At 44.2% G+C, this 52152-nt stretch overlaps 2 protein-coding genes across 2 annotated transcripts; both read right to left on the bottom strand.

Annotated features, from left to right (window-relative positions):
- Positions 1 to 10029: 10029 nt before the first annotated feature.
- LOC140214445 (A disintegrin and metalloproteinase with thrombospondin motifs like) lies at positions 10030 to 30028 on the bottom strand. Its single transcript, XM_072285802.1, has 6 exons — positions 29986 to 30028; positions 29763 to 29871; positions 20218 to 20385; positions 18401 to 18539; positions 12536 to 12655; positions 10030 to 10185 (listed from the first exon to the last, which is right to left on the bottom strand). The coding sequence occupies exons 1-6, from the start codon at positions 30026 to 30028 to the stop codon at positions 10144 to 10146; spliced, it is 621 nt and encodes a 206-aa protein (XP_072141903.1). The 3' UTR covers positions 10030 to 10143.
- An 8906-nt stretch (positions 30029 to 38934) lies between these two features.
- On the bottom strand, positions 38935 to 43037 carry LOC129380340 (uncharacterized). The gene is made up of 5 exons (XM_055061144.2): positions 42949 to 43037; positions 40893 to 41062; positions 39337 to 39429; positions 39121 to 39244; positions 38935 to 39036 (listed from the first exon to the last, which is right to left on the bottom strand). The coding sequence occupies exons 1-5, from the start codon at positions 43019 to 43021 to the stop codon at positions 38954 to 38956; spliced, it is 543 nt and encodes a 180-aa protein (XP_054917119.2). The 5' UTR covers positions 43022 to 43037; the 3' UTR covers positions 38935 to 38953.
- Between the last annotated feature and the right edge of the window lie 9115 nt (positions 43038 to 52152).

Here is a 52152-nt window from a genome sequence, read left to right as displayed (position 1 = left end):
GTGCTTGCCGTTCTGATGTACCGAGAGCCTTGCTGATCATGCCAAAGATTAGCTCTTCAGAATGGCGATTATCGCAAGGAAAGCAAGCTGTAGAGACGTCCCTAGTTAGTGCCGCTATTGAACTACATGCGGCTTCATCGAAAAGAGCGATTTTCATACCGCGAGGAAGGACAACCGGCGTGGCGGAACAGTTCAGCGCCCACAATGTGGCGACTCCTTTCGTCATTCACACGACAGAGCAGGGCACAAGTATATTTCTTTAGCACAGTTTATGTGGAGAGGCCTAACTGCAAGGTCAACACAATCAGCATCAACAGTAGTTGTAGAAACACGAACGGTTGTCAGGCACCACGATGGTACAATCCCTTCATCAAGAACACTGAGTGTGTCTGTGTCCCCGTCTTCACCACCCAAGCTTTGTTCGGAATGTGCTGATATAAATAACTTGTTCAATGAGATTTCGCCACAACCACAGTCCACGGAAGCACCGCACTGTTCAAGAAAATCGATACCAAGAATAACGTCGTGCGAACAGCGAGAAAGAACAAGGAATTCCGACACAAACACTTTCCCAGCCAACAAAACACTCACAGCACAAACACCAAGGGGATGAAGCCACTCGCCGCCTACTCCACGAAAGGTAATACCGTCGTTCCAAGAAAACATAACTTTGTGGCCTAGCCGGTTTTTGAAAGCGAGGCTCATCACAGACACAGTCGCCCCAGTATCAACTAACGCCATGGTCGGTATTCCGTTAATCGAGACATTCACTGTGTTTTTGAACATCACAACAGGCAGAGGTATTTCTTGCAAAGACTGTCCGGCGACCACACATCCACTGGCCGCGGATGCTAGTTTCCCGGGGGCGGTGAGGAAGAACGGCGCTGAGGGGACGGAGAGCGACGGGGACGGCTATTTGGTGGCGTCAAACTCCGCTCAGATGCTGGCGAATCACTGCGTCTGGTCTCGTGTGTGAAGTGATCCCTTGGAAGCAAATCGGTCGTCCGCAGGTCATATGAAGTACGGGTTCTGAGTGGCGAGAACATCGATGGTGTCCTACGTGAGTGACGGGCTTGGCGACGATACCGAGCTATATGGCCTGTGGAACCGCAGTTGCAGCACACGGGAGGGTCGCGGTTCACAGCGTCTTCCTCGAAAGGAATGGTAGACGGCTGCGGGCGGCGAGAAAGTTCGTGGTCATGTGGATAACGTGTCTCTGCTGCTTGCTGAAATCCGTTATATCTTTCATAAGTCGCGTCGTGGTAGTAGGGTCGGTGCTGTTCTTGTTGTGGCCTGACAGAAGTCGCAGGGCCTCGGGGGTAAAAACGCAGCTGCTCTAGTTGTGGCCTAGCGTCATAAGTAGGGCCTCTGTCGTAGAGACGTGACTGCTGTCGGGGCGTGAGTTCATAATCCTCAGTGGCCCTTGCCGCAGGATACGGGGAGAAGGATGCCACGTTTGGCTCAATATCTAGGGGTAGGCGGAAGCTATGAGTGCCTAGATGTGTCACTTGCGCGTGCAGGCTGAGTTCTTCCCGAACTATTTGTCGGATGTTTGATTCAAGATCAAGGGGCTGGTTGCTGTCCACGCTTGCAACTGTCGTTACATTGGCTAGCCTGTCAAACTTCGGCGTTATGCGCCTCGTCTTTAGTTGCTCGAAAGTGCGACAGTGCCGAATGATGTCAGCGACGGAAGCCAGGCTGTCTTTTGCAATGAGGAAATTGCAAACATCCTTGGCAATTCCTTTTAGGATGTGCCCAACTTTGTCTTCCTCGGACATTCCAGAGTCCACCATCCTACACAGTTTTATTACTGCCTCAATGTAGGTCGTGCAGGTTTCGCCTGGTACTTGCGCACGTTGCAGTACCGTCTGTTCTGCCCTTTTCTTTTTCGTCGCGGAGTCGCCGAATCGCTCTTTGATTTCCGAAACAAATCTTCCCCATGTTGTGAATGTTTCCTCGTGGTTGTCGAACCACACCAACGCAGTATCCGTTAGAAAGAACACGACGTTCGAAAGCTGAGAAGCGCTGTTCCACCTGTTGGCGGCACTCACCCGGTGATAATGGATGAGCCATTCCTCGACGTCTTCGTCCGACCTTCAGGCGAAGAGACGCGCATCTCTCAGTTGCAGAACAGAACTTGTCGGGGCAGCAGTTGGAATGGGCCGTTGTTCTTCTGCGTCGTGGGACATGTTCAGCTCCGGTGAATTCCGTGGGAGTCCAACAAGGCCACGGCTCCGTCGAAGAACTTGTGGTTCAGCCTCCGTCTTCGGGTGTCGATTACGCAGCACCTTCCACCACAACTGTTACGAGGAGCTGCGAAGAAATGGTTCTATTTACAGGATAATTGGACGATGATGGTAGCGTGATCGTAGCGCAGCCCGGTCTCTCTAACTCCTCATTTTCTTCGTCCTCTCTTTCTTCTCTTCTTGTCCGTGCCTTTCGTATCTGTTACAATATGTTGCGAGAACTGAAAAACAGTCGCTTCCTGTTTTCTTCATTGAGTAACCTGCCGCGTGCATCGGCACTGTGAAGCCCTTTCGTCGATACGTGGTGCCGGCCCGTATTGACACAATGACATGACCTCGAAATGTAGTATCCTTATGCCACTTCTTAAAAAGATCACTATTTGTATAAATCAGCGTTTTTTGTTGAAACCAAGAAAACAAGAAAAAAATATTCAACGGTAGGTATCATTTTTTCCGGCATTTGAGTTCTAGCTGAAAAGAGCCGGTGAAAGCAAATTTAAAATAAAGCTAAGGCGACCCACAATCTGCACACAGCCGCAAGCCTACATGCGCTCCAATGAGAATAACCTGCCAAAGTTAAGGTCATGTGTCAGCTGGCCGCTCAAGCAATCTACTTTTTTTTCGTTTCTGCATCCATTCTGCCTGCGTCTGCGGCAAAAACGTGAAGTGGGATGGTGGTGGTGGTGGTGAATTGTAGCAGCAGGCGGGTTTAGCCTGGCGAACAAGTCCGGCAATTGCTCCAGGCAGATAGATAAACAGAAATTGGTGGAGACAGGTGGTAGCGTAATGGTTAGCATGCCCATTTCCCATATGCAAGATGGAGCATTTGGGAGATGGGCTCGAATCTCGGTGGTTTGTTTGTGAAGACAGCTTTCTGTGCTCTCTGGTGACTGTGAAGCTCAGAATGAGGGGGCATCCTGGCGACAACGGTCACCGTCAACGTAACAGAATAAGCGGGCGTGCAAGGTCACGCCTAAAGCCGAAAGCACATTCAGAGGAAATACACTATACTCTTCCCGACAAAAAGAAAAAAAAAACGTGATGAGTAACGAGCGGTGTTGTTGAGAGAGGCTGTAGACGGATAACGTCACCATAGACAGGACAACGCTCCAATCCCGGTGCTCAGCGGAAGTATACGTCGACAGTGTGTCAACTAGCGTGTAATTGATACTTCATTAAGGTCGTTGCGTGTTTGTGTTGTCTAGCAGGAGCGAGTAGCGTAAGAGATGACACTGGAGAGAAGGCAGTGAGCGAAGTCCGCGAAAAGTAATTGAGGATAGCCATATTGAACGTCGACGCCATGTTGAATAAAGCCTGCGACTTCAGTTGCTCAGCCGCCAGAAAGGCTTGTGTCGTAGCATACCGCTGGGCGTATTTGGTAACCACAGTGATAAACACACATTTTGCGGAAGTAAACAGAGGTAAGGGACGTAGTGAGTTGGCCGCCCTTTTCGAGCTCTGGCATAGTTTGAAAAATGAATGTGGCGAAGTATGACGCACAAAATAGTATATGTCAACCCAAACGAATCAGCGTGGTTTTACTTGCGCGACACGCCATGGTGGCCTGCCACCAATACATCATGAACTTGCAGCGATGAGAGTTTTCATTGCGTACTTGAGAATAAAAACGAGCACATCAGAGACGTCCTAGGGACATTTCTAGGGTACAAGAGCATAACGCCCCCCCGCCCCCTCCAAAAAAAAAAAATCCCGAATATAAGCTTACGAATATGGGCGTCGTAAGATCGAGCACTACGGCGCTTGTTGATCTTGTTTAGGATCACGTCAGCATTTCATTCAGCGTTTATTTCTGAGAAAAAGAGTTGAAGGCGCCCGTTTATTTGCATCACAATGGCAGGCGTAATCAGGCAAACATTGACAGCATTTCATTAGAGAGTGCCTGTCTACTCTGTGGAGATTACGCATGACAATGACAACAAACGCAGAAAGCTTTGCTTACATCGATTCGCACATACATTGGATTCGCTTAATTTTTTTACTCATTGAATACAGTGCATTCTACGGTGTCATTCTTCGACAGATGGTACCGATTTTCGCGCAATGAGGATTGGAACAAATTGCCTCACCTTCCGGCTGTCACCTTCCTCCTACTGCCAACATTCCTTCCCCTCCATAGTTGCTTAGCTTTTATTGGGTTCGGCTGCTAATCACGAGGTCTCGAGTCGAATCCCAACCATGGCAGCGGTATTTCAATGGGTGTGAAATGCGAAAACTCGCGTACTTAGGGTTAGGCACACGTTAAAAAATCCCAAGTGGTCTAAATTATTCTCGAATCCTCCACTACGGCGTGCCTCATAATGAAATCGTGGTTTTGGCAAGTAAAACCTCATAATGTGTTATGTAACATTCGTTAAGGATATCCTGGGCAGTCGCACAACTCTTGAATACAATTAAGCGACAGGAGTTGTGCGCGAGGTCTTTGAGTATGTGGATAGACTTGATGGCGTTTGATAGCTGCTAGTCTACATGCGGCTATATAATAAAGGCGGAACGGCAACATGGTAGAGAATGTGGAGGACACACGGATCCCGCATATATTACTGCACAATAATTTTAAATATCGTTTTTGCTTCACGCACGTGCACAACCGCCATAGGAGACTACTTTGGAAACTAACTGCAAGTACTGTATGTGTCGTACCCAATGGTGTACCTGGCCTGGTGGCCAGTAAATGGAGACGTAATATTGCGAACTGTTTCGGCTATAGCATGCTAATGGACGACGACACAAAATGAAGTGACTAGTGCAAGAGTGGACAGGGAACACTAAAGACGCTACAAGGACAAGCGCCCAGTTGGATGTTTGCGCTTATCCTTGTCGCCTCTAGTGTCCCGTGTCCACTCTTGCGCTAGTCACTTTAGCATGGTATACCAACTAGCCCGGTCTCACACCCTGCGACGACACAGGAACAGTTTGCTCAACTCTTGTATCGTGACTTTTGTGTTAAGGTGAAAAACCAACTTATCCATGTATATGTCTTAATGCTTAAGCACATCTAGATTTGCAGCTGCGGCGGTAGCCCATGAGGGAGCATTGCAATGTCGCTAGTGAAATAATTGTGTGCACCTTAACGAATTCGATAGTGGAAAATCAAAATCCGTCCACGACGGCGTCTCTAGTGGACGCTGTGCGATGTTCGGACGTTAACAATGTGTGCCGACTGAAGAAAGGCTGCCCCGAAGTACTTCTGACGATTAGGCTAGCTTCTTTACTCCGTAGAATGAAAAAAAAGAAAAAGGAAAAGAGAATAAAAAAAAAAAAGACGCGCATCAAAAGCCCAGAATGAACTATTGCTCGTCGCGACTAAACGCTCTTAGGATGAGTAATTTCTAGGCGACGAGCGAATACGCTTGATCGAGACCACTGATAACACCGGCGGGACAAGCATTGTGGTGAAGTTCAATGCGCAGGGATAGCTTTTATTTTTCTTTATTTTGTTTGGTTGACGTCATCACGCGGCACCGCGGGAAGTTTGAAAAGTTTAAGGTTAGTACGCCACGTGGTGGCACTCACGCGAACTAAACCCTCATGTCCAGAAAAGCTGGATACGATACAGGTTCTGTGCTTGCATGGGCGGTGGTAGATAAGTTGGTAGTGCCATCTTGCCATCCTGAGTTTAAGCGGAGAGGTCACATAGCTGGCTATTATTGCATTGACTTACGCTGTTCAGTTACTTTTTCGCAAAATTCGATAAGCTACTTAGCCATACTTAACATTATTTAGATCGCGGCTTATGCGCTGCGGTAGGGTGCCTGCAGCAACTTGACCTCTGATAGTTGAGCCATTCATTAAAATGATCATTAAACGATAACATTCACGTAACACAAAAACGTGTCGAATATGTTGTGATTGGAAAACTTATGAGAATATGTCGTTACTAGCGTTGTTACTACCGTACGTCTCCGGTAACCCGATGTTACTTGAAAGGTAATAGATTATACGGAAAAGCTAAACTCCCTGAAATAACGCGCACGAACACGCTAAGAACCTCTATAGAGTTGAGTGAATTCTGCCGAGTAGCTGCAAGGAATAAAAGCTTGTAAACGCAAATATCAACAGTTATAACTGGTTATTTGAACAAATTTGAACAAATAATATAATTAGGGGAAAGCAACATGTTAAAACCACAAAATCAGAGAAGTTTATGGTCTCAAAAGTCACGGAATGAACAGAAAATATGAGAGAACAGCCTTGAATTCATCGATAAAGGTTGTCATGGGACCAGTGACTATACGCAAAGGTCTCATTGATATGGTGCAGTACGACATTGCAGATGAACTTAAATATTGCTTGCCTCAACATCATAATGGGCTGTTGGTTATAAACTAGGTACACGGCAATGTTCAAACTCAAGTAGCAAGAGTGTGAGAGGGTGAGACAAATTTCTTTTTCATTTAGATGTTTAATATGAATTCTCGCTACGCTGAGGTTTCTCACACATTATGCGGCTTTTCCATAGTCGCGTCCTCACTTTTATATAGTCGCGCCTTTCAAGAATAAATAAATAACTGCCGTAATATCTAGCATTAGGTGCGCATGCATAATAAAACAATTTGTTTCAACATTGACATGTCAAACTTGCTTTATTTTACTTACTTACCTAGGCATCTGGGTATTTAGGTATTTCGGGGGAAATTACATGGCTAAAAATTTAGGCGTTATTTAATAGAATTTTATATGATTAATTATTGTTTGAGTGTTTTGCAGCTCAAAAATGACCTGTCGTACCATGTGTAAAATCCTATGATGCCTTTGCAGATATTCAGCAAGATTTTTTTTTTTCAGAATGTACTCAGGCTCTAACATAGCAAAGTATGCTCAGGTTATAGATGAAAGCCTAAGTGTCTTTTTCTTATTCTTTTCATGCTTGCATCTAAGAAATGTGTTTGAATAAGTGTTCCCACATTGTGGTGACAGAGGACGAGCCCAATACTGATCAGCCGGCTACAGTTACCGAAGTCAATGACGGCCGTGAAATAGAGACGACCGAACGTACACCAACAATAAAAACAACAAGGAAATATACATGGCCGCACACAGCGAGATCATACCTTGAGCGTTCATAACGCTGCTCGTGCATTCAGTGAAAAAAACAGGAGGCATTTCAATTAAAGATACTGGGAAATAAACAGAGCTAAGGTGCCTCAGTCTTTCTGAGGCACCTTATTTCTGTTTATAACCTTCATACCACAGTGTGCTACTCCATCTATCAGCCCCATTCTTGATTGCGAAGTAAAAAGTTACTTGAAGCATTTAATTTCATTTTTCATAGTGGTCGCAACCTCACCTTGCTTTTGTATGCATTCCGTGATTCGAAGTAAGCCCTGTCTTCTTTCTTTAATAAAAAAATGTCCACCGAAATTTTATTTGGGCGCTACGTGATGCGCAGCATTGTTGTTTGTTAGTAGAAGGGCAATCATGAATCGTGGGGTTACATTTTGAAGTGAAACTTAAACCACAGGCTACGAAGATGATATGTTTATGTGACATTGCAAGGATAGAGATGATGATTATGCCCAATTTTGCATCGTGGTAATATATGTACTAGGGCGAATCGGAAAGTATGTGCCCCTAATTTTTATTACCCAATATAAGGTACATACAGGCAATCGCAAATGTACGCACTATTCTACGTACCTTACACTTTTTTTCACATAGTCCCCACACCGGTTTAGACATTTGTCCCATCGCAGAAGTAAACTTGAGATGCTCCTGTGGTAGAATTCGTCCACATAGTCGTCAGTCAGCGACGCACGCGGCCTCCCGAACACTCATTGTCATGTCAGTCTTCACGGCCTTTTGCAAACTCGCAACACAATCACCTCGCACTTCTCAAAGGCGATACACCTTTCCCCATACGTGGGCTCCATTTCCCTGAGGATTTCATGGGGCGTTCGTCCCTTGCTCCACAGAAAACGAATCATACTTCGTTGCTCATCGCCATGGACGTGTCAAGCACAACCGCAATCTTCAACAACTGACAGCAGCGCCGTGCCGCGGAGCTACCGGCAGAAAGAAAGGTCCCGGTCCAAGAAAGGTCCACCGCTGGGAATGGATATGTTGACCTCGCATTTACAGCCGTAATTTGGCTAAAAAAATAGGGGCAAAGACTTTGTGATTCGCCCTCGTACAGTTACACATAGTGTGATGGGAATAAGAGTAGCCAAAGAAAAACTTATTTGCAAAATGTATACAGAGAGAAGCTACAGTCAAGATGGCAGAAGAACAACGAACACTTCGTTGATCGTTTTCTTTATCTCCAAGCTTGCTGGCGCCTTCTTCAACATGCGGAAACGGCTCATGAGAATAAGTATCCACGTTAGTGAACAAAAAGATATGATTGTTAGAGCTTGTGCTGCACGAGAGTGACAACATTATTATAGTGACTATGCATCAATAAAGCGACGTATAGCGTCGTAACATGCTCAAATGCACGGTTTGACATATAACCTACAGAGAGTAAAGAAAGTGCCCCGAATTCAGACAATCTTTAGATCTTATATTGTTCGCATGGTGGATGTTCCGCGGCGTCAGAGTTATCATATGACTCTGGTTAAAGGAAGGGTCAATCGTGTATTTCCTTTTTCTGACAGGTGTGCATGCAGAGCGTCTGTAAGGACCAGCCATTTGAGAGAAAGTTAAGACCCTAGATGACGTAATGAACAACGACGGGTCCCCGAATGAAGCTTACTAATTACGAATTTAATTTGACACTGTTTCTTGGAGTAAGAGCTGGAATGTTTTTGGAATGAATCTGGTTATGAGGCATGCTCTATAGTGGGCGGCTCCGGATAAATTTTGACCACTTGGGTTTTTCGAACGTGAGCCCACATCTAAATACACTAGCTTTTTGTATTTTTCGCCGTCGCAATACACTTGATGGGGTCATGATTGGGGTCATAACGAGATAGGTTCAAATTCGCGACCTCGGGCTAAGCAGCGCTTCGCCATGACCACGAAGCATGCAAGTACAGCAGGCTAAGAATGTAGTTCAGAGCGGCAGGAAGCGCTGAATTCTGCTGATAGGTTGCCTTGACCATTCCGAACAGCCTTTGACTGCCTGCCAACGGACATTTTTTTTTTCTGTGAGCAAGCACCTACCCTCACTTCCAGCAGGGCTAACACCCCTTAGATGGCACAAGACCTGTGCATTGCACTGTATGGCGTCGTGTTTCCAGGCCAGAAATTTCCATTACCAAGCCCGACGTGACGAAAGCGGTGAAGCTGGGCCCAAGCTGGGATACCACTACTGCCACTATTACTACGCGTACGTTGTTACGAAATGTTGTGCTGGCATTCGACGCTGAGGTGAAGTTACGTATGTTAACGCATGATTCCCTACGTAGGACAGTAACTAATGATGTGTTTAATTTTATGGTTTTGTTAAAGTGTATGACAATGTTGTGGTTAATATGATGGCTTTGTTAAACTGTACGACCATGTGAACAAAATGTGTGTGCCTCTGCTGTTCCCTTTGCCAGTATGGGGGCGAAGAACTCCCTCAAGCCATCCTTGAATGGCTTTTCCATTCCCCTCCCATCATATCTATATGTGATAAACCAATAAAGAATCAATCAATCAGTGCGAGCGACGTGTCATCCTAGGCATAATGCCAGACAGCTGCGCTCACAGCACTGCCTGCTGTGTTCCCTACTTCTCCAAGTTTCGCGAAGAATAGATCAGCAGCTTCCATAAAAGATAGAATGCGGTCATCTTGACAAATCATTTTATAGCAAAATAACGTAGTGAACATAGCAGTACGTTTATTTATTTATTTATTTATTTATTTAGAAAGAAAAACGTTGCTGTAGTTTAGAAAGCACACTGAATGCTAATGGCTTAATTTCCTGCTCGCCTCTTTTCGTGCGATGCTGCTTTACTTCTTGCGTTTGGCCTTGCAGTAACCGCTGTAGCATTCCTGTACAAATTAAAAGAAAAGAAAGAAAGAAGGAGGTGTCTGTATATGCACGTTTCTGTCCGCTGCAAATCACAAGTACTCATATGCTGGATATGGAGTTACGCGATACCGCAAATTTTGCATGTTAATCGTATTTGTTGCGTGAATAGGATACTGATATTGTTTTGGATATGTCAGTGAAGGCATACGGAAATGCTTTAGAAATATGAAAAAAATTCACCAAAGAATACATTTTTACTTGTGTTTAACCAACCTCACTGTAGGTACGGAAAAGCTGTTTACAAAATAATTTTGATTTTTCGACGCGATTGAAGCCTAAATTTTAGGTCGTGAGGTGAATAATCTGGCCTGGTCACTGGCACGCGTAACTCATTGCTGATAAAGTGGATGCTATCGATTCTAGTGTCAGCGATGTTATGTTTTAAATTATACGCGGAAAATGTGTCTAAAAGTAAAAAAATTTTACACTGCGCGAGTGAACAAACTTAGTCCTGAATTGACTAAAACTTGCAGGTTTATGTATTATGAATTAGAGTTTTTTTCTCTTCATTTTATAAGCAGCAAGGACAAGAAAAAAAAGGTTTCTCAGAATGATATATGGAGCCGTTTTCATCCGAAAGCAGAGGAAAATGCAAAGGCATGTTCTTCTGCTGCGCTTACGCAGGACGTTCTAGCTAACAGAAAACTGTTTTAAAATAACGCGAAAGCAAAAGGTAAAATATACAATTATGAGACCTACAGTGTTTTTTCGTCAGTACTCTTTCACCAGAGAGAGAGAGAGAAAGAGAGACTAAATTTTCGTGCACTAATTACCTGACTAATTGCTGAAGTTTAATGACTCAACTTCTAAATCTTCGAACTAAGCGCGTCACTACCGATGGGAGCGCTCTGCGTTTTAAAACATCCCATTCGGCCATTTTCAGCGCGCCATATGCCACGCAGTTAATTGTTTTCGGCGGTGTCCTTTAGCGCGCGAAATATGCCTCGCGTTTAATTACACCGCGAAAATATGACCGCGTGTTTACGCGCCCGAGCGCTGCGACTTGTCCGACTCGGCGACCGCCTCGAAGCGGCAACGTTTCGCTGTTTGCTTTCGCTCGCAGCCACGATCACAGCCATCGCACGGTGTAACCAGGAGGTCAGTTGTCGAATTCAATTCTCGCACCGCTGAGGTGGCTGCACGCGGGCTTGCTAGCACGTGGCCCTCGTATTTCACACGCTATGAATAAAAGGCGGCTAAGGCACGCCGAAAACGATCGAATGGGATGTTTCGGGAGCCGGTAACCCATTTTCTATCGAAAGTCATGCCCTCTGTTTAAAATAGCTTATTTTGAATATTTATTTTTATATGAGCCAGGTAATCAGTGCACAAGAATACTCTGCCGCGAAAAGGGACTTGCAACCGAACGCAGTAGGTCTCATAATCGTGCAATGCGCCAATTTCATATTTTTGAACAGCCTGGACAACGTTCGCTCGGACACCCTGGATTGAAAATTCGCATGTTCATTTAAAAAGCGCGATGTGTAGTTAATAAACGAAGGTCATTCAGCTTTCCGACCCAATCGGACAGGCAGGTATGCATACAAGCAAAACGGAAACACTCGTTTTACCACGTCTATATCAGGCATTCTGGGTAAGAAACCAATATTTAACGCAAGATCACTTTTTGAGTTTTTCATACGAAGTCGCCGCATTACATATCACCAGCCCAAAAAATTCGCAGGCCGCTGAGACGATGGTAGCGTTTTGTATAGAGCATACTTTCAAAGGGCTCTGGTGAAGCAGTAATGCTCTTGCCAGAGACATATTTTTAGTCTTTCACCCCTGCGTACCATACTCTCTATTTGCGTCCTACGCATTATTTTTCACCTTATACATAACTGTCGTATTTTAGTACATTTACGATTTACGCACTTTACAGCGAATGTTTTCACACAACCACACAGACATGTCGCTTATACCCTTATCTCCATTGATATATACCACAACAACGCATATCCCACACCATCGACTATGTCATAGCTTTTCTTGATGCTCTTCGGTCCTTACTGACCCTTGCGCAACAAAACCCTATATATCACATCAGGTATTTGTTACTATATATGCACTGTACCTCCTGTAAATTTGGGTTTCGGAACGCCCGCATGAGACTAGGCATTGCAACAAAGAACTGCCAAATCTTTCTACAGTGATTATTGTTACCACGCTAAGTTGTGTACTGTTCTAACAAGTGCTAGCATCTTTTTTTTTACCTTTTGTTCATTCGCACCTCCTACATTTACCGATGTCGAGTGCTTCCTTAGCACCGTGAGCGTAAAGAGATATCTACTTAAGGGAAACGCGTTTTACCTTGTTTTTGCCACAGTTCGTTCCATCTAGGCACCAGTATTCAGCCATGTCAACGCTTCGTCTGTACCGGTCTTTTCCAGGGCAGCACGTTATCTTGCAAAGAGCATCTCCACTTCTTTTCTGGAGCAGAACAATGCAAACGAGATATGGACAACTTATCAAGGTTAACAATTATTAAGTGGACAGCTTATCAAGGTTGGGAGATTTTCTTTTTTAGGAGTCACAGCTTCATTCCAGGTCACGGCGGTCGCATTTAGACGGGGGAGAAATGCGAAAACGCCCGTGTATATACCGGACATTAAGTCCACACTGAAAACACCAAGTGGTCCAAACTAATGCGAAGTCCACCCACTACTTCCGCGTCATAATCGTATCGCGGTTTCGGTATCCTAAATCATAGAATTTATTTCAAGTTTACAATAAATAAATCATAAAGCTCCAACGTGCGTAATTTTACGCATTCTGCGATTCTGACTGCTCGCATGTGTAAAATACTTTTACAGTACGTGCCCCACTTCCTACTAACAGTTGTAAAAAAATTCTGGGGTTTTATATGCAAAAACCGCGATGTGATTAAGAGGCATGTTGTAGTGGAGAATAGCGGATTAATTTTAACCATCTGTCGTTCCTTCGCGTGGACCCCATTGCACGATACAAAGAGTTTTTCGTATTTAGCTGCCATCGAAACGCGGCTGCTGTGGCCGGGATGTGATGCCGCGAGCTCGTGCTTAGCAGCGCAACCAACGCCCTAGCAACTAAGGAACCACGACAGGTCACTTACTGTTGCGTAAATTTGCCCTTTTAAAGCCTAGACGTAACACGCGGATCCCCAATGCATGTTACGATAATTTGAAGGGTGAGACCACCTGTAGTTGGTGCCCACTCTTCGACAAACATTAAACGGGCCCACCTCCAATCCTCAACTATGTGTATGTGCCGCTAAACTAACTCGTTCAGAGTACGCTTAGCAAAAATCTTACTTAGTTCATTTGTTACAGTAATGGAACGCTATGTACGACCCGGGGAATCCCGTTTTGTGCATGGAGGAGGAGGAGGAAGTAAACTTTATTGCTCTAGAAAGAGTAATTCAGCGGTCAGGCCGTATGTCTTCATCTTCTATTGGTTGATGAAGATCTCCAGCCTGCATGGTTGGCGCCCCTATTCCAGGGCACCACTGAGCGTGGCTGCTCGTCGGGCATGATCCACCAGCCTCCGTTACAGGCTAGGGTCGCCGCTGGAGAGCACGCTCTCCCACGGCTCTGCATTCGGATTTTCTATTTTGTGGAATGCCTTATTCGTATTGCACTCCCATGTGATGTGATAAAGTGTGGGTATTGCGCCACACCACGGGCATGCCTCCCTGTATTGACTTGGGAAGATTTTGCATAGTATATGTAAATTTGGGAAAGTACCTGTCTGCAGCTTTCATGGAGCAGCGTGTTCTCATTTTTTGCACGCGTAGACGCGCGTGATAGCTCTCATCTGTGAAATTTTCAAACTTGGATCCTACGGGACGTCATGTTTTTTTTTCAACATTGTTTGTTACGTTTTGTATCAAATGGCGTATCTCTGTATTTCGTACGACGTCGGTACCTGCTCTACCCCAGGGGGCGGAAACTCCCTGTACCTCCCTTGGGACACTCTGCCCCATGCCTATACGCGGCGCCAGCGCCGCTTCCACCACTGGCGGTTGCCGGATATCCACTAGAAATAATTCAAAAACAAAACAATGCATCCAAGATGTCACTGATGAGGTCAGAGACTAGAGGGAGAGGGCACACCACCGGGAGGAGGAGTGTTGCCGCGAAGCCCTGCTTTCCCAATTCGCACGCAAGTAATCCGTGTTTGTGCTCTCTTGCAGATCCGCTGGCGCTGCGGCGACATTGGCCAAATCGAGGGGCAGAAACCGCTGAAGTGCGCCGTGCTTACGAAGCGCTTTTTTTTTTTCTGCTGCGTTTACCTTGGAAGCTTCTATTCATTTTTAGAGCACTGGTGTGTGCGAGCGCTGGCTCGTACCCACCAGTGCAATGCAATTATAATGAAAAATATTTGTATAGCAAACAGTCTTTATCTTGCAATATTCGCAGGTACATTTCGTTATTTCGTGAACCTAGTCGCTTCGGAATTCCTAACATGTGTTTAAGTTTAGGGCTGCAATTCAAGTGGTCCACAGATGTATAGTGGGGGGTAGTATAAAGAAAATAACTTCCTGGCACCATCAATCGTGAATTTTGTTCGCGTGTTGTGAAGGGGATCAACTGAAGCTGGCCGATTCATTAGGCAGTGAAAGCTCAACACAAGTAAAAGTTGAACGGTTTTTTTTTTCACACATTCCGTACTGGAAAAATACTGACCTCCACGCAATGCGAAAGCGTCAATCTGCAGAAGCAATTTTCATTCACAACTGAAATTTCTACATGATGAGTGAACACAGATTCAGCAAGATCGAAACCAATGCGAAAATTAGCCATCGAGGGCTGGTCACGCGGAACTTGACTATCACGTATGTTATAATGGCGACACATTTCGGGGCTTACAGAAAGAAGATAGAGTACGATACGTGCATTTCATTAACAGTATAAGTAAGGACCCACAGAAATTTAAACTGGCTACATGTATCTGCATGAACAGGAAGTAGCCTACAATTGCTGTCATTACTTGAACTACATGCCGAATGAGGGAGCATATTTCTATAGCGCCTACAAGTGCACATGATCTGCCTTTCGTCATACTTTGCGTAATGTTCATATATACACAGAAATGAACGGCGAGTATTAGGACGCTGTTCTGACACAACATCAACGCAAGGAACCGACTATTAATAAAATAACTTAATAGCATTCTTCATCGCAAGGGGGATTACCAGTTCACACTTAATTATAATTAAATACTCCATACTTGTATTACCGGTATTATTAAATACATTTTTGCCGGCAAAAAAAAACATTGTGCCTTGTCTATAATACATATGCTCAAAAACTTGCACACACCGAAGCTGTGCCTAAGCAAGGTAACGGAGCATAAAGTTCCATCAACGCTCCAAAATTCAGATAAAGTAGACAGCATCAACCTTCTTTAATACGATATCTTAATAACTGTGCATCAAAACGCAACAAGAAAATACGTGCTTGCATCCTTTTGCCGTCATTGCTCTTGAAATTTGATAAAATGTCACGGCTACCTTCTTTTCTTTAGCCTTGGTTGTAAGTTTTGACAAAGTAAAGAGTGCGCAAAATGTATAGCCCAGCAAACACGCACTCAAGCCCTTCAGTACAAGTATTTCACCGACAGCCTGCAGGTGGGCTGCCATCATGACGAATGGGTCGAGCGACACTGCTCCTATGTCAGTCCACTGAGGCTTGCACAGAACTGGTTTACTCATGCAAAATGAATACCTGCTACGAATATGAACTGAAATACTTGTGCTTACCCGGTGTCGTTAATAAACCTGAAAAACTTTGCGGAACTGAAATTCCAGCTGTTAGAACACCACAGAGCCGCGCAACACATGTGATGCCTCGTTTAGCCATCTTCGTCTAATGCTCGTTTGAGTCGCTTCCCTGCGTCTGCCGTTCGTTGCACGCCTGATCGAGCTTCTTTGTCTTATCTTTCCCATCTTCATACTGGGGACGAAAAGCGAAGCAGATGACCAAGCGCGATCCGACTCTTGATATCGCTGAGCGAGCGGCAAGGGTGAGCGGAGGTAAGCTCGGCGGACGCACGAAGACAACCACTTCCCGCGCTTCGCCCGATTTAAAATTCACAAAAAGAGAAACAAAATCAAATAGGTTAGGATGTCCGGCAGCCGCTTGAAGCTCGCATGTTCCTTGAAACTGAAACTAGCATTCGCCTGCCGGGGGTTGTCTACCCTTCAAAGTTTTGCTTCCTTGCTTTTAGTCAACCCGCAGCATCTTTTTCATGGCTTTCAATTATTTCAGTTCTATAAGTATGGCGTCACGTATACATGAGTCTGCCACTCGAACCGTTTGATTTCTTTCTTCTTTAATTTTACACGGCCGTAGCTGTTTCCAGTGAGGGCTCTTGAAGACCACGTTTACCAGCCACGTTTACTAATTGGGTGTTCCCTTCATAATAAAGCCGAAGTTCGCGTAGCCTGTCGCGGAGCCTCTAAACGTCCATTTTGGTGTAACAGAACGGTGTTGCCATCTAGGGCAAAAGGGTAAAAGATGTGTTTCATCATATTAGTGACAGATGATGCCACCGTCTTGTTGATGCATTAATTATTGAGCGGCACCGGGACAGAGAACGCGCACTTTGGCCTTACCGTAAAAAAAAATAGGCAAGTGATGATCGCTAAGGTGCTAATAAACTGAAAACATCGAGAACTGTAGTCCCCGTGTCAAATTTGACTAGAATTGAGCCAGTGGCTTAGCCGGAAAAGTCTTGCACAACTGGCGCTCCTATACCTATCGCAAACATAAATATGTTTATTATTCAAAAATGCAATGTGAAACACCAACCAAAATGGTAGCAAATTTAATTACGTTGCGGCCCGCATTTGCGCAGCCCAGTTCACAATAAAACCATGCAGTGGAGCCAAAATCTGTACGATTGTCCTTCAAAATCAAATCATATTTTATTTTCCAGCAAGTATCTGGGTGGTCAGCTGGGCTAAAAGCTGTACGAACAGCTTGACGAAGGCCTAGGAAAGCATTACATGGCAGCAGCAGACAGAACGAAATAACTATAGCAATACTTCTTTTGTAATGCCGCGTGAAAAGGCGTCGCTATCAGCGCTAGAAGCAAACTTTCAATACTCAATAAGTACGTTCGTGGGTATATATAGAAATGGTATAACCAGGAACACGCGTAATTATATACCTTGTCGCAGCCTTCTCACATTTGCTAACTACAACTGGTATTAATGATGAGATGTCAAAAAGTCTTGTTGCAGAAACCGTCGACGATGATTGTCAATGTAAGAGAATTCTCGAACGCTTCCAGAAAGCTATTTGTTTTAATAAAGCAACTTTTTATTAAAGTATAGTTACTTGTATTAAAGGTACTAGTAACTTTAGCTCCTATCTCTTAGAAACTCGCCATTTCGTGGACAGCGTGACAGGCTCCCGTACACATTGTATACCTCCAGTGGGTACACCTCTCTCTCCTTTCTTTCCTTCCCTTAAACCCCTTCTCCTGTGTAGGGTAGCAAAACGGACGTGCATCTGGTTGACCTCCCTGCCTTTCCCTCCTTCCGTTTCATCCTCCTCCTCCAGGGCGTGAAGTCCGCCTATAATGCTTTGAAGAAATCGGTGAATAGTGGCGAGATCGACGCTGCGTCTTTCAGCATGGTATAGCCCAATGCTCTAACCATTAGGTCACGATTACTTCGTTGCCTCGCTTGGCCGATTACAACGCGCATGCTTCCATCGTGCTAAAGTGGCGCCTTCAAACGAGTGTTGGGTGCGTGACGTGCCAGTTTTTCGCTTTCTTCTCTCGCGTCACAGCTAGTGCGTTGAGGAGCTGCGTGAGAATGCAACGCCTTCGGGATAAGCCCAGGAAAACGTTTAGGTACAAGGATAAAAGGCTGGTCCAATGAGCCGAAGAAAGCTATTCGCTTTAAAAGTAACTCTTTCGCTTAAAATCAAGAAGGGGGCCCACAGACGGAGTAGCCCAGTGTAGTATCAACAGTTACAAACAGGAATAAGGTGCCTCAGGAAGGCTGACCAACGTTTCGATAGGAGACGAAGATAGGTCCTCCATCAAAACGATGGCCAGCCTTTCTGAGGCACCTTATCTCGTGCTTGTAACCGTTACATCTCTTGCTTTACTATACGCCGAATTATTTGCATGGTTGGTATGGTTGCCTTCAAGCCTCATTTTATGACGCATTGACATACTCACGGTGCATTCCTTTGATTGTAGTGATCCGGACTCCCTGCGGCAGAATTTGTTGCGGGACAAAGTGTCACCGGGATACCTACGCGAGTTCTTAGGCAACTTGCCTGTCCAAGTATTTTCTATGCAACGTGGAGGGACAAGCCTGCATTTGTAGGACAGCAGAGAACAAAAATAAGGAAATATTCGTAGCTTCAATAGAGAAGAAATTGAAAAACTTGGAACCAGTACAGTCGCGAGCAAAAGTCTGGAGACCATCAATGGCACGAATATGCTTTTTTCCTTAGGCGCTTAAGCATGATACTGGAGCCAACTGGTAGAGGCTACACGTGTGGCCGTTTGACCAATGTTTTGCAGTTGGAAAATTTCACGTTTCACGGCTGAGCTAAGAGAAAGTAAATTTTTTTGATGATGCCGTGGTCTTCAAAATTTTGCTCCCGACTGTACATGTCAAGGATAAGGGAAAGAAAGTGAAAAGAGAAAAGATATGCATACTATTCGCTCCTTACACAAGTGCCTCGTGTTGTCCATTATCTATTTTTCACTGACAAATAAGACCACTTATATCGTGTTTTTTTCTTATTCAGAAAAAGCGAATATATATATATATATATATATACATATATATACAAGTATAACTGTTGTTACGCTTTTTTTACGAAATGCACTTTTTTCTCATGTGTAATACACAGTCTTGAGGACCGGTTATATGAATTATAATGATTTACTTGGAATGAAACTAGGAGGTTAACAAAGAAGCTCACGAACAGGTTAAGGACCGCGTAAAGAGCGATGATACGAAGAATGGTATGGGTAACATTAAGACACAGGAAGAGAGCGGCGTAGATCAGAGAGTAAACAGGGATAGCCGATATTCTGGTTCACATTAAAGGTAAAAAAATGGAGCTGGGCAGGTCATGTAATGCGTAGGATGGATAACCGCAGGACCATTACACATACTGAGTGGGTGCCAGGAGAATGGAAACGCAGTCGAGGATGGCAGAAAACTAGGTGGGGTGAGGAAATAAGGAAATTTACTGGCGAAAGTAGGAATAAGCAGCGCAATACAGGGATAATTGGAGATCGCAAAGAGAGGTCTTCGTCCTGCAGGGGACATAAAAAGAGGATGCTTAATATGATTACGACGATGAACTGCTTTTGCCGGGCTTGTGATCTCGAGCTTGAGTGACAGATATTCGCAGCGAAAAGACAGCAATGCCGCATTACCGCATAGCCATGTTTAAGAGCTTGAACACAGAGCTAAAGAGCGTTGCAAAGTTTGATGGGTTCGCTGCATGAACGATTTTTTTTTTGCGCGGCTGTTCTATCGCAGGGACTGGAGGGAAAATCACAACTACGGACGCGTCCGATAGCAGGTGCCGAAAAACGAGGCAAATACACAGCGAAACTGGAAGAAATCGAAATTCCAGTGAAAATTACAAACCCTACCCCCACTAGGTTTTGCAATCGGACTACTAACAACAGCAAAGAAAAAAGGAATAATGAATCACCGATTACGCACTACGAACAGCTACCCTTGATAAATGAGAGGCCTTGGTTTATAAGCGCTGCCAGAGAGCACAATGGACACATAGCGAGACATTAGGACGCTCACAATTCATGGTTATTTCAACTGAAGCTTTTAGGCTTGAACGCGCCATACGAAATTAAATCTTACGCACCTTGAGGATGAGCGAGAAACGAAGAAAAAAGCAGGGAGGCTAACCAAAAACAAAAGTAGCATGGTTCGCTACCTTGCATGGGGGAAAAACCATCTAAAGAGAGAGAAAAAAAAGTGAGTAGGCAGGCGAACTCTCGCTTACCTTAGGAAAACCAAAAACTGCTCTTGAGAGCACTGTGAAAAAGTAAACTGGTTCTCGTCCTTCAAGTCGTAGCTCATGATGTGTCCGTCAGTCCAGCGGCAATGGTATGCACCTTGATTTCCTGGAATTCCCTGCACGGGCGCCGCTTGATCGTGACTTGATCCCATTCTGTTTGGGGTGAGCGAAATGGCAATTGTTGTACAAGTGATATCGCGCCAATATCACGTCCTCTTGAAGTTGTAGCCTTCATGGATCTGCTAATGATTAATTATGGTCGTCTAATGATCAGTTCCTTCTTTTTCATTTCTTTTTCGCATGAATTGCACACAGCATACTATAATTATGTTCAATCTCACAAGAAACTTGCAGCACTGCCGAAGCAGGTAATATCCTTGTGCTGAGGAATGTAGTTTCGGTCGTAACTGTCGGATTACTGGCGGGATTACACAGTTTTATTTTTGCTTTGAACATGATACGTTGCTGCGATACGTGACATGTTAGGACCTTTCACATGCAGGTCGTACATTGCTTAAGTTTCTGTGCTGGTTACCGATGCTAATCTTAATAGCCACCACAACGGTGATTACTTAGCAACATAACGGCGCCCGTACAGCACTGACTCTCCACTTCGATCTGAATTCGCACTTGTTACCCGCTCAACGCCCCGACAGAAAGAACTAAATGAAAAAAAGTCCGCCATCACTTAGTCTCATCTCGCTCCGAGGTCAAAGCGTTAAGAAAGGTTTGTCATTTGTATTGAGATCAGCTGTTAGCTTTGACGCTGCTAGGACCGCACAGGGGGCGCCTAGCCATAAATGTGGTTTGATTTTCGCTTAGCAGGTAGCATAAACTGCCAAAAACTTTGAAATAAGCTGAATTTTGTGTTGGGGTGACAAAGAAGGAGCGATTCTATATAACGAATTGCTTACAAAGGACCGAAGTTATCACGGCATGAAATGGTCGAACAGTTTCATAAACATTTTCTGTATCGCGATACCTATGTTACTTCTGCAAAACTTCCTGACCTTACTTTCCCTCCAAAGCAGAACACGTTCTTTTGTCAGCATATAGATGTTCATGAAGTGCATACAGTATTTTTTAGTTTTAAAAACTTGTCATGCATTGATCCTGATGGAATACAGATGACACCCCTAAAATTTGTGCTACATGAGACCACTGAGTTACTTGTACACATATACAACTTGTGTATCTCAACCGGTGTATTTCCTGCAAAGATGAAGACTGCGAGAGTAACAGTACTCCGTAAGAAAGGCAACAAGCTAGACATTAATAATTACCGGCACATATCTGTTCTCCCTATCTTTTCCAAAGCTTCAGAGAAAATAATATTTGTACGTTTAAACTTATTCTGTAATAAGCACAACTTAATTAGCGAATCTCAGTATGGGTTTCAGAGAGACAAGTCCACAGAGTTAGCCCCAATGCATCACAAAGAATATATTCTTACCAATTTCGATAACCAGCTCCTCACTTTCGGTTTATTTGTAGATTTCAGTAAAGCGTTCGATTGCATTAGCCACAATACTCTTTTGCATAAGCTCAATCGTTATGGAGTTAGAGGACTTCCTCTTGAATTTTTTAAGTCGTATATTCAAAATAGACGCCAATATGTACATATAAATAACTTGAGGTCCCAATAAAGATTTATACTCTCTGGAGTACCTCAAGGCAGCATTCTGGGTCCTTTGCTTTTTAATCTCTACGTTAACGATATTGTAAATATTTATTTCAATGTAAAATTTTTAATTTGCGCAGACAACACCAGCATATTTCTAACCTCACGTTCTTACACCTAACTTATCACAATATCAAATGAAGTGCTCTTGAAACTTAGTACATGGTCTAAGCAAAACTGTTTATGTGTCAATCGAACCAAAACTAAAGCTATAATTTTTCGTCGCACAGGAAGCACCTCCCCTTTGCTACATGGCATAACCTATAATAATGCTCAGATTGCAGTTGTAGAAAGCATCGAAATCCTTTTCTACATCGCTGCTATGGAAAGACCATGTAAATACTGTAACACAAAAACTGTGTCAGACAACAGGTATAATAAGCCCAAACCGATACCTTCTCCCTACATCAGGTAAAGTACTATTATATAATGCCTTGTTCGCCTCTCATATCAAGTATTGTCGCCTCGTATGGGGCACTAGAACTGATACGAGCTTAAACAAATTTTTTATTGCAGAAAAGGATAGTACGCGTCCTCGCAAATATTCCGTACGATATACACACCGAGCATTTATTTGACAAGCTTAAAATTATCATGGTGCACGAAATTTATAGGCGTCGGCTTTTGCAGAAGTTTTATCACATGAACAGGGAAGGCGATCTATCCCTCGTTAAATTATCATGTTTAGAAGAACGTGTCCTCTCACGTTTCACAATAAACACAGAACGCTGGACAGTGCACCCTTTTAGAACTAATTACAGCTCCCAAATGCCAAAAAACAACTTACCAAGGCTTTTAAATGCTTAAAACAAATCTGGAATTGATATATGTGCCCTTACCCCATCAGAAATTTCCCTACTTAATCAGCAGGACTAATATTCATGTTTATACGGTCAGCTATTTCAGGAGTGCAGATTTGTTGAGTGTACAGCTTCTTTACATTTATATATCGTTACGCATGAAGAAAACGAAGACCGGTGACGAAGGGGACATGGTGCGACGCAGTGGTGAGGGAGAACGGGGAGCACGACGTTGCTGTGGGGTGTCAAACTCCTGTTAGATGCCGGGGAGCGATTCCAGGAGGTGCTCGGCCAATACTCGTCGCCAGATGATACGTGTTCTGGCCACTGGGCACCGTTTCGGAGGGCCGAGAAAATTCTGAGGGCTGGCCATACCACGTGGTCATACGCTGGTTGCAAAACCGCGATATATGACCCGGGACACCGCAGGAATAACACAGTGGGAGAGGTCGAAACCTTGGTTGTTCGTTGGTGAAGCGAATATTATCATTTGCTCTCGTGTAGTGGGTTGGTTCGTGGCGTGTGTCACGACGATACATCGGGCGTAGAGAAGGCATGCGCTGAGCGCTTTGGTCATAGCGCGGAGTTGGAGGGCGTGTTGTCATCCTCGACTATGGGGCCGCGCTGTACTCTACGGCCGCTGCGGTAACCATCGGTTGCCAAGGGACCGAATGTGGCGCCGTCATAGCCTTACGTGACGTGCACACGCCATGGTGGTCAGCAGTTGAATGCAACAACTCTTCGCGGTGGGAAAGTTCCTCGCGGACAATCTGTCAGATGGTCGTAGGAAGGTCAATGCAAGGGCTCGTTTACACACTGGCAACCGTCGTAACGTTTGCCAACCGACCAAACTTTGGCGCAATCCGAAGCATCTTGAGCGTTTCAAAATTTCTGCAATGCCGAATGACGTCGGACACAGAACTGTGGCTTTCCTTTCCAATTAGAAAATTGTACACATCCTCAGCCACTCCTTTCAGCAAATGTCCAACTTTATCTTCTTCCGACATGCGAGCACTGACCACCTTACACAGCTTTAACACTTCTTCGATATATGTTGGGCATGTCTCACTTGGTAGCTGTGCCCGTTGCGACAGTGTCTGCTCCGCACGCTTCTTTTTGGTGACTGAGTCACCAAAACACGCCTTTAACTCGTCAACAAAATGTTCTCACGTCGTAAGCGCGTCCTCGTAGTTCTCGTACCACACGAGGGCGGTATCGGTCAGGGAGAACACCCATTGGTGAGCTGAGCGGTTGCATCCCAGCCGTCGGACTTTCTCACTCGTTTGTAGTGGACGAGCCACTCGTCGGCATCTTCCCCCGCTTTGCCTCCGAAGGTGGGTGGAACTCGGTAGTATGGCAGTGGACTGCTAGGCGCTGCCCTCGGAGCGGCTCCTTCTTCTGGCATGTTGAAGGCGGTCACGGCTGATGGCGGGAGGTGGGCAAGTCGACGGCTTCGACGAAGCTGCGGCAGTGACGGTTCTGTTGTCATGAGCGGTACCCCGCACCTCCACCCCTCTGTTACGCGCGAAGGAGGCCGTTTATCACCCTTACGGATGAGGGGGACCTTTTACTTTAGGTCGCGAAGGTGAGCGCAAGAGCGGCCAGCTGGTTGATCAACTCAGCGTCGTTCTCTTCTTCTTTCCCCCACTCGGGACCGCAAGCACGTCCACCGGTCTTCGCTTTCTTCATGCGTAACAATATATACATACATAGATATATATATATATATATATATATATATATATATATATATATATATATATATATATATATATATATATATATATATTACATTGTGGTGTGTGAAACGTTGTGTAACTTTTCCATGCGCTACTACTCACTTTTCACCTGGTGCTTCTCATGCATTCTTGCAAAACTGCGTATTTTTGTGTTGTCAAAAACACGTGGCAGCTCCGCGCTGCCCATGTCTTGTGATCATAGGGGGCAGGGTGTTTTTCAAACTGCACTGGCAGCTTTTCTTCCCTGTCTCCCCCAATTTGTAGGGAATAAAGATACATTCAATATTCAATTCAATTCACTACAGCGTTATAAATGATGTTCCGCTGACGATGCGGAGCGCTATGAAGGTGTCATTGTTCACGGTATCATTAATTTACTGACGCATTCTAGTGTGAAACGCGATGACGGCAGCGAGCAAATGCCAAATAGACGCGTAAAGACGATGCGGCGCGGCTGAATATTTACAAGGGCATTCGCACATACTAAGGGGGCTGCGCAAGGCACTGCTGAGAAAGCGTAGAGACGAAGCGAAGCCATATCATATTCATGTAAACTCCCAGCTTATAGTTATAATGCCCAAACATTTGTTGCGTCAATGCACCAACCATGGAGCATGTGCCGACAGGACGGCAAGCGGACGCTGAGCAGACGCCGCGGCGCTGATGAAACCATCTCGAGAGACTTTCGGCCTTCCTATTGGCTAACGAGTTCTCCAGCTTCCACAGTGCTACGAGAAAGTGCTGAGATAGAGTATAAGTTAACTAGTGCTTATCTCCTCCGTGAGAAAATGATAGATTTTCCTTCAGCGTGTTTTGCTTTTGACAAATCAGACCAGCTGAAATCAGCAAAGGGCAGGAATTTACATGAACAAAAAACGAAATTGCAGTTTCATCCGAAGGGTGAAGCCCTGACAGCTTTAGCAAGGTTTAGCGTTACACTTGAACTCCTCAGACAGTGTTCCAACTCTACGCGAGTGCGACCTTTTGGAGCTAGACAGCACGCAAGGCAACCGCAGCTGTGTAAAAGGAACAGCGCCCGAGCATCTACCAGGTGTCTCACAATGTTTACGTGAGGAGGAACATTGCCAGAGACATTCCAGGCGTGGAACCTCGACGGTGCGTGAGATAAGGCCAATGGGCGACACCTCACACGACACCTCTGAGTCGTGTCTGTGTCGTGTGCTAAGCAGCTTCGCTGGTCATCCACCTTACAGAGTGGAATAGCTTATGATTTTTGTCCACCAACTCTTGTTGTATAAAAGCTGAAATTTTGGCGAGCTTGTGAGACTGCATACTTGACTTGAAGCGCAAAAAAAAAAAAAAACAACACGCGTACAGAGGAAAGCAAGATCAAACAGGACGAGCGCTATTTTACAGGATAGTGCTCTTCCTGTCTGATCTTCCTTTCGTCACTCCTTGTGTTTGTTGCACTCTAAGTCAAGTACGCAACTCTTGTTGTGTCGCTGTAATAGGGCTCGGTAAGGCCTCAATATCATAAGGCGTTTAAATTGCATAAACGTCGGAAAGCTAACGGCCCTCATGCGCGTAAGATATTGCTTGATTATCTACACCTTCCTAAACTCACCGCTAAGAAAAAAAATCTGCGCATGGTCATGTCCCCGTCTATCAGTTGCCAGTCTGATGTTTACATAATGTCAACATACGGACTTCACAATAATATGCATAGACCAGCTTCGCCCAACGGCTCCCAAGTCACATTACCTTTGCTACCACATTATTGCAGTCCTTTCTTATCATACATCGCCCGCAAGTGAACAATCCTGGCGATCACCAATGAAGAGCAAAAAGGAGAATTGGAATATAGTCATCGGATTATCTTGGCCCGATAGCTCTTAGATCAGATAAGGCTAGTGCGCTTCTAAGCAGCGACGTCAGGGCAAGAAGCCAAGTCCGCGTACATTTCAGTGGGGTATGCTGGCGATGTCTAGCGCTGTGATTTTTCTTTTCACAAAACGCGATATTCCGCGGAAGCCTCCGACGTCATCGTCAGGGCTTCTCATTTGGCACAGCTATAGGTCTTAGTTATTCACAAACTGCTCTAACTAGACACGCAGCGCTAACCGTCAGCGGCGCATATGTAGATGCGTTTCGCTCTTTCGAAAAGTTTGTATCGCGCTCTCACTTGCATCGGCGAAAGTGCATAGCGAATCTCACTACTGCGAAACTCAAGACAGCTGCATGTACTGGCAGGCGTCTCTGGAATAGCAATCCTAATATTTGGGTGCAGTATATCAAGATCATTTTGATCGGTGCGGTTGGGTGGCACAACTGCACTGGACGGGTGCTGGTCCGAAGAATATTTTCACCAGAAAATGGGCACAGTTCAGTGTATTCGCAGCACCCTGTAACACAGATATGCCAAAGGTCAACAGAGGATTTCACAGCAACACGAAAACGTAAAAAAAAAGTTGGACAGTTTCTCTGTATGGGGGAAGTGCTGAACACAATGCAAGGTTTAGCGCTGCTCTGATGTTCTTCGGTCGGCGCTCTATAACACTTGCAGTCTGAATGTCCAATAAGACGGAATATTCAGTAATCGATGACTCGTTGATCACTCAGTCTCGTTGGGCACTTCGTCTAGTCAGTCATGTGCCCTTTGGAAAACCCTCTCGTCGGACATTCCGTCTAGTCGGACATCCAGGTTCTCAATCTGCTCTGACAACACGCGGGGGCGACATGGTGGCTGGACGCAGCATGCGAGGAAGCAGAAACAGTGGTCTGACAGCTGCTGACAAGGTAAATGTATATGTGGTACCGAAGCGTTCATAGAAACCACGCGTTCAGAAAATGGTATTTCATCAAAAGTTTATGGGGCTAAGCGCTATCTATGCCAGGAGAAGGCACTTCCGCGGGAAAAATATAAGTAAAGCGGAAGTGACGCCACTTCGGATAGAAAAAAAAGAGAGACGTCATTTCTGGTTATTGAAGCAGAATGTTTTTTTCCTCGTTTTTCTGTAGGCTTCTTATGAAGCGGGTACTTTTAAACATTCTGCAGCTCTCCACAAGCTTTCGCTGTGGACTAGGCATTGGAGATTTCCACTTCATTCGATGGGGGTTTCAAGTCGTTGCCGGATTTTAAGAATGGGGACTCATGTTTAGTGGCAATTAAGTCAATGAAAATTAGGGATACATAAAGCTTGCGCTTTCACTGACTCTCACAGTGCGTGGGATGTCCATAATTCTTTTTTTACTAACATTATCTGAGAAGAGTTTGGCTTGCGCCGGCATTGAAAATAATCTGAATTAGGAACACAACACCAACGTGAACCATTGTTTGCGTAAATTTGTGGGGCAGGTATGAAATGCTTTCGAATAGAATGAACGATTTTCAAAAGATCCGATTTGACGTGTTGTGCGGATTTCTTTATCATATTAGCTAATCTGGCAGTCAGGCAATGCTGAGTCAGAAACAGGGGTGCTTTTCTGTTTGTCTTTTTAAAGCGAAGCTTTCCGCGCCTGCTGCTGTTATGGTCCTATTCCGCCCGTGCCGCTGGGTTTCTTGCGACACCACCAGACGGCGCTCGCCTCCGCGCATCCCGGCCGGTGCCGCCGCGGCAGCGTTTCGGAGTTGGTGCGCGTGGCACATGAATGTGCTGCTTTCCTATACCACAAAAACGCAGGTGCTGGGCTGCGGAGGTCGCGTGCTCGGCTGTGACAGTGCAAACATTACAATCGTCCATAGCCTAAAGAGAGTGCTTGGAGCTGGCGTCGCTACAGCGTGCTGGCCACGTATGCAGCAGGAGCACGTGAACGCGCGCCAGCAAAATGCCCACAAGGCGTGCACTGATCGTTGAGGACACCCAGGCCCGAAAAAAAGCGACGCGCGGAGCAGGAGCGTCTTCGTTGCGCCGCGAGACGGGGTGCAGACCGAGAATGCATGATACAGTGCAGACGTACAATTATAATAATTAGTTGCATTGCGTACAGCCTCATAATTAAATTGGATGTGGAAAGTGTGGAATGTGGATCCCACAGTGCGTGGGATCCATATATTTTCTTTCTTTTATTCGAACTGCACCAAGTCTTTAATGTAGAGCAATACAAATAGCAGAGGGTTATCGTCGCCATTCGACTCGCCAGGTCAGCAGCTTCTAGATAGGGAGTAATTTGACCAGGTATGTGCGCTCGTAACAATATTACAATAAATAACTTGAATTAATATTCTTATGTGGTTAAAGCAAATGAGTAGCTTGGAGCCAGTTTTCGATATTTATCTGAGTAAGCAACGAAATTTTGATTAAACAAGTTCCTCTACGGGCTACGCGAACGAATATCTCGCATTGTAAGAAGGCTCTCTGAAACCGAGATTAACGTGCAATTAGAACGCCCATGACATCGACTTCATCGCCACCCCACGTTCCTGTCATCTTGCCATCATCATCAGTGGCATGACCCTGTGAACCTGTGCCTTGCAACTGTACTGCTATTGGATTTCTAGGCAAATTGTTTTTACGTATAAGTTTCGAGCTTTAATGCTTGTATAGCAGCGGACAGCTGCCGCCGAAAAATTGCTGCGCAGCTAAACAGATCCACAACGGTATGATGGCCAGTCTTAACGCGTCTGCACATACATCACGATATTGCGCTGCCACTGAAGGCAAGAGACAAGTGTTTTGGGGCCCCACAGATTGTCTAAAGTGCATCCTACTGTTCAAGTAAATCTGCCATGAACTTCAAATTTCGAAATAGTGAAGACAAACCGCAAGACACCTTTCTACGGGGCCATGCCAGCGGTGACGGTGCAGGGAGGCATTATTGACGTCGTAGGTGCTCTTTTACCGCGCAAGTTTCACTTTCAGAGGGCAAACGAATGGGAAACATTTGTTCGCGTAGCTCTATGCAGGAGCTTATTTAATTAGAGTGTCTTTCCTCAGCTATACAATATCGACTACGAATTGCAAGAGGCTCGTTTGCTTTAGCCACCCAATAAGAATTATTAAAAAGTAACTTAGCGTACCTTGAGAAATATGCGCAGTTACACGTCAGAAATTGTGCACATAACCGCGCAAGTTACTCCTAAGATAGAGGCTGCCCATTCAAATCTCAATATCGCCACTGTGATCTATATTTCTCTAACTTTGAAAGTATGGTGCAGTTAAAAAGAACACAGAGTATTGGGCATACAGTAAGGACAAATCATGAAAGGCGCGTGGATTCAGGCACAGAATCGCACCCAAGATCAGTTTGAATGATACAAAGAAAACCTACATCGAATTATACAAACTAAAAGCACCACCTAGCGAAAGAAATGGACAGCACAACATACACGGTTTCAATCGTCATACGTACAAGTGCGCCAGCTCGTGAGCTAGATGAACGATTCCGGCATATCCTCTCCCGACGTCCAAGCTTTCCGCCACCCTTCGCCTCGAGCACAGACCTCCAGTCATGGCTAACCCTAAACATGAAATAGGGTTGCCCAAGAGAACACACACAGACCAGTCTCAGTAGCAAACATTCAACTTCGAGCCTATGCAATATTACATGCCGTAGCACCGCATTCGAGTCTCACCTGCTACACCTCTCCTGATCTGTCCAGTGCTAACGCTGATCATGGTTGCTATTATAACGTGTCCTAATTTGAAATTCCATGAGATATCTCAGAGAAGAGAAATAAAGAACACGGTACCATTGCGGCATAGAACAGCTGTTTGATAAAGATGTCTTCTGTGGCGGCATTCGTAATAACTTTTATGGGAAGTGCTATGACGGGCTCTTTGTACGCTTGTTCATGTACAGTTCAGCGCAGTATTGCGACTATCTTTCTATTTAGCTGCATTTAAGGAGATGGTGCATGTAAGTGGCACCGGGTACTTTCTGACTTAACAATGCCCACAACTATGTTCATAATGGAAGGAACGATTATAATAACTACAGTGACATCAGTTCTAAAGTTCACATAAGAAACAAATGTTCCTGAGAGTTCCCAAAATACAATATTCCTGCACAAATGAAGTTCATCATTAAGGCTACATTTTATCTACAATACTGCCTAACACGGGCAAATAAATTTCCACGGAAACAAAAATACGCGCGATTTATAAAAGAACAAGTGTTGCATCGACGATGGCCCCTTCACTCAGAAAGTATGCTTGAGCTCTCTTAAGCCATTCGTATTTATGTATTCTTTTGAGAGTACGGTGCCAACTTTGCTAAAATAGGTTGGGGTCTATAACAAGAATATTTAAACCGCTTTATGCCTGGCCTGTATTCATGCTAAGATACTTTTCTTGGTATTGACGTCTTATACTTGATGGGCCATGACATGAGAACAACAGAAATACTTGTTAAAAGTAGATTTCCCGGTTATTGTTAAGTTGAGGGTATTGTGATGCTAGAAAGAACACTAAATAACAGCTGTGAGACAGAGAAACTCGGGATAACTTCTCTTCAAATGTGATACTGCACCTCTTAAGTTATCCCTTTTATTGCATTGCTCCCTCCCCCCAAAGTGAAGCCTTACATTTATTTTTGGTTAGCAGAGTGTTACATTTGCATTCAGCGCCATGTTAAAGTATCTTGTTTCTGGCCGTGGTTAGCAAGAACATTGAAACATATGCTGCATCTGCGTATGTAGACAACGGGACTGAAAGGGAAGCAATGAGGTGAATGGTGCAATCAGAGTCCCTTGTCGCCGTTTAACGTGCAGCTCCCTCGGCCGGCTACCTAAATTACAAAGTGGTCTGTGCACAACTAACTGCGTGAATGCTGCCCACGGAGCACCTGGAACCAGACGATTTCAGTGCGCACCTATGGACATTGAGGACACAAGTAATACTGAAATAATTACCGCGTACTTATAGACAAATAAATTCATTTGTTTCCTCACTCACACCGTACTTATTCGAGTCTAGGCCGATAGTAAAAAAAAAACTTGAGTTAGGAAACTACTAGGGTTTCTTAGATTCCAGGATCTTGGTGCTGGAAAAATTGCATGCCGCTAACGCCGCAGGACAGTACTCTGTACCAATTACTCGACGCTGCCGCTTCCATACATTACTGAAGATTACTCTAACGCTACGTCATTTTGAACGCACTGAATGCGTACACCGCGGGAACAGTCATTGTGAGCCTAATTTTTAAGTTCGCTTTCGGTGTGACAGTAGCACCGAACAGGAGATGTCATTGCCACGTTTCAAATGTCTAGGTAGAACCTTCGAACGACACATATCATGGACTGCGCACGTTGAAATACTGCTTTCCAGTACATGCAGGATCTCGGGCATTCTGTCGAGGGTACGTTTTTTATTACCAAAAGCAGTCAAACTTCTCCACTGTAAATCTTTGTTTTTATCTCATATAAACTACTGCCATCTTGTTTGGAGCACGGCGACTATCCGCAAATTACATATAATACATAAAAAAGGCTATTCGCTCTAATGCAAATATTCCTTATGGCAGTCACACTGCCCCACTTTTCAATGAAATGAATCTAATTACTCTACTATACTATTATCGCACAATGCTCATGAAGCGGTACCACGTAGGCTTTAGAAAGGTTATATGTATAAGCACCATTTCAAAACTAAAGCACAGGACACTTATAATACTCGTCTCGTTAAAAAGCGGGAGATTCCGTGCATGCGCATTAATAGGCGAAAAAAAAAAATGCTGTGATTTCTTTTGCCGTTGTACTTGAATAAAGGAACAATCTGAAAATACTGATTATGGTCCTTCATCGTTTCTTTTTACGTTCTTAAACTCGCACTTGATGCTCTATTTTGTTTATGCCACTGTACCGCTTTTCTTATGCTATTATTTAACTAATGCTTGTTGTACCTTTTTTTTCTTTGATACCGGGTGATTTGGTCCATCTTATTAGCATTTCTCATATGTTCTACTCTTACTGCTCATGTAGCATTTATTGGAATATAGTGTATTCATCGACTGCCTTTAACGTTAATACCATGCATTGTAATTAGGTTTCTTTTGGATCTGTACTCACAATATATCTGAGATTATTGTTTGTCTTATTAAGCGCAATTTCTTATTTGTTTATTTTTTGCTTTAAGTGCATTCTTACATTGTTGTATTTGCCTGTCGCTGCCATTTGTACTGGGTGGTGGTCCTAGTCAGGTCCGTGTAGCGGCTTTTTGACGATAGCCCTCAGCATCCCGAATGTTGGAATAAAGTTTGATTTGATTTGATTATAGAAAGCTACCTACAGCGAGCCGGTGCAGTGCGGGGTTGGCACAAGAAATTGGTAATATAAATGGTATTTCGTTTTTGTGGCTTTTGTCGTTTTATTATTATCTAGGTGAGCTTCCTTCCAAGCAGAATAATTATGCAGATCCAAAGCACCGGTGAGAATCTATGTGTAGCGGAGCTTTCGCGAAGCGGTTAACGAGCTGCCATAAGATTGCCCATTTCATTCCTGCGTCTTTGGCGCCAAGAACACTGGCGGCCACGTGTCCTCTCGCGTACTCGTGCGACACATCGCGACAAACCTTACACGCACTTGTATTTCCTCGTTCCTTCTTAGTTATCGCTTCCTGGCCAGTCCGTTGTGCATATGTGCCATAGTATGGAAACCATAATCATCATGAGCACGCAGTTGTCCTCTCAAAAAGCTAGTTTACGTTTGGGCGATATGTAGCCATTGATCTCTACTTTAAGGAACATAGTGCATATCTGTTTATGTACCTCCTAATAACTCCCCTTATGGGCATGCGCCATTGTAGCACTCGCTACTTGACAACCTCCCTTTGTGGATAAGTGCCGAAGTATGGAAATAGCGATCACCGTAATCAACACGACAATACCCTTCCTGGCCTATGTCCCCGTTGTTATAGGCCATCGTATGGAATCATCATAAACCCGAGCTGAGCAGCTCAGAGAGCTAGTTGGAGTTGACACGATGTGTATCGCAAATTTTTTGGCAATCCCTCTTTGTGTGTGTGGGCCAAAATATGGATAGCACCATTCCAATTAACACGCTGACATACGTTTTGGCCAAACCCCGCTTTGGGTATGTACCATAGTACGGAAATCATAATCATCATCAACACACGGCGATCATCTCAAAGCGCCAGGTGTCATTGGCACGATATGTACCACTCAGTTCTTAGCCAATCTCCTGTTTTGGGTGAGTACAACACTATGCAAATCATCTTCATAATTAACATGCGGACATGCTTCTTGGCCTATCACACGTTGTGGGCATATGTGCCATAATATGGAAATGATCATCGTCATCAACACCCGGCGACCATCACGACTTTAAGCCTATTACAGAAGTGGAGTAATTCAAATCCATTAGCGATTGATACGGATAAAACTAATCCTGTACTATTTACACAACAGCAAAAGCACGCAAGCTGCAACACTGATATTTATCTCGGATCGGAAAGAATATAATTAGTTGATAATGTAATAACGGTAGGGGTTTTAAGCTGATTATCTTATGACCCATATTGCAATTTACAAATTCTAACAGTGGACTTCACAAAGGCGGATCCACTTGAAACGAATTCTCAGGACGACACCAGTTTTGAAATATAAATTCCCGAATTTTGCGGAGAAATGCATTCGCCTTCCAGTTACTGGTGTGCTGTTACGGTTGGTATCTGGTACCACGTGCAGAAAGGAATTTCACCCGACCTTCTTTCACCATGCCTCGTCGAAATGAGGCCTGACTTCTGCTACGGTTGGCATCCAGCACCTCGCGCAGCAAGGGCTTTCTCTCAACCGAGCTTCACCCACCATGCCTCGTCGAAATGAAGCGTGACTTCCTAATTCGCCATGGCAATTTCGAGTGTCCATCGGTCTGGCGGAAGCCCCGCAGTGTTTACAGGCCTCTTTTGTGTGTGTGTGTGGGCGACATTAGAGGGACCCTTTCCTCGAACTCTATAGGAGAACTTCCACGAACCAGCAACGCGCAAAAGAGACGGACAAGCGTCTAGAATTCCAGGAGGCTCGGTACCACCAGAGGCGTGGTATAACCGGAGGCGGGGCCCTCTTTCCGCCAATCAGACTCTGTGCCGGTCACGTGACGTCGACGGAAGCAAGATCCCTCCCACGATTGTAGAGAGTCTACTTAAGGGGCTCCGAAATGTACTTTTAATCACTTCATGCTCTTCTCCTCTTCTTTCACCAACCTCTGAATAAACCGTGCAAGTTTCGCACTAGAAATCGTCTCGCCCTTGCTTGGTCGCCATGGTCTACCGGATGCCTGCAGCCCGCCGACAACGCCACGCTACCCAATTGCAACGTAGGTCGAGCTTCGATAAACAGGCGTCGCTACAACTCGGCAGCAGTACGATACGCTGCCCTGGAGTACCCAACAGTGCTTCAGTGCATGAAACGACGTTTTCTGAACAAATTAACTGGAACGCCAATGTATTTCTCCGCAAAGTTCGGGAATTCGTATCTCGAAACTGGTGTCATCTTGAAAATTTGTTACAAGTGGATCCGCCTTGCGAACTCCATGGCTAGAATTTGTAAATTGTAATATGGGCCATAATGTAGTTAGTTAAAAACTTATTTAGTGAATTTTTATTAATTAGTAAATCTTGCATCTCAATTTTTTGTGCAAGTATTGTCCGGCGCTTCGAGTAGGCTAGCTCATGAACTAGAATTGTAATATCTGCCACAGGCAACTTTTGAATATTTTTGAAAGTGTTCGCTGAAACACCCTGTATGTAAAGATGTGGATGTTTGTACTTGTGTAATCTGTTTTCCTATAGTGTATTTGCTGTAACTGAATGCCAAAGAAAGGGGCGGCATCCCGTCAAGCTTCTGTTGTTCAGCTTTCTGCTCCTTGTCCTTACATTTAAGTAAAAATTTCTGTAATATATGGAAATATAGAAGGAAAATGCGAAAGTAAAGTTGAAAGTTGAAATCTGAAAGTGCTAGATTGTGTTGGGGGGCACAAGGGAAGTCTAGGTGAGAGCCTTTACCCTAGATGGCGCCCTTTCCCCAGCTCTTGTCAAGTGTCGTGTGCTAAACAGCTTGTGAAAGAAATCATGCTTATTTCAGCTTATATTCTGCAATATTCTAAGTTGTTCATTGATTAGGGGAACCACGGGAGCCATCTGGCGATAACACAGAGTAGTAGGGCTGTAGTCTTCAAGAGCATAATCCTTTAATTAAATAAAACATAGAAACATCATGAACCTGCACAGATGATTCTTATTCCTGCAGCTGTAAAATAATGCAGAATGTTCAGAAATGGCAGGCAAGCACGTCTGTATTGAAAGCGTTTGAAGACTTGGAATGAGTTCGCTTTTAGGCCCTGTGAGGTACTTTCATTAAATAAGTAAATAAATAATTAAATAAATAAATAAATAAATAAATAAATAAATAAATAAATAAATAAATAAACAAATAAATAAATAACGCTTATTAAAAATTTCCGGCATCTTCTGTTAAGAAACTGATTCAAAGGTGGAAAGCACCTGATTTAAAGAATCCACCAACATAGGTGGCTTCTTGTGTCACTTTCACCAAATATAATGCCAGTTGGAATGGAGACGAATGAAAGGAAGAGAAGAAAGAAAACGGTTGCCTTCTTGTTGCGAAATATTGTTATTAACAAGTGAAGGACCTAGAAGTCTAGAGTGTCTAGAGTGTCTAGAGTTACCGGCATTCTCCTACGCTACACTTTGTATAGCTGTAGTCGCTCTAAACGGCTTAACAAACACACGCATAGAAAACTTTCGATAGCAGCACAGTGCATCAGCCTGCTGCTTTACTGATGGTCTTCAAACGAAACGAAATTGCCACAACGTTAGGCAGATAATTTGAATATAAACATCACGCCAGGAATTGTTGATATAGAAGGAGCCATGAAGTCGAACATACCCGGTGATCAGCATAACGGCGTCAGCGCCCTTGAAGTCATTTAGCCGCCCTTCGACGTACGACTGTAGGTTTCTCAGAGTATCTTCTGAAATCATACTTTCTCCATACATCACTTCGTAGGAGTCATGCCCCTGCTGCAGGAGGTACATCAGAAGAATAGAGTACAAGTTACGTCGTTAGATATTCATGTTGTATGATTAACTCCTTTTCACGTACACCTCCCTCGTTTTGCTTTTCTCCCTATTTGTTTCTTGCCTTCCAATTTTCTCTACATTTGTATTTTTGTACATAATTTGCTGTGTATAACAATTTACATGAACGAGTACAAAAGCTCTCAGCTGTATTTTGGAACTATATTGAACAGGGATTGATTGATTGATTGGTTGATTGACTGACTGAGTGAGTGAGTGAGTGAGTGAGTGAGTGAGTGAGTGAGTGAGTGAGTGAGTGAGTGAGTGAGTGAGTGAGTGAGTGAGTGAGTGAGTGAGTGAGTGAGTGAGTGAGGGATTACAAGAGTGCAGGGAATCATGTTATCGCTAGTCCCCGATGCAAAAAGTTTCTCGCTGATGCTACCGAAACTAGCCTGCTGCAACGAATTCGAACCACCTTCAGAAATTTTCCAACGTTTTCAAAGCATGCCATGCGGGAAGCGCTGGTCTGCAATGAAATACTTACTTGTGCACGTTCAATTCCAACAAGTCTAGGTATAATTTTTAAGTACCTCACACTTTCGTATCGCAGTTTGACCTTCAGGATGAAAACAAAAGAAAAAAAAACGCTTGAAATAATTAAAATTAGGCTATTCCAAAGTTTGACGGGCGGTAAAATGAAACTCTGCAAAAAGTTTGAAACAGCTTTTTTTTTGTCATCACCTGCTTCAATCGAAATGCACACACAGGCCGCTAGATACACAGGTGTACGAGATGCTCCAAACCGCATTGAAAGGAGCAATCCGAAAGGTACTCGCTATAGACGCCAAACACGTCCCGCTACCATGGAACCGATGCTCGGAAAGACAGTGCTAATGGCGAGGCAGGTAATATACCTGCCTCACCTATGCACTTTCACGGCAGTAACATAAGTAACAGGAATAATTTTCATCATCATCACCATCAGCCAATCTTTATGTCCACTGCAGGACGAAGGCCTTTCTTGCGCTATTACACCCCCGTCATTGCGCTATCTGATTCTAACTTGCCTCTGCAAATTTCCTCATTTCATCACCCCATATAGATTTATGCCGCCCTGGTTCCTTCTCTTGGCCCCCCATTCTGTAACTCTAATGGTCCACCGGTTATCTACTCCACGCATTACGTGGCCTGCCCAGCTCCATTTTTGGCTCGTAATGTCAACTAGAATATCAGCTATCCCTATTTGCTCTCTGATCCAGACCACTCTCTTCCTATATTTAACGTTACACCTAAATTTTTTCGTTCTATCGCTCTCTGCGCGATCCTTAACTTGTTCTCGAGCTTCTTTGTTAGCCTCCAACTTTCTGTCCCGTACGTATGTTAGCTGCGGCAGAATGCAATGATTGTACACTTTTCTTTTTTTTGTTCAATGACAGTGGAAAGCTCGCAGTCAGGATTTCGCAATGACTGCCGTGTGCGCTTCGACCCACTTTTATTCTTCTGTAAATTTCCTTCTCGTGATCAGTGTCCTCTGTGAGTAATTGACCTAGATAAACATTCTCCTGCGCAGGCTCTAAAGGCTGACTGGCGATCATGAATTATCGTTCCCTTGCCAGGCTATTGAACATTACCCCTGTCTTCTGCATATTTATCTTCAACCCCTCTCTTACAGTTACACAACCTCTCTTAGACTTTCTTGGTTAAGGTCCTCTAGTACTTGTTGCAATTTGTCCCTACTGCTGCTGAACAGGACAATGTCATCTGCGAACCAAAGGTTGCTGAAATATTTGCCGTCGATCTCCACTGCTAACCCTTTCCAGTTCAATTGCTTGAATAGGTCTTCTAAGCATGCAGTTATTAGCATCTTAGAGATTGTCTCCTTGCCTGACCCTTTATTGATACGTATTTTTTTTAGTTCTCCTGTGGAGAAGGAAGGTAGCTGTGGAATCTCCGTAGATATTTCCCGAGATGGTCACGTATGCCTTCTGTACTCCTTCATTACGCAATTCCTCTATGACCACTAGTATCTCTACTGAATGAAATGTTTTTTCATTTTATGTAAAAGCCATATAGAGATAGTTTACATACACCTTTCTAAAACAAAAACGTTGATAAAGGTGCTCAAGGGCTCATAAGTGAACTTCAATTTGCGTTTTAAACTTTTAGGCACACAATGGAAACAAAATACCTCACCTCATCTCTGTCACGAAGAAAAATAAAATGTCTAAATATTCACTATGGTGAATCTCACATTCCGTGTGCTGTACTGTGACAGTCTAAAATACGTTATTTATCGTAAATATGTTCTACTCATGACTGCGTACTGCTTTTCTCGTTCAGCCTCTTAATTACAAACGTTGTGAATTCAATCATAAAATGACCTGGTCACTTAGTCACGAGCCACTTACGCCATTGAATAGTACGACGAGATATTTCACCAGTTTTTGAAGGCTCGAGAAGTGTCTGTTGTGTTCATAATCGGATATTAGAAACACATCAGGACGAAAAACACTTGGAAGTTCGCTTCTGGCCTCTGAAACAGAAATTTTATGGCAATGTGGGATGCCACGACAAATACAGTGCTAACTCACCTGCAGTAAAATCTTCAGGCAAAGGTTCGAATTCTGGAACTAATTAAGTGGTAAAAACAAAATACGTTCACTATTAGTGTGCTGCTGTTCCCGTGTACTAAAAATAACTCTGAAAATTCTTACTTGATTTAATAACATTTGCTTTGTGTGGCTTCACCACATATAGTCTGTGAGCAACTTGTCCGCTCTCAGACCTTTCAGCTTCAAATAAAGGTTGAATGCGGTACGTGTGGTTTACAAGGCCCTCCTGCATAAAAAAAAAGGAAGTGAACGTGGGCCAAATATTTGTCTGGTTTTGTATTTTTTTCTAAAGTGTATGTGAAGGGGAAACTGGAATACCATCACAATTCCATTTGCAGTTTCTTCCAGAAGAAGAGAAGCCAATGTTTTTTTGTTTTCGTAAAGATTTCCTTCGATATCCTTGGATTCAAGCTGGTGACAAAACAACAAAAAAGCAGCCTAAGGTAAGCGAAGTCCTTTAGTCGTCCACACGAATAAAATCTATATTTTTTTTACACTTCGCGGAATTCTGAACAAGCCGAATTTCATGTTTCTTTCTTCAATACCCAGAGGGCAACAAAAGTGCCCCAGGAGATTTCCGTCTATTCTTCTTGGTCATTCGCAACGAACGAAAAAGGGCTAAGGTTATTACGTGAAACATGGTATTTTATGAGTTATTAGCTTCACTTAAGATAACACATTGTCATGTTAGTCGCTACAGAAGGTAACAGCCAGTGCTTATTCTCTCTCCATCTGTGCGTACGGAGTGTATAGGAAGTTTGATAAATGCATCCGCTGCAGAACAAAAAGCTCCCATTTAGCATCTCTTTGCATCGCTTTTAATTTTAGTCATGTAATACAGGTCTACAGACACCGTGCTCTTTGCTTTGGCACATGATCAGCGGCCTGCCCGGTTGCTCCTTCGCATCCGGTTTCTTTGAGCAAGTCGCCTTTGTCGAGATCACTGTCATCTCGGCGGCTGGCCTTTCGGCGCATCTCCGGCACCACCACTAGCCTTCGGTACCTTTTTTGCTACACAGAACGATGCCTAACTGCGACAAAGCATCGCTGATTTTTCGAGCGTGGGATGCTCTTATTTTCAGAGCACGAGATAGGAACGCCTTTACTTTAGCGACCAAAACAAACACTTGGAGCAACAAACTCGCTCTCTGAAGACCTGCCACAAACCTACGAGCGAGTTTGCAACAGTAGGTTTAAATAGGCCGGTAAGACTCAATGGGTCGCTAAGCTGTTCAGGCGAGTCTCATCAGCGAAGGGCACTTGGTCAGTGGCAAAACGCTACGACAGTCACTATACTAACTGTCGACAACTATTTGGGTGTAAACAGAACTACAATCACTACTAAAACAAATATTACCAACAATTCAAGGCTTTTCCTCCTTCTATGCAGTTGCTTCGGTAAAGCAGAACATTTACTCTTTTAACCAAGCTAAGGTATCTAAGCTTTATTATTAGTTCTTAGCACTTTGAAACCTTTCGCTGGTCTTGAAAAGTAAATAAGATTGTTAACACTGTGATGCGTTTACACTGCGAAGTGCTAACTTTATTGCTCAGTCCTTCAAAAGCGAGCACTATGATATTATTATGGAGCTAACGTTCTTTTTTGAAAAACTAGGGACGAGGAAGAAATACACATTGCACGTAGCACATATATCCCATATGCAGCTAGAAACTTCAGTACGGAGCATTCGTTTCTTTCACTTTTTAAGCAGTGTCGCTTGCTCTTTAGTCGTAAGCTGAATGCGACACCACTTTTCCTTCTGAAGAATAATTTTAGCACTTGCAAACATTTCCTTGCGACTTTAAACTGCGCTATATGGTGTATGGTGTCATCATAATTTCAATGCACAGAAAGACTGTCCAAATGAACCCACCGTTCGAATGATGCGTTTGTTCTTCTCGAATGAGTGCACAGTCAATGTATCGTGCAGTACGGTAGCTTTGTGCAGGTGCACAAAGTTTCCATCACTTAAGTGGACAGCCCTCTCTCCATTTTCACTCCTCGTTTCAAAGAGCAGAGGATAGACTAGTGTTCCGGGATCACCTGAAAAATTGAAGGCCCATTTCTTAACCGACTGGTTGCAAAGTAAGAAGAAAACCACCCTATTGCTCCGAAATTTTTCTATAAGTGCTCAAAATTCAGTCATATTAAACAGACAGTGGAAGAGGACAAGAACATAATAGTATATCTAATTCTGCCGGTTAGATTTAAATGCTTCCTTGTAATTGTAATAGTCACCATTGACGTAATCGTGGTCGTGTCACGTATTTCGACTACCTTTCCGCAACCATGCCACTCGCTGCATGGTTGCGCATATTAAAAAAAAAAAAAGAAGCTGTCTGGTTTGCAACTGAAAGCTTTCTTCGAGATGGTCCCGGATTCAACACGCCGACGAGAAAAATTGTTCTTGAACAGCCAAGCTTTTCTTTTTGTGAGAAACTCCTTTTTTTGTAGCTTCTGCCGGGCTTTTCCCCTTCAGTCACACATCTCGTCTAATAATACGGACAAACTCCTACAATGGGTGCACGGTCCTGACAATAACTTACTCCTCTCTTTCACGATTGAGTCTGGTCGGTCTCTTAAATCGTGAAGTCTGGAGTAAAGCAGGCACTGAGGCCAACATTTAAATAAACACTTCTAATTAAACTTCTACACCGCAGATTTCCGTGGAATCGTTTTGCCATGTCCATGTAAACTTGCGCTTACTTTACTGATTTCTTTGAGAAGTTAATCATCAACTAAATATTACGTTTGCAAATACCTTGAGAACCTTTATGTTATGCTCTCAGCCGAAGTTGTTCTTGAGGTATTTTTACTAAATGCTTATTGCCCGGAACTTCTACGCTATTTCCCTTGGACACTATACTACCTCCACAGTTACCCACCACATTCACTCAGTTCAGGTCCTGCCAGCTTTCCTTGTCCATAATGCTGCAGTGAACGTCGAAGGACTGATGTATTAAAACCACCGATGAGATCATAGGCGAATCCCAGAATAATGCTAGGCACGTTTCGAGAACTGCTCCTCAAGACAGACTCCTGAAAGTCGCGAAGGTTCTATCAACAGCGCATTCTTGTTCGACAGATATATATTTAAACCCATAGAGGTGCAACTTTAGCACTGTAAACGTTTTGTTGCTCTTATGTGTTCTCGTAATTTTCTGATTGCACTTAATCGTGTAAGTACAATGCATAAAGATATCCCTCTTGAGTGTTCATTTTTCACTGAGATGTGCAAAAAACAACCACAATGAAGATATTCAACGTAAAAAACCTATTCTTTAGTAATAGGTCTGTTGCCTGCGGCCAACACCAGGCTGAACGCTGAAAGCGAGCTTCACCCCAAACCACCTTCGACTACGTGTAGAACTTGTCCAGACAGTTCATACCGGATGCGAAATAAATGGGAAGATTGCATTTCCTATGTATTAACTAAATGATATAACTTCAGCCGGAAATTTTAGGTTGGGCGTTCTGCTCTGACCATGATTTTAAAATATAGTGAGTCGTGCGCCACAATTCTTTTTATTGGTCCTTTATCTAGGCTCTAACCCTACAAATGAGCCTCGCTGCTTGTAATTCAGTGTTGGCCGAACACATTTAGCTCAAGACTTCATGCTGAAAACTAAAGCTCGTCAAGGAGAAAAAAATATTTTTCTGGGTGGAGCAACACTAGCTCATGAAGCATTAATAACAGTTACACTTATTACTGACTGGTTAGGGATTATAGTCGCGCTAGGTCAACACTTCCGATAAGACAGAGTAAACTGAGGACTGATTTGGACAATTCAGCTGCCGTTACGCATACAGTCAGCTCGCTCCCACACTAGAAAAAAAAGTCATCACTATTTTAGACAAAATTCTTGATATGCGTGCCCAACAACGTACACCACACAATGCAAAAGTATGACACCTGATTGTACACTTACTATTAGATTCCCTCGAACAGATGATGATTGGTAATTGAAGCACCGACAAATACATCAAAGTAAAACGCGACATATCGCATCAAAAACTTTTTTTTTTCGCTTACTGATCCAAGATGCGGGCACTGCCAATTCGCGCTATAAGAACAGCAGTTTCAGCGAGCTCAGAAACAGTATCGCCTGCGTGACGACTTCTCTATATGCACGGTGCACTTCTGAGGCTTGAATATTCACCCAAGTGAGCTCGCGCAATCAATTGGCATTTCTGATATCAAAGAAAGTGACTGTATGTCGTCTGGTCGGTGAAGCTCCGAAAGAACTGGTCTGGCCTCTGAAAATATCAGAGCAGTGCGCGCTGTGTAAAAGGTTATGTGAGCGCAATTTCTAACGAAAAGTGTACAGCAGGGGGTTCAAGTCAGCCTTTCACGGCGAAAGTAGGAGGACCACGCAAAATCAACGGAAAGCAAGATGAAGAAAGGATGAACACGTCTTGCGTTCCGTCAATTTTGCGCTGTCCCCACATTTTTTCACCATGAACCAAGTATTCCAAGCCACAACTTTAGCAACCTTTACCCGCCTTTTCCATGTTTGTTGTTTGTCTAAGTGCAACATTTAATGGCTTGACACCTAGATAGATGGATAGATCTACCTGGAATATCAGGTGGACAGATTCAAGGCATGTATCTTCTGCGAGTTCGTTTCAATTCTATCCGGGGTAAGGCGCTATTAGCGATAAAAATTAATAAGAAGTCTTGACTTACAGGAAAAAAAGTAAATATAATAAATGTTGGATCGTGCAATGCTGACCTTGACCGTGAGGTTAAATAAAGTACACTTCATACGCATACACACTGTCAGTACTCTGAGACTTAAAGCTCGACGGAAAAAAATTTACACGCAGGACACAATGCCCTCCGCTTGTAAAATGCGCACAGTACCATATCATGTGACATCTGTACGGAAGTCTCTCCCTTTAAAACCAGCCGCCAGCGACAAGACCCGCACGTGACGTCACTGCACTAACCCTTTAAAACTAACATGCCGAGGATGACGAGACCGCCTTTGACGAAGATAGGCCCTCCTATCGAAACGTTGGACAACCTTTCTGAGGCACCTTATCCCTGTTTACAAACATTATGCCACAATCTGTTCGGAACGGTAATTTAAAACGGACTCTAGAGACCGGAATTACACAGAGCTAAAACTAATACATTGTCGTTCAAATAACGGCGCCGCAATTGTGTACAACACAGCTTCCAAAATCGAGAAAATGACGGAATTTTGAGAGAGAACCGTCACGGTCACTTTCGCGGTGTAGAACTAGATGCCGTTGACAACGTGCATACCGATGAAAAATATTAGCCATAAGTAGTTGGCCACTGATACCTGGAAACAATCTACAGGTACTTTGCAATCGAAAATTAAATGAAATGCATCTAGATCTGTTGCATTTGATTTTTCTTAAGCCTATAATGGCATCGGTTCAAGTTCAGAACTCTTGCGTCTTTCACCATCAGAATTCCATCGGATGGTTCGGAAGCAAACAAGTAAATCTGCTTGTCGAACAAAAGTAGAAAATTTGAGGCAACGTTGTCGAAATCATAAATAGAGCCCAATTTCTTACACTTTACGAAAAAAAAAAGGTGCGAGATCGAAGACATGCATAACCAAACAGTACATGATACGTTTAGTCGCATAAATTATCAATCTTCATCACGCGTTTCCATGCCGTCACACGGGCTGCGCTCAAGCGTAAGTACAAGAAATATATAGTTGAATTATTTATTCAGCCCCTATCAGATATCTTAGAGCAAAAATAAACCTTTTTGCAGTTAAACGAGAACATTCACAAAATACTGCCATTTTATTGCGTAATTTTGCACTATCATAGATGGTATCTGATTTGATTTTTCTCAATTTACATTTATGGCACCGGAGTAACGATGTATTTTGAGTATTCACTTTTGTTTTAATAAGTTTTTTCCCTTATTGGCGTGCCTTACACATATTGCCGACGTATCGACAAGTGGACTCGTCTTTCTCAAGGAGGCATGTCGCGTTGAAAAAAGAGAAGTCCACTTGCCGAAACGTTGGCTCCTGTTTCTACATTGTTCTTGTTTTGCTCATTGTCTTGAATTTACATCTCCCGCCTTCCCCGTGTTTTCTCTCACGCATATTGGGGACTTAAAAGACCGTGAAGGATAGGCCACAGTTTTTTTTCTTTTGGTGAAAGTCAGTGCCGACGCACTTGAAGAATGTCAAGTAACCAGCCTGAAGACACCAAGCGCACAATTGCTTTTTTTTTTACGGGAGAAAAAAAAAGAAAGAACCTCAACCTTTCAAAAAGGTGAGTGACTCCTCTGCGGTACAGTTGCCACAGCCAAATAGAATACCGCGGACAGGGGGCAGATCGTCGCAAGAGCGGCAGCTCTTACGAGCAATTTATCGTTTGCCATGACCAAGACAAGGAACAGGAAACGCTGCACCATTAACAGCCGTTATTGTAAGGGCGTAACCACTGCTGGTCCCGTAAGCTTGAAATTGAACTGCCTGTCTTTTGCGCATACAATATATTCCCGAAACACGCAAAGCGACAGTTACGAATATATTCAACAGAGGTTACTTTTATTTATTTATTTATTTATTTATTTATTTATTTATTTATTTATTTATTTATTTATTTATTTATTTATTTATTTCCAATACTGTTAGCCCCTGCAGGCTACAGGGGTGGGGAAAAAAGAATTTTCAACAAATACGTAACGCGGGTTCCGCAATAAGCAAACAATGCATTCAGCAAACACATAATGATAGTTTACGCTCAAATAATTCAGCTGTGTGCGTTTCAATAAATAAATCTGCGTCAAGGCTGTTCCAATCGACTATAGTTTTAACAAGAAAGGAAAATTTGAAGGCACCAACGTGGGGCACATAGGGCATTACAACCTGAGGCTGACCTGTACGTGGGGACACTCGTCCAGGGGGACGCAAGCAGAGTCTGGAGTCCAAATTTAATTTATTCTTATACAGTTGGTACAAGAATTTCAACCTGGTTATTTCTCCGCGCGTTGCGAGTTCGGGCAAACAGGTACGAGATAATAACGCAGTTACAGACTGCGTTATTTCATCATCATAATCATCATAAGCCTGGTTACGCCCACTGCAGGGCAAAGGCCTCTCCCATACTTCTCCAACAACCCCTGTCATGTATTAATTGTGGCCATGTTGTCCCTGCAAAGTTCTTAATCTCATCCGCCCACCTAACTTTCTGCCGCACCTGCTACGCTTCCCTTCCCTTGGAATCCAGTCCGTAACCCTAATGACCATCGCTTATCTTCCCTCCTCATTAAATGTCCTGCCCATTCCCATTTCTTTTTCTTGATTTCAACTATGATGTCATTTACTCGCGTATGTTCCCTCACCCAATCTGCTCTTTTCTTATCCCTTAACGTTACATCCATCATTCTTTCCATAGCCCGTTGCGTCGTCCTCAATTTAAGTAGAACCCTTTTCGTGAGCCTCCAGGTTTCTGCCCCGTATGTGAGTACCGGTAAGACACAGCTGTTATACACTTTTCTCTAGAGGGATAATGGTAGCCTGTTGTTCATGATCTGAGAATGCCTGCCAAACGCCCTCCAGCCCATTCTTATTCTTCTGATTATTTCAGTCTCATGATCCGGATCCGCAGTGACTACCTGTCCTAAGTAGACGTATTCCCTTACCACTGCCAGTGCATAGCTACCTATCGTAAACTGCTGTTCTCTCCCGAGACTGTTCAACAACACTTTAGTTTTCTGCAGATTAATTTTTAGACCCACCCTACTGCTTTGCTTCTCCAGGTCAGTGAGCATGCATTGCAATTGGTCCCCTGAGTTACTAAGCAAGGCAATATCATCAGCGAATCGCAAGTTACTAAAGTATTCTCCATTAACTGTTACCCCCAATTCTTCCCACTCCAGGTCTCTGAATACCTTCTGTAAACACGCTGTGAATCGCATTGGAGAGATCGTATCTCCCTGCCTGACGCCTTTCTTTATTGGGATTTTGTTGCTTTCTTTATGGAGGACTACAGTGGCTGTGGAGCCGCTATAGATATTGTTACGTGTAGAAAGACACAGACGAAAGAGGCTAGTTACAGGTTATTTACACTGGACTGGAGCCAGAGCACCAGGCCGATATTCACTCGCGCCAAAGGCCCAGACCCACTTCGTCGTCGTTCTCGAGGCGGCTCGTCCCTTGAGCATCGCTCGATGATATCGTAATACTACCCCCCGGTGGCAAAAGCGCCGTCACGGTGCTGTTAAATATCCAAGGGGCGTGGAGAGTTGTAGGGTTTGAGTCGGGCGACGTGGACAATGTCACTGGTTGTCACAGCAGAGGACGTAGTGGGCGTGGCTAGAACGATTTCGTAGGTGACATCGGTCACTTGGCGAAGCACGCGATATGGGCCCGTTAGCAGGAAAGCAGTTTTTCACGATGGCCAACTTTACGCGGTGGTGGCTGAAGCAACACGAGGGTGCCGGGCACAAAATTGACATCACGGTGACGGAGGTCGTAGAGTTGCTTTTGTTTGCCTTGAGAGACTTATAGACGAGCGCGCGCAAGTTGGCGAGCATGGTCAGCATGGGCGATAGCATCACGGGCATAAGCGCTAGTTGATGCTGTGGTGGACGGAAGCACAGTGTCCAGTGGTAGCGTCGGTTCACGGCCATACAAGGGGTAAAAAGGAGAAAAGCCAGCAGTGTCGAGACGGGAAGAGTTGTACGCAAAGGTGACGCAAGGTAGAGCCTGGTTCTAGTCACGGTGGTCGTCTGAAACGTATTTGCATAGCATGTCTGTAAGGGTGCGTTTCAAATGCTCAGTGAGGCCGTTCGTTTGAGGGTGGTAGGAGGTGGTAAATTTATGCTGTATTGAGCAGGCACGCATGATGTCGTCAATGACTTTGGCTAAGAACGTACGGCCACGGTCTGTTAGCAATTGACGCGGAGCACCATGAATCAAAATGATATCATGCAGGAGGAAGTCCGCAACATCAGTTGCACAACTGGTCGGAAGAGCGCGGGTTACGGCTTAGCGGGTCGCGTAGTCCGCCGCGACTGCAACCCACTTGTTTCCTGATGTAGATTCCGGAAATGGACCGAGAAGGTCTAAGCCGACACGATGGAAGGGTTCGGCAGGGATGTCGAGCGGCTGCAGGTAAGGAGCGGAGAGCTGGGAAGGCTTCTTGCGTCATTGGCAAAGTTCACAAGCGGCGACGTAACGTCGTACGGAACGGGCAAGGCGCACCCGCCGTGGTTGCTCAGTGGCTATGGTGTTAGGCTGCTAAGCACGAGGTCGCGGGATCGAATCCCGGCCACGGCGGCCGCATTTCGATGGGGGCGAAATGCGAAAACACCCGTGTACTTAGATTTAGGTGCACGTTAAAGAACCCCAGGTGGTCGAAATTTCCGGAGTCCCCCACTACGGCGTGCCTCATAATCAGAAAGTGGTTTTGGCACGTAAAACCCCATAATTAAATTAACGGGCAAGGCCCGGCCAGAAAAAACGGTGACGTACGCGGTCATAGGTTCGAGATACGCCGAGGTGTCCTGCCATTGGTGCGTCGTGAAGCTCTGCTAGAACCGTTGAGCGGAGGTGTTTAGGCGTGACGAGTAGGAACTCAGAGCCGTCCGGATGAAGGTTATGACGGTACAGAGTACCGTCGCGGAGGACGAAGAGGCGTAGACTAGCATCGGTCGGAGAGTGTTCAAAACGGTCGATGAGTGCTCTGATGTAGGCGTCACGACGTTGCTCGTCGGCGAAATGAAGCAGCTGCGACACAGAGAATACGCAAGCAGCAATATTGGAGGAGTCAGGGTCGTCAACAGGGTAACGCGACAAGCTGTCAGCGTCTTGGTGCAGGCGGCCAGACTTGTAGACCACGGAATATGAAAATTCTTGTAGCCTCAAAGCCCATCGACCAAGCCGGCCTGTAGGATCTCTTAGCGATGAGAGCCAGCAGAGAGCATGATGGTCAGTGACTACGGAAAAAGGGCGACCTTAAACGTAAGGACGGAACTTCGCAACCGCCCAGTCTACAGCAAGGCATTCTTGTTCCGTAATGGAATAGTAGCGCTCCTAACACTACTGGCGTTTTCGCATTTCATCCCCATTAGTAGGCCTGACTATTGGAATGAACAGAACATGCTTCATCTCAGCCTTCATCATCATTATCATCATCGTGGCCCGCAGCAACCATTGCCGCTTGTTTTCTGCTTTCCATATACGGAGAATATTACCCGCAGAGGTACACCACTATGTAGCTTTGGCTGCTAATCAAGCCTGTACATCCAAATAATCAGGGATTGGATCTTCACCGGTAGTTTTCAGCAATGAGTTATCGTTCCCTTGTGATTTATAGTGCATCGGTTATATTCGTATTGTATACTTTGAACCCCATGAAGGAATTAATACGATCGCGAAAAATGCGCAAGCAAAGAAAGAGAGAAACTTATTTTATTGACGTTTTATGTACTTGCAAGGAAAACAAACCATGGACAACTTCGTACGTGTGATAGAATAGTATGATCGGCGCTTTCGACGGGTCAGTTGAAGCAACTTGTTCGTGCTTCGAATTCCAATGCACGCCTGAATTGTTAGAGGCGTTAAGACGCTAAGCTATGCATGATGAGTGCGAGCATCTGCTCATGAGGTTGCATTCGTTCCGCTCCTGTTCGTCCCAGAGGTTAAGCCATCGGAGGTCTGTACTAAGATCACCGTGTACGTGATCACAGAGCCAGCCATCTGCGAAAGGGAGGAGAAAGACACAGTTTGTTAATTGAGGTAGGTGAAAATAACACAAACTTAGCTAATTTATTAGTACGGAAAACACCGCTCTCCATTTACGTGCAAGTGAGGGTTTGACCTCCGATATAGAGTGAAAAAATACAACACAATGCTGCTTTCTCGCGATTATTCCCTGCTCAAACATTAAGGCTGTCGGCAAAGTGTTGTTCAGCTGTGTGTGCAGTTAGTGCGTTTCTATTTATGCAATGCTCATGCGGGTAGTCTTACGGGTAATTACTCGCGGCGCAAACTATCTATGATGGCCGAATGCCCATAATTTATTTTAGATCATGCGCAAGCTTGAAAAAGAAATTAAAAGCGACTGAGTCTGGAACCTTCTACCCGGCTACGTAACAACGAAACCAACTGCATACTCGCGAAAGCGACGAATCGAAACAGAATGCATAATGTTTGCAGACAACGTATTAGAAAGGTTATTTTCAATAGAAATTCGTTCCTGATGACTACATAGCAAGGGCCGGTTCTTTAAGCAAGCAATTTCAATTTTAACGAAAATTTACCCTTGCAGACCATAGGCGATGTGACTATAGTTGAGAAGATCAGGCAGTCCTGATTGTTTAGATAGAAGTTGCCAGCCTCGAATGAGCGCAGATTTACTATAAAACAGTTTTGAGCACGCTAGTTGAACCATAAAGCGGAGTCGTCGTTTTCGGACAGCATCGACTATGCGGCGGAGCATTATGCCACTCCAGCGGTGCTTTCAACGTTATGGCTCTAAAGCTCATGTCACGTACTTCCACAGTACTAGTCCTTAGGCCTGACCACCACTTAGCGCGTAGCTCCGCGTGTGACACACTGTGGCGTGTTCGAGAAGAGTGGAGAAAAGGCGCCCAAGGTTTCAACCTATTAGCAAAGGCAGGAGAGTAGTCCGCGAGAGGCAGCGAAGCTGCCAACAGCTGATTTCATCATCAGCTGCTTTAAATCAGCTACAAATTTCGACCAGAGATCTCAAATTACACCTCTTAGGCATCATCCGAATCGACCGACTATTGCTATTTTTTTTTAAAATTTCAATCACTTCAATCCTTAGCTTGTTATGACGGCGGTATATACTCGTTGTGAGCCACTCTGGCACTCTTAGAGACAAAATATTTTGCTTTTTACGCGTCATACACAATGCATGTGTTCGAAACCTGTGCTTTATTATGTGGGCTGTTCATATAAAGATTGAGACTGATGCTCTGAAATATTTATTTGAGAAAGTATTTCATCGGCACATTTATTTCTGCACGCTCCCAAGTAAGGAAACACGCGTCCAACCGTTTCTAACAAGCCTAGATTACATGAGGCAATCCATCTTGTTCCACCATCCTAAAAACAGCCTTCAATGTGTTAGCTGCGCTTTGTTGTATGGCTTTTTGCACGTCAAAGCAAGGTTATTTTTTTTACCGTTATCCAAAGCGTCACAATTACCCGCTCATTTGTTCTACCATCCAGATGTCGTTATTTCATACTTCTTTATGCACCTCACGGTAAAAAAAAGACGCTGTTTTGATACATAGCAAGGTGTAGTGAGGACATAGGAGGCTCTTTTTAAGCAGCTGTCAGCAGCTGGCTTCACTCATGCTATCTAGACTTGGCAGAAACGATGGAATGTCACTTACTGGCCACCATATAGAAAAGGATAAATGTTCGGATGAATACCTTTCCGTAATGAAGATTTCACAGCATAAGTTTTAATCTTTATTTACCAACCCTCCTGCAAACATAGACATACCGCAACAAGAAGTCTCCTGCCAACGCAGAAGAAACTGGCCCCCGTGAGTCTCATTGATGGTGGGTCGATGCTGTCATGCAGATACTGGATCTGCGCAAGATTACTAATGTTAACATTTCCAATACTCGTATGTTTGACGAGGAAGTTGACAGCCTTTATTATGTTAGTTCCTGTGATCCGAACTTATGGCAAAAAGCTGGGCTAGTTGGAATTTTAATATTTGATTCCTTTCCAGCGCTAGAGAGTTTTCCTCTCAAGCGCTGGCGATGTTATTGGATAAGAAAAGACAACAGGACAGGACAGACTCTACGTCCTAGCTCCCTGTCCTGTTCTCTTTGATTATTTCTGGTTCTCGTCAATCGCTGGAAATACATAAACTGTATTTTAATCTGTTTTTACTGCTGGGCTACCACAGAGCATCACTGAACAGCCAAAGCTTCTAGATTACCAAGAAATTTCGAAGTTAGAAGGCCGTTGTTCGAGTGCATAATGACGATCTGATGTAGGGCAATACGATAGCCATTTTAGTAACCAAACGAGTAAAATACAATAAGAATTTTGCTAAATGAATATCCGGGCTCCAGTAAGCGCTTTTCTCCATTCTGCGAAATACAAACACTGATCTTGCTTGTCAAGAGCTGTCT

This window comes from Dermacentor andersoni, unplaced genomic scaffold (assembly GCF_023375885.2).
Source record: "Dermacentor andersoni unplaced genomic scaffold, qqDerAnde1_hic_scaffold ctg00000044.1, whole genome shotgun sequence".
Lineage (NCBI taxonomy): Eukaryota > Metazoa > Arthropoda > Arachnida > Ixodida > Ixodidae > Dermacentor > Dermacentor andersoni.
Note: the sequence above shows the minus strand (reverse complement) of the source record. Positions and strands in the feature narration are given on the sequence as shown.

Coding starts and splice junctions, on each gene's coding strand:
- LOC140214445 (XM_072285802.1), bottom strand. CDS start 30,028: ATGATCAGCGTTAGCACTGGACAGATCAGGAGAGGTGTAGCAG. Junction 29,872..29,985: donor GATCAGGAGAGGTGTAGCAG/GTGAGACTCGAA, acceptor TTTCATGTTTAG/GGTTAGCCATGACTGGAGGT. Junction 12,656..18,400: donor TACAATCAAAGGAATGCACC/GTGAGTATGTCA, acceptor GTTCTGCTCCAG/AAAAGAAGTGGAGATGCTCT.
- LOC129380340 (XM_055061144.2), bottom strand. CDS start 43,021: ATGTCGCGTTTTACTTTGATGTATTTGTCGGTGCTTCAATTACCAATC. Junction 39,430..40,892: donor ACAAACGCATCATTCGAACG/GTGGGTTCATTT, acceptor TTTTGTCACCAG/CTTGAATCCAAGGATATCGA. Junction 39,245..39,336: donor CTGCAAATGGAATTGTGATG/GTATTCCAGTTT, acceptor TTTTTTATGCAG/GAGGGCCTTGTAAACCACAC.